Source organism: Panthera leo, chromosome B3 (assembly GCF_018350215.1).
Source record: "Panthera leo isolate Ple1 chromosome B3, P.leo_Ple1_pat1.1, whole genome shotgun sequence".
Classification (NCBI taxonomy): Eukaryota; Metazoa; Chordata; class Mammalia; order Carnivora; family Felidae; genus Panthera; species Panthera leo.
The window spans coordinates 59,020,095-59,092,183 of NC_056684.1; the positions used below are offsets into that span (position 1 = coordinate 59,020,095).

Below are 72,089 nucleotides of genomic sequence, written 5' to 3' on the forward strand. Positions count from 1 at the left end.
CCCAGGGCTTTACAGTTTACAAAGTTCTTTCAAACTCCCTCTTCTTTTTCTTTCTTTCTTTCTTCCTTCCTTTCTCCTTTCCTCCCACTCTCTTTCTTTTTCTTTCTTACCATCCCTTCCTTCCTTCCTTCTTTCCTCCCTCCCTTTCCATTTATCCCTTCCTTCCCTCTTTTGGTGCATAAATGTGTGTTGCATTGGTTTATTGTATTAATTTTCTTTTTTTATCTTTGGAGTTGTTAAGCCTTAAGCCACCCCTGTGCTGCAATGTTTAGGTTTAGTTTTCTTTTCTTTTAAGTAAACTCTACGCCCAATGTGGGGCTCGAATTCATGACCCTGAGATCAACAGTCGCCCGTTCTACTGACTGAGCCTGCCAGTCAGTCCCTAGTTTTCATTTTTATCAAAGTTAAATATGCACATGGTCCCTAGTTTTCATTTTTATCAAAGTTAAATATGCACATGGTTTAGGAGTCAAATAGTTCTATTAGGTCTATTACAGAAAACAGCAATTTTCTAGTCCCCTGTTTTCTTATCTATCTTGCCTAGAGTCAACAATTTTCAGCTATTTTAGCTGTTTTTTTTGTATTGGTCTCAATATCTCTAAATAATATGCTTACATTTCTACATCTTGATAAAAAAAAAACTAGGTGTTATCTATGAAAGATATATCTTTCAACTACCTCAACCCCCAGCCTACACCAATCACCTATGTACACACTTTCCGACCCACTCTTCTTATATAGTTATATCATAATGTTGAATAAATCAAATCACTATTTATATTACTGTAGCTATGTAAATGAGTATATACTACTATTACTTTTCCTTTTGTTTTTCCTAGAGCTGTTAAATGCTTTGTTTTTATTTTTCACTTGCTTTTAATATAATTATCACTAACTCAACCAAACTTCCCCCAAAAGTCTATTTCTTCTCAATATAATCAGGCACATTAGGTAGTCTATTGCTTTTACTTTCTTTGAAACACCTGAGAGCCTTCTGATTTTCTCCATTTTGGCTTTGATCCTTCTCTAGAGTTGCTTCACAGCTATGATTCTGAGATTAAACGTTACCATTTTTCTGAGAATTTACATCTCTTTTTTCTTCTTTTTAAAAAAGGTTTTAGATGTACAATCTCTTTCTTGTGTTAGATCCCATTTCCAGGATCATGTATATTCATTTTTGATCTTTTTTCTTTTCTTTTCTTTAAAAAAATTTTTTAATGTTTATTTTTGAGAAAGAGAGAGACAGAGTGTGAATGGGGGAGGGGCAGAGAGTGAGAAGAGACACAAAATCCAAAGCAGGCTCCAAGCTCTGAGCTGTCAGCACAGAGCCCGATGTGGAGCTCAAAACCAGGAACCATGGGCTCATGACCTGAGCCAAAGTCTGATGCTTAATCAACTGAGCCACCCAGGTGCCCCTTCTTTTCTTTTTCAATGATGACTCCAAAATTTCTTTTCTTTTTAAATATTTTCTTTTTCTTTTAATGTTTATTTATTTTTGAGAGAGAGAGAAAGACAGAGTGGGAGCAGGGAAGGGACAGAGAGAGAGGGAGACACAGAATCCGAAGTAGGCTCCAGGCTCTGAGCTGTCAGCACAGAGCATGATGCAGGGCTGGAACCCACAAACTGTGAGATCATGACCTGAGCTGAAGTCGACACTCAACTAATTCAGCCACCCACGCACCCCTAAAGATTTTATTTTTAAGTAATCTCAACACCCAATGTGGAGCTTGAACCTATAACCCTGAGGTGAAGAGTTGCATGCTCTACTGACTGAGCCAGCCAAGTACTCCAATGACTCCAAAATTTTGGCGGCTTAAAACAAAAAAGATTTATTTCTCACTTTCATTAGATATCTTCTTGGCATTGGGGGCACCTGTGCTCCCTGTTGGCTTCTTCACAGGACCCAGACAGAGGCGGTCTTCATCTGGGCCATACCAATGTTTTAGGAAAGAAAAAAGCAATGATGTTTACCATTTTCCCTTACGTTTTATTGTACAAAGCAAAACTGTGGCCAAAATTGATGTCAGTGGGATGGGAAGTAAAATTCTAGTCCTGATAGAGAGGAACAGGGAATATTTTGAACACATGACACAATCTACCTTGTGTTTCTATTTCTTGGTTTTCTCCCACATTCTTTGAGAGCCCATCCTTTGATAGCTTCCTGAGGAAGGATGCATAAGAGTTAAATTTATTGCAATCTTGCATGTCTAAAATGTCTTTTTACCCAACTGATAGTTTATTTGAAAATAGAATTCTAATTTTTTTTAATGTTTTATATATTTGAGAGAGAGGGGGAGAGGAAGAGAGAGAGACAGAGCAGGGGAGTGGCAGAGAGATGGAGACAGAATCTGAAGGAGGCTCGGGGCTCTGAGCAGTCAGCACAGAGCCTGATGCAGGCATCGAACTCACAAGCAGTGAGATCATGACCTAAGCCAAAGTCAGACGCTTAACTGACCGAGCCACTCAGGCACCCCGAAAATAGAATTCTAGATTGGAAATCATTTTCCACAGAATATGAGAATATTGCTCTAGTATCTTCTTGATTCCAGTGTGCTATTGAAAAGTCCAGTGTAATCCTAATGCTTGTTTGTAGCTTTTTTTCTTTCTGGAAGCTTATTTTTGTTCCTAGTGTTCTGAAATTTCACAGTGGTGTGTCATGGTGTGGCTTTGTTTCTATCCATTGTGCTGGGAACTTGGCAGGCCCTCTAAATTGGGAAATTCATGTCCTTCAGTAAAGAAATTTTTCTTGAATTATGCCTTTGATAATTTCCTGCCCTCTACCTTCTTTCCCTATTCCTATTAAGTTTTAATTTTCATTTCTCCTATTTTATTTTATACTTATAAAGGTACTTTGTTTTGTTATTATTCTCTGAATGTGTTTTTCCCCCAAATCGCATCCTGTACTTACTTGAGATGCCATATTGTCTCCCATTTCTATTAGAATCTTTACTAATAATTTGTTCTTTGAAAATCTTCTTTCTCCTGCTTAATCTTTCCATACTCAAAGTTGACTGTTTCCCTTTTGTTTTGGTCTCTATATTTTATGTTAGTAGTATTACTTAAATTTCTTAAATTTCTGGTGACCCTATCCCCAGTTCAGAAACTTTGTTTTACTCTCTCCAGGGAATTACCTTCTCTCTTCTGACAGAGTGGAGAAAAGAAGTCTTTTGGCTGCATGGAGCTGAGGAAGGGAACTGCTACTTTAATGGACTTTCAAACAATCCTCCAATTTTCAGTTCTGTCTCCCCTTATAAAAGCACCTGGTTCATCAATTTCTAAATATTTTGTGGATTCTACATGCAAATCAAATTGCCTCTCACCTCTCCCCTTTGCTGGGTTTGGATTCAACTTTCTTGAGTCTGCTTAGTCAATTATTAGTCACCCATATGCTTTCTGGTTTCCAAAATGTTATTGCTGTGGCTCCCCTCCATTCACCTTGGTCTCGTAAGTTTATGATTTTTTTCCTAATCACTTTACTCTCATTTTGGTGGATTTAGATCAATAACAGAGGTAAATGCTTGTGTTCAACCTGCCATTTTAAAGTCTTAGGGTTCCTGGCTGGCTCAGCCAGTAGAGTGTGTGACTCTTGATCTTGGGATAGTGAGTTTGAGCCACAAACTGGATGTAGAGACTAATTAAAAATAAAACCTTAAAAAACATATTCGAAAAAATAAAGTGGGGCTCCTGGGTGGCCCAGTCAGTTAAACATCAGACTCCTGGTTTTGGCTCAGGTCATAGTCTCACAGTTCATGAGATCGAGCCCCACATCGGGTTCTGGGCTGACATCACAGAGCTTGCTTGGGATTCTCTCTCTCCCTCTCCCTGTGCCTCTCTCTCTCTCTCTCTCTCTCTCAAAACAAACAAACAAACAAACAAACAAACAAACATAAAACAAATAAAAGTCTTATGACTTTCAGAACAGCCAGGGAAGACATTATTATCCCCATTTTACATATGAGAAAGGGAGTTCAAATGACTAGCCAAGATTATATAGTATATAATGTTGGATCTAGAGCTTGTATTCAGTTTTTCTGACTCCTCTCTTTTCACTAACTTTCTAAAAAAGAAGGCTGTATAATGTAGCTATTAAATGCATAGTCTTTGGCACCAGAGACCTAGATATGAGTCCAGGTTCTGCTTCCTAACAGTTGAATTCTTATGACAGTTTAGTTTCACTATACTGGAAGTTCCTCATCTATAAAATGGGGATGATAACAATAGCATGACCTCACCATGGTGTTGTGAGGATTCAATTAGATAATACATGTAAAGTACCCAGCTGAGTCCCTGGCATATAGTGAGTGCTCCCTTATTACTATAATGGAAAAAAATGAAATGATAAGATGTAATAATGATTTGCAGTTTTAATTAACTGAACGATGTCCAGGGAAACTTTTAAATTAATTCTGTAGACATTTACTGAATAATTAGCATGTGCACTGTGGAATGTTTATTCTTCCTTTCTCTTTTATTTGAACCTCTTTATGAAAATATCTTTGATTAGCAACTACTTCAAACCTAGCTGATGTTAGGTGACAAACTTCTGAGTAAGGATAGAAGAATTAGGCAGGGTCACAGGTTTTCTCTCCACCAATATGTAATGGAATGGACAAGAATAAAAATTCATTGACAAAGCCCAAACTTCACCAGCAGCTACAAGATAAAGGATAAAATCTCACGTAGAAATGAAATGTGAAAAAAAACTGTGGCCAACAAATGAAAAAGAATATTCTGGTGTAGTAAGGTATGTCTCCTCACCCTGCCCCTATTCCTCAAAGAAGAATGAGAGGAAGAAAGGGTGTGGTGGGGATACACCACATTCATTAATTGGTGAAGAATTCTGAGGATGTAGATAAGTAACTCTGAGGAGGGTGGAGAAATGGAGGAATCCAAGAAAATTGTTTTATTTTTCTTTAAATGCTTTGAGTGGGGTGAAGGGGCAGAGAGAGGGGGAGAGAGAGAATACCAAGCAGGCTCTGTGCTGTTGCTGGGCGAGGGGCCCAACCTGGGGCTTGATCTCACCAACCCGTGAGATCATGACCTGAGCCAAAATCAACAGACACTTGACAAACTGAGCCACCAGGGGCCCCCAAGAAATTTGTTTTAGAAAGAATCCTCTATATACTACCATAGGACCTCAGTGGAGACAATAAGCTTTCCATTTTCCAGGTAACCAAGCTAAGGAAAAGAACTGATACAAGGAGAGTAATACACCCCTGGCTGGTTAGACTGGGCTGGGAAAGGCCATTTAACTGAATCTCACAAGAGAGTAGAGCTAATACAGGCATCACTTGGCCCTAAGTTCCCTCTTTTCTTCCCCTTATCCTGCATCCTCATGTTAGAGAAAATTAGTTGGAAAACAAATCCAAAGTCCTAAGCAGGAGGAAAAAAAACTGGCATATACCAGAGCAAAGTGAAAATCTGAATGGTCTGTCCATGCTAAGCATGAACTGGATGAACTATATGACATGACCACCCTTCAAGCATGGTAAAAGGATCTAGTTCAGATGAAAACAACTGTTAAGGAAAAAACAGAGCTGGACAGTAGTTAAAGTGATTACAAACAGATTTTATTCATAAAAACTATTCAGGGGAAAGGAGACCTCAGAACAAAACTAGGCTCAATTCTGGGGCGCCTGGGTGGTTCAATCAGTTAAGCATCCAATTTTGGCTCAGGTTGTGACCTCAGGGTTTGTGAGTTCGAGCCCCACATCGGGCTCTCTGCTGTTCTGCACACAGCCTGCTTCAGATCCTCTGTTCCCTCCTTTCTCTGCCCCTCCCTTGCTCATGTTTCCTCTCTCTTTCAAAGGAAATAAACTAAAAAACAAAAAACAAAACAAAAAAAACCCACAAAAAACAAAAAAAAAAAAACCCACCTAGGTTCAATTCTGAAGACAGCAAGGAAAAGTGGGAATTTATAATCAAAGAGTAGAGTGGGGATGAGATGGATGTCAGTGGATGAAAAATTACTAAGATGAAACATCAAGGATAAGGGGAGGTTCTGGCTAAAGGGGCCTAACAAGATTCTTGCTGAAGATGGGCCAAAGTCATCAAACATCATCTGGGAATAGTAGGAGATGAAGAATTTGGTAACACATTGAAGATGTTTAGATACTGAGTTTGGGGGATTCTGGCTAACCTGATGCAAAGGTGGGCAAAATTCCAAAAGACGGAAAAAAGTCCAAAACTCAAGGCTAGTTGGGAAGGGGATTCAGAGGAATCTGACTAAAGTTTGGTCAAGAAGAGACTGTCACAACTCAGAGAAGAGAAGCATATTCTTTGAAGCTTATTTCTTTATTTTAGCAATCTCTACACCAAACATGAGGCTTGATCCCACGACCCTGGGATCATGACCTGAGCTGAAATCAAGAGTCAGACACTCAACTGAGCCACCCAGAGCCACCCAGGTGCTCTGAAGCATATTCTTTATGAAGGTTTTCTTCTATAGACTCAGTAAGAAATAATATTCAAAAAAATAAGAAATCCAAGATGAAATATTAAAACAACAGAATAATTGAGGGGTACCGGGCTGGCTTAGTGGGCAGAGCATACAATTCTTGATCTTGGGGTTTGGGGTTCAAGCCCCACAATGTAGAGATTACTTAAAAATAAAGTAAAAAAACAGCAGAATAATTGAGAATCAAAGTAATATAAATAAATTTGAACAGCAAGGAACAAAATAGACTTGGCTGAAAATCAGGTTAATGGCAGAGAGGAAAAGACTTGGGACAATCACAATGAATGAAGAGGGAAAAGCCACAGAAATTTAAGAATCAAAAAAAAAAAAAAAGAAAGATGTAGTCAAATATGATCCAAAATTGGGCTAACTGGCATCCCAGAGGAAGAAAATCCAACAAATGCAAAGGTAATAAGAATTATTGTTCAGAAAACTACCCATCTTATACCAGGGAAAATTGATTTAGAAAAATTAACATAGAGATATATTCTAAGTTCTTAAACTTCAGGGTTAAATGTATAAATCTTTCAGATATCTTGAAAAAAAAGAAAATCATGTATAGGGAAAATTTTGATTCATCTGAGACTTCTCTATAGCAAATATCAGGAAAAAAGACAAAGGAGCAATGACTGTAAAATTCTGAGAGAAAGAAAATGAAAAAAATGTGAGCCCAAAGTAATATTTCTATACAAGTATTTATTCAAGTATAAATGCAACAAGTAGACAAGAAAGAATGCAGGTAATACCCCAAAAAACAAATAATCCAATTTAAAAATGGGCAGAAGAGAGGAACAGACATTTCTCCAGAGAAGACATACACATGGCCATCAGACACATGAAGAGATGTTCGACATCACTTATCATCAGGGAAATGCAAATCAAAACCACAATGAGATATCACCTCACATCTATCAGAATGACTAAAATAAACAACATAAGAAACAACAGGTGTTGGCAAGGATGCTGAGACTTTTGAAAAACTCATGCACTGTTGGGAGTGCAGACTGGTATAGTCACTGTGGAATATGGAGGTTCCTCAAAAAATTAAAAATAGAACTACCATATCATCCAGTAATTGCACTATTGGGTATTTACCCAAAGAATACAAAAACACTAATATGAAGGGATACATGCACCTCTATTTTTATCACAGCATTATTTACAATAGCCAAATTATGGAAGCATCTGAAGTGTCCATCAAGGATGAATGGATAAATAAGATGTGGTGTATATTTACAATGGAATATTATTCAGCCATAAAAAAGAATGAATCCTGCCATTTGCAATGACATGGATGAAGCTGGAGAGTATAATGCTAAGTGAAATAGGTCAGTCAGAGAAAGACAAATACCATATAATTTCATTCATATGTGGAATATGTGGAATTTAAGAAACAAAAGAAATGAGCAAAGGGGGTGGGAAGAGAGAGAGAAAGAGAAAGAGAGAGAGAGAGAGACAAATCAAGAAACAAACTCTTAATTGTAGAGAACAAACTGATGGTTACCAGTAGGGAGGTGGGTGGGGGGATGGGTGAAATAGGTGATGGGGATAAAGGAGGTCACTTGTCATGATGAGCACCAGGTGATTTATGTATGGAATTGTTGGATCACTATATTATACACCTGAAACTCACAAAACACTGTATGTTTAGAAAGAAGAAAAGAAAGAAAGAAAGAAAGAAAGAAAGAAAGAAAGGTAATGTGGCCATTAGCCATTCTTAAACTACTTAGCGGAAAAATCCCATGTACCAGGACATGAGTAAAATGTGAATGGTGAATCTGGAGGATAAAAGGACTGGTGGTAAAAGCCCTGAATCCATTTGAATACAGAAGTAAGATTAAATAACTAGAGGAAATCAGTTGCCAGAAGCCATAAATATTATAAACCCTGACAAAATAGAAATAATATGAACTACAAAGATTGGGAGTTAGAGTCAGAGTTTGGGAGGAAGTACAGTAATGTTAATTATTTCATTTTGCAGAGCAAATTGTCAATTGACACTATTAATCAAGAAATATGGGCTGTTCTAATTTCTTCATATTTATATACTTTCTTTGCCCATATTTAGGCTGTTTCTCCTATCTTTGCTGTCTTTCTCATAAATATATATATGTATACACATATATATTTATGAGAAATATACATATATATATATTTGACCAATGTGTGTTGAATTTTAATCTACACAAACTGAATACTTAATAAATGTTGAAGTAATTTTGCAGATTGCATAGAGCTGTAAATTCTATGAGGATTGGGAATATATTTTATTCATCTTTGAATTCTCTCAGCACCTGGCATGGGGACTTGCACATAGTAGACCATTAATAATCTTTTGTGAATAAATGAATTAATTTGCTTTGTTTCATATACATTTCATTTCTAGAACAATAACTGAAGACTGGCTGGAAATATAAGGAAAATGAACCATAACTGGAGAATATAATAAAGCCTGTCACTCACATCTGAGACACCTATTATAAATGCTTCTGATGCCTCATTAAAGACATTCTATTGTTTTCAGAATGCATTTTTTCCATAGTAAATAATCACCTCTTGCTATAATTTAAACATTGACACTATCAAAATGATTAGTTCCAAAACACAGATCTGATTCTGTCATTTCGCTGCTTAAAAACCTGCAACACTCCCAACCCCCCACCACCAGTCTATACAACAGAATCCAAATTCCTAACTATGGCATGGAAGGTTCTATATGATTTGTCCTCAGTCCATTTCTTCCCAGCCAATGCAGCCCACGTGCTATCTATCCAGGGGCACTTGCAATTTCTAAAACATGCTATACATATTTGTTCTTCTATGTTTTTATCATGCCGTTTCCTCTACTTAAAATGTCACTCCTCATACCATATCTTGCTCTTCTGCTGTCTACACCCATCACCATACTATTCATTCCTAGGGGCTCAACTCAAATGCTTTCTCATGGGAGACTGTGCTGTCTCCCATGCTTAATAATTGTACCATTTGTTGTTCTCTTATAGTACTTTACTCATGCTCCATATGTTGTATAATAGCTAACTGTGTATATACCTAACACTCTCTCCTAGATTGTGAACTTTTTTGTTTGTACATCTCATTTTCCCATATTCTTTGGGCTATGTCTATGTTTTCTAGAAAGCTGTCATAGAGTATGTGCCTAACACACAGTAAATGATCAATAAATGTAGTTTGGAATAAAAACAATACATGCACTTATATTTCCACATAGAAATACACATTAAAAATTCTTCTAAATGTAATGGGGGCTAACTGAAAATCCTAAGAGTTAGTAGAAGGTAGAAAAGCTTTCTTAAACCATTGGTGATTTCTGTCCTGATGAAAGAGAAGACTTGAACATTTCTTCAGAGGCAGACTGCTCTGGAAAAACTACATGGATTGTTTAACTATTCATCTTAAAGCAAGTATACATTTATTACTCTTGGAAAACTATAACTTGAGTGTAGATGCTTTAGTTTGTGAAGCAGAGTGCTCCATTTGGATATGCAAATCTTTGTGTGTGGAGCAGGAGCATTGCTTCCGCAGACATTGATGCAGAAGAGAAAAACTGTTCCTTTTCTCTCTGTGGATGTAGACCACATATGTGTTGTTTCTGTGGAGATGCGAATGTCCTTGTTTCAGCCCTTGCTCTTAGAAGAACAAAAGCTGAGCTCTAAAAGATACAGGCAAACAAGGACAGGCATAATCCTTACTGCTTACTGGAGAAATAATTAGGCAAAGGGACTGGACTGGCTTTGGTGAGGCTCTACCTAGACCTATTTATAAAGATTAACTCAGTCTTTGTGAGAAATGTGCTGGGTTTGGACTCATGTTATGAAGGTGATAGTCCAGTTGGGTCAAAGGTTAAGGTCACACTCCTCAGGATGGAAGGTGGGGTTTCCTCTAAAGGAGTAGGTATTCCCATGGTCAGTCATCCTATGGAAAGGCAGCAACTGGGACAGAGGGTGGGACTTTGAAAATGCACCTTAAACTGGGTGAGGAGAGTTGTTTTCTTCTCTGAGTGGTTGAGCCTGAATGCTCAAGACAGGGTCAGGGGAACTCTTGATGGAGAGGGGGGCTGTCATTAGCCACATAGACCCTGGCTGCAAGCTCAACAATAAGGCAGGCCTGTAGTCCATAAGGGCTTTGAGAGTAGCCATGTCATACCTGCAGTTTACTCTGTATTGCTCTTCCTTTTTAATATTGTTATATAACCCTGGTCTTAGCTGTGCTATAAGGAGACTATGATGGGAAGAACCAGGGTTTGTGATGTCCTGGTGAAGAGGAGGCAGTGCTTCTTCCTGCTGGATCCCAAGGCAATGGTGAAAGTTTCATTGGCTGGAGAGAGATCAGTATCCCAGAACATCAGGGTATGTGACATCTGAAATACAGGCAGGAGTAATTCAGTTATTTCAGGCATATGTTGGTGACAGAATCACCCTTAGGGACTCCTCAACAGTAGAGAAGGGAGGGAAACTTTAAAGGGAGCCGATATCCTAATAATTTGGAAGGTGGGAGCTCAGAGTTATTGTAGTTTGGAATTTTAAATATGGCCTCTTTTATACCCAAAAAATTAATGAAAGCTATGATGCTCTGATTATCAAGGGCACATGAGGCCTTTTATTGAACACACCCTTTTTATCCTGGATATCCTGCTCAAAAGGCTTGACAAAAACAAAGACAAACAAAATATTCCTCAGTGTGATTTTATGTGTCTTTTCTTTTTAGTTTCTCCCAGGCTTCTGCTCTCAATCCCTAAATAGGCATACATTTCACCAGAAACTGATAGTTTCTTGCTTTTCTTCCATTATGCATCCATCCTCTGTTTTCCTGACAAAGTGTTCTGAATAAGAGCGTAAAGGAAAGTTTGAAATTCTTTCTGGATATTATGCATAAGCATGGATGAATATGTAACTGGTCTTTCAATGAGGTGCCCATCTAAGTTTATATGATTTTCTTAGGCTGAACAGGAATGTTACTTAACACATTGGCATAGAAGTCACTGTTGTGGCTCATCCCTGTTGATTGCATCTATGGTCATACTCTGAAAAAAGACTGCATTCAGTTCCTGGGAGCTTTTCTGGATTCATGATGCTTTGCCTTTTTATTCTAACAGCTGCTTATTTGCATAACCTGTTAAAGACATTTCCCTACCATCAAACTACTGGGCTTCCTCTAGCTTCTTGGACATTTTTTTTTTGCTCTTACAGATTCTGTAAACAAACAGCAACTTTTGCCTTCAACATAAGTTCTGCCTGCCTGAAATCTTTCATTGTCTTCTCCCAACTACACAACAAAGCTGAGTTTTGCAAAATATCACTTTGACATATTAATAATTTCATTTATCTCCAAGACCTTCCTGAAATTCTTAATTTTTTCACGTATCTTTCCCCAGGACTTAGATGCAATGAAATATCTATCTCATTTACTTCATTCAACAAAAACTTACTGAATACTTACTGTGTTGCACATACAAGGCTACCTGCTGTGGCTACAAAGTAGAGGAACTCACATCTGGTTTAATGGCTAGAATATTTGACTTACTGTTCTAGTTTCTTAACTCTAGGATTACATTGAAAAGCGAAACCTCGGGGCGCCTGGGTGGCTCAGTCGGTTAAGCGTCCAACTTCGGCTCAGGTCATGATCTCACGGTCCCTGAGTTCGAGCCCTGCGTTGGGCTCTGTGCTGACAGCTCAGCGCCTGGAGCCTGCTTCAGATTCTGTGTCTCCCTCTCTCTCTAGCCCTCCCCCGTTCATGCTCTGTCTCTGTCTCAAAAATAAATAAACGTTAAAAAAAAAAAGAAAAAAAAAAAAGCGAAACCTCCTCTTATGACTATTGAATGACATAAATGAGAATGCAACTAATAAAGAGGTGATAACTAAAGTGGGAGAGGGTCCCATGCAAAAAAATTGGGAGAAATATTGGAAACCAAGGACGCAAGAGAAGCATACTATATTTAAGGAGGCTCTATGCCCAGAAAGGGGCTTGAGCTCAGGACCTGAGATCAAGAGTCACATGCTGTACCCACCGAGCCAGCCAGGTGCCTCCGGGTAAACAAACAAACAAACAAGTACTTTAAAAGTTGGCTGTTTTCTAAGTTAATGTAGGGTTTCATTTTTATGTGTTTGTTATCCGTATAAACAAGGACAGTATAAATTAAAATAATAGGAAATTATGCATCTTTCATTATTTATTAAATTAATATATTTTGGCATCAATTTTGTGTTGATATGATTCTTTTATATAACGTTTCCTTCCATCAAAAAATTTTGAGCGAGAATATTATGTTTCTTGGTGAAGTTTTCATAAAGAACGTGAGATCTTTAGATAAGGGGTCACAAAGGGCAGTAGACAAATTTTTTTTTCCTCTGTGATACATACCTCCTGACATACTCTGGTGTTTTGTTGAGGCAGTAAGAAAATACGGTAATTCTAGTTCTGAAGGTGCAAGGAAAGGACCCACCACTTCCTCTGCACCCTACCGGCTGAAGGAGCACACCTCAGTCTCTTTTGTCTTCTGAAAATAAAAGCGAGGCATAGGGTGTTAGAGTGAAGGGTTTCCTAGGGGTTAAACCCGAGTGCTTAAGAGCCCTTTCGAACCCTACAGCTTTTACTTAAGTAGCTACTGTAAAATAGATGTTGTTCAAAATAAGAGGGCTGGGGCAGAGGCCCGTCGCGCCCACCTGGGGTACAGCTCAGGTGGGGGCAGCCTCCTGGTCCGGAGCGGAAGGTGCCTGCATTCTGCAGGTGCGGGGATTGTTTTCTTGCACCGCCCCGGCTCCCGAGAGGGCGGGACTCGCGGCGTTGCAGAGTGTGGGACTTGGCCCCTGAAGCAGAGTCTAAACGTATTCCACGCAGCAGACATTTATCCAGCCGGGTGCCCACACCTGGCCTGGGGGAGGGGAAAGAGCTTCTACAGGAACCGCAGAGACAAGAGGAGCCCCTCGTTTGGGACGCCAGAGGGCTGGTCCCGCTAGGCTCTGTCCGACTGCTTTCCCGTGATTGCTTCTCCCACCTGTCCATCATATCAATACCCTATCTCGATTGGCTCTTCTCTCTGCCACTCGGTTCCGCCGCGCTGACCCCCATTGGCCCCTCTCCGGCCGAGGCCCCGCCCCACGAACTGGGCATGGGGAGTGGGGCGCGGAGGAGAGCGAGCGGGGCGCTTGCTCGGGGCTGGGGGGAGGCGGTGGCGAAGAAGGAGGAGGAGAAGAAGGAGGAGCTGGGACAGCAGGAGGCAGCGGCCGCGACCCGGCTGGGGTGATGGTGCAGGTGCCCGGGGCCCGCGAGGAGCTGCCCGGCTGAGGGGCGCCTGGTCCGGGGTCCGCAGCGCCGCCGCGTCTCTCCCGGGGGCGGGCGGGCGGGCGGGAAGATGCTGAGCAGGTTGATGAGCGGCAGCAGCAGGAGCCTGGAGCGCGAGTACAGCTGTACCGTGCGGCTGCTGGACGACAGCGAGTACACCTGCACCATCCAGGTCAGTGCCGCGCTTCCCTGCCCGCGGAACCCCTTCGTCCCCCGACTCTGGCCAACTTGGCCCGCCGCCGCCGCCCGGGGTCGCCGCAGACCCCGGTGCTTTGTCCGTCCCCGGCTGCGGCGGACGGCCCCGGTGCAGAGAGCGCCTCCGCCCGAGACCGGGTCCGGGGCGGGGTACCAGGCGCTCCGCGCAGCTGCGGTGAGAGTCCCTCCGTCCCGGACCCTCAGCTATCCCTCTGCCCTCTCCCAGGGTGAGGGCACCCCATCCTGGCTCCTCGAGCCTGCGGGGTGGGGAGCATCTTCCGCGGGCGTCCAGAGAGAGGCGGGCAGGGCGGGAGGCTCCTACCCCGGCCGCCCCGTCGGGGGGTACAGGCTTTGGCTCTCCAGCCAGGCAAGGACCGCTGGCCGGCTTTTCTTATCTATCTTTGGTTGGAAGGATAATGCTGTATGTCATAATCACCCCCCCCCCCCCGCCCCCCCCAGCATTTGTGAGTCAGAGCTCTCAGAAGGTAGAAGTGAACGCGCAGCCCATGCAGAGTGGCCTATGGAAGGGAGCCCAGCCTCTGGGCTCCCAGGATTAGCACCCCCCCCACCCCGCCTTTCGCTCCGCAGATCTCATTTGTGTTGGGCAATTCTGGGGGGCGTGAGGTAAAGATTTAGCAACAAGTACCAGAGATTTGAGGATTGGCCGTGGCGAGAAAGAATCGGTGACTTACAAATAACACCAACAATACGTTAATGCTTCGCAGCATTTCTTCAGAAACCTGGTATTTTGGAAGGGATTTTTACAACCTCTTATGTGTTTTCACTACTGCTGTGTGGAACGTCTGGAGTAGTAGTCTTTCCCAGGAATGCAGTCACAGCCCTCTCTCCTCCTCTGTAAAGTCAGTGATAGGAAACATTGACAATGCTCCGGTGTTTAGTTCAGCAGCCGGAGGATCCTGCGCTCGCTGCCGGAAACTGCTCTTTCTGGAGAAGCAAATTGAGTTGGACCCGGAGGGGTCTCATCTGATCCCTTGCCTTTGCAGCAAGAAACCAGAGGGGGCTTCTCGCCTCAGATGTGGCAGACAAAAACTGTCGGCCTCTGGTTCTACCCTCTTTGTCTCCTGGGCCCCCAACCCCCCATTTATTTTTTTGCTGACAATGCTCAATAGCGGAAAATAGCGGTGTGTGAGAAAGACGCTGGGTAGTGTGTGAGAGCAGCTGCTCTCTGCTGAGTCCGTGCTCAGTTCAGCCTTCTCCTCACTTTCCCTTTTCTCCCACTCTCCAAACCAGCTCTGGGCATAAGTGCTGACTGCTGTCAAAGATCCAGGAGGGCAAAGAGAACAACATCGCTTTTTAAGGCCACTTAAACACAGTCATAAAGATGCTCGCCATCACGTGAAAAGGATTTTGGTAGTTGAATCTGATAGATGTTCTGTATTTTCTCACAGAATGAGTGGCATGCTACTTTTTGTTTCTATTGTATCTTTATATGCCATGTACAGTTTTTTTTTTGTTTGTTTTTGGGTGGGGGAGGAGAAAACATTGACTTGACATATTCACCATTTGAATACATTGTCTAGAGCTTTTAAACTCTTTATCCTTTTGTTTTAAAATTTAAAGCATTTGCACAATAGCATATAAAGGGCAGTTTAAGATTTAGACTTTGTGAGTCCTAAGAATACTTTGGGGTATATGGTGAAATAAAATTCCTGGGGCAGGTCATTAACTTTTGCCAAGGTATAGAGTACAAATGAAACAAAATTCACATCACCACTCCACTAGTGATAATCTTGTGGCTTTTACAGTATCACAATAAGACAACTAGTTATTTTTTCCCAGTTAGTGGAACCTTTGAGGTTGGTTGGTTGGTATTATAGTTGTGGGTAGTTTTTATTACTGTTAAGAAAAACAGTATTTTTAAGTCTAACAGGACTTACTGGGTTTATGCTTGCTATATCTTACTATGGTTGTGTTTCTTTTCCTGCTGGTCTTCTTTCACATTGTTACAAGTCAATGTGTTATAAAAATTCAGGCCACATAAAAAATTAAGCTTGGTGTAACATGATTATACTGTAGTGAGTGTCCACTGTCTAGACATGTTAATGATTGTGCATTGTGATTCTTGCATGAAAATTTTAAAAATACAGGAATTCTGAAATTTATGTAATATTGTCTTTGGCACCACTATTGTGAATTCCTTTTGGTTTTACCCAATGAGAGGAAATGTCAAAAAAAAACCAAAAAAGACAGGATATTATGTGAAATTAATATTTTGTGGATATAGCTTTTTTTAAGCTTTTAGAGATTGAGCTTTTCTTAGTAACTTTCACCCCTTATACATTTCTGTAGTGTGTGTATTTGTGTGTTTGTGCATGCGCTTATTTGTTAAGCATTGGGCACTGGGTCTTTTAAATCAGTATGGAAAGGAGCTGTGAGCTACTTGCTAGGTTAAAGCAATATTCCTAACATTCTAGGAATTGCAGTACAGTATTTTAAAAAAAAAACTTGGTGATAATTTGGAATCATTTTCCTTAAAATATTGTATGCCATATTTTTCTTTAAATAAGGTATGTATTGTAGAGTGATTTCAGTACTTCTTGGGATAATCAGAGAACACTTAGGGTATTAGAGAGTCAGAAATGTATCACTAGGTTAGAGCCATAATAGCCACATTTGGTAAATTTCAGTTGTAGGAAATTCTGTCAAAGTATTGTTCTAGCCTTTCATATTGCACCAGTTCTACTGATCTAGCATTTAGGATGTGATTATTAAGGTAAGGAAAACACCTTATATCCTTTCAGTAAAGATTGCCTCAGTTACCAGACTATTCTTTTATTCTTTCTGATATGCAAAGGTATTTGTAGATCGTGAGAAATGAAAGTATACATAGGGTTGTAATATAATTGCTCCCCTGTGAAGAACATTGTTAACAGCTCCCTGCCAGTTTTGAAGGTCATTGCTTCATAAATGCAGATCTAATCCGTAATCTCTACACATCTGTTTCATTTATGAATATGTACATTTATTTACTACATTTACTACCCTACTTTGTTATTTTATTTGGGAGCAAATAGGAAAAATGAAAAGGCTACCTAATATCTTTGAACTTAGTATATCAAATGGACTCATTTAAATGCTTAGATATGTAATATCCTAAGTAATAGATTTTTGACTGTTTTGAGTTTAATAGTTTATAAAATATTAAGAATATATATTAAGGAATGCCAGTAGAAATTCATATCAAAGATAGATATTTTCAAGTCTGAAATATTACTTTTTTTCTGATTACTGAAAAGTAAAGCTGCCCTAGAAATAAATTTGATTTTACTGGGAACACATTAAAATAATAACTGATCAAGCAGCTAGGTTAAATTTGTTTTTGCAGTTAAATGAGGTACTATCATAAATAAAATGCATATGTACAGAAACAGTTCTATAGTAGAACCAAGATCTGGATTTGACCGCGGCTCAGCCATTTAGTAACTGTGGGACCTAGGGTAAGAGAGGGAGTACTGGGGGAGAGAACAAATGTATTGAGCCCCATACTTGCGAGGTGCCCCGCTTGTGTTCTCACTTACCTCACAATAGCATTTGGATTCAGTAGACACCTCTTGTACCAGCTGAAGAAAATAAGATTGTGGATTGCTGGGAGAGCTGATGTTTTCTTGAATGGGCAACTCTGTACTATGCTTTCTGCTAGGTGCTTTGCTTATACCTTACATCAACTATTTGAGAGGTAGGTGTTATTATCCTCATTTTACAGATGAAAGGCTTGGATGAAGGAACTTGCTCAAAGCTAGTAGTAGGTGGCTATACTATATTGAAACTCTGGTCATTTTGTCTATAAAATCCCAGCTTTGTTCCCTGTATTCCTCCTGACTTCCTAAGTCAGTTCACCTGTCTGTATCTTAATTTTCTCATCTGTAAAATGAGAACAATAATTAATACTTATTTCATAGTAAAGAGAAAATTATTTGGTAATGTCTTTACAAATACTAACAAGATTTAAACAGACTAATCTGTACTTACATTGTGCCTTATTCTATTCAAATAAAAAATAGGATTTTGTTTTTGGAAAATAAATTAACCCTTAGGTGTCCTTAAAATGATGTCTGATTAATCTCAGTGAAATTGTACAATCCAAAGCTGGAATAACTGGATTCTGTAGTAGAATTCTTCTCTAAAATTCAAGAGTTCAGGTTTGCTTTCCTTCTATCCTACCAAAGCTTTGGCTTTAGAGGGGCATTTATTTCCTGGACTGACCATGATTTGTCTTTTCTAAGAATTTCTGTTTCATATTTGGTAAGCAAAATCCTTGGTTTCATTAATGCAAAAGGGATGTTGTTAGAGAATTAAGATAATTTTATTCACAGAAAAACACAAAGCTGTTGTATTTTCATGAATTCATTGTTTTTTTCTAAAACTTTGTTTTAAAAAGGTAATTATGGTGTCTCAGGATCTGTTAAAATAGTAAGTCAGACTCTAATTCTTGAAACTAAGGTCCAAAATTAGCCTTCTAGAATCCTAAAAGCACTCATATTCTGTTTCTTAATTTGTATATGGAAATATCTATTGTATAAAACTAATGCAGATCAACCTTTAAGGACAAAAGGTATATTTTAGATATGTATTTATGCTCTTATTCTTTCTCCTTTTGAAAAAGTCCAGTTTAGGGAAATAGCAGTGGCATCCAAGAGAAACCTAGAAGCATTCACCATAGCAGATTTTACTCAAGGGCATTTGTATGAATTTGCATTCAATTAAATGCTTGGAATGAATATGCTAGACAAGGCAATTCAACATAGTGTATAATAAAAGAGCATGTGGTTTTTGAGCCCTCTGTTTGTTACATTGCCCAGAGACAAGTTGATCGTGTCTGTGCTAGTGTTAATATCACACTTAAAAAAAAAGTTTGCCAAGATAAAAATCAGACAACCTAAGACAAAAAATAGTCATTTTTACTATACAATTGTAGTGGTTTATGTATAGGTATTAAAATGTGTAGCCCAAAATAAGCAAGGTGGTAATTTAAGTGATATGATTATTATAGTAAAATATTTTGGGTTATTTTAATAACTCTTTTTTAGTAGATTACACTTTAGAATTTTTAAAGGGGAGAGTAAGAGGAAGCTATAAATTTTAAACCCTAAGAATTATATCACAGTGACTTATATGTTCATAGTTGAATGAATATTTGTTCTGATTTGTTTGTGCTACATGATGGCTGAGTTAACTCCAGCACTTTAAAATTTCATGTGTCTGGGGCTCCTGGGTGGCTCAGTCGGTTGGGTGTCTGACTCCGGCTCAGGTCATGATCTCGCGGTCCGTGAGTTTGAGCCCCGCGTCGGGCTCTGTGCTGACAGCTCGGAGCCTGGAGCCTGTTTCGGATTCTGTGTCTCCCTCTCTCTCTCTGCCCCTCCCCTGCTCATGCTCTGTCTCTCTCTGTCTCAAAAATAAATAAACATTAAAAAAATAAATAACATTTCATGTGTCTGAAAACAACAAACATTCTCTAACAACTGTAAACCAGTTTCAACCCATCCCATTCCAAACCACTTTGCTTTGCAGCCCCTCTCCCTGGTGAGAGGTATGGTATGTAAATGTGGTATTTTATGGAGCCTTTGAGGTCTCTGATAACTTTCTGCAATTATCCTTGGTTGAATTAGTAGAGCTGTGGTCTAGAATTCCTATGATTTTTTTGGTTTGTCTCTTAGGATTTCAAGCCTTTCAGGTCTCCCCTTCCTCCATCTCTGCAGGTTTAGAAGGCTTAGATCAAATGAATACTGTGTAGTACAGTGCTTCATGGGGAGTTGGAGGTCTGGCGGAATTAGGATATTGACATTGGGATCACCACAGCCACAGAAGCTTCCTTCACTCTTTCCCCTAAGTCAATGCCACATAAAATCTCCTCATAGCCTCATTTTCTAACCTCTTGCCCCAACAGGAAGAAACCCATGCTTCCCAACCTGTTTCTAATTATGTCTATTTTAAGCTGAATTCATCTTCTGATAGCCTCATCTGTAACATTCTGACTGTAGACCCTGTTCCATGGAGCAGCCTCCTGTGGGACACTGTTCTTCAGCTCTGCCTAGCCAGAGCTTATACAACAGATGGGAATATGGAGGATTGGCAGCAACCTCACAGCTTCTATTTCTTACTTACGTGGTGCTCAGGGAGGAAGGTGCTGCTCTCCTGGAGGCCAGGTGGCTGTTGTTGTCCCTCTGTTTTCTGGCCTTGATACTTTGGGCTCAGGTGAACCACCTGAATGGTTCTCTCATGCAGCTGAGAACTTTGAAGACCACTAAAGCATCTCCATTCCTATGTTGTAGAGTGAATGGTATTTCACCTAAGAGAGCAAAACACCTTGTCACATATCCATCCTAGCCACTGAAGTAAACCTCCCATTTCTTTAAGACCTTAGATCTGGTGGGTGGCCAATACAACTTTTTGAACTTTTACAAACATTTTAAATAGCAGTGGAGCCCAAGAGAGTAGGGAAAGCAGTTTCGGAGGCTAACCCCTAGATTTAAATTATGGACTTCTTGCTGCCCAAGGCCACTATGTGATCCTCATTATTGTCAATATTTTGAGCAAGATCTTCTATATTGGTCTTTCACCAACTGTAAATGCTGTACTATCTCTAAGGATGGTGTTTTACTTTTGTAGTCTTTCCAACTTAATTGTATTATATCCTAGATTTGGAAAGCAGGAACTTGTATAGTTAGGTTCAAATTCTCCAGACTTTTGCTTGCTACTAAACACCAACTTGTGTGAATCAAGTCCTCTAAGGAGATCCTTCCGTGCCATGCTCATACAGGCAAAATAATTGGGCCACATGCTTGGCAACCACTGAGTTTGTGTACAATAGCTCCATTCACTTGTCTACAGAAAACACCCCTTTGACAGTGATTATAGCTTTCATTCCCCCTCTTCTACTTCTGACTCCTTGCATTACCATGACCTCATCTTCTGGTCTGTATTTAGAGACACTTTGGACCACTCCAGAAATGCTGTAGGACTCATTTCTGTATGTTAAGGGTCATTTCAAAGACGTAGACAACCCCTGCCCACCAAGGGAAACCATTCTAGATCAGGACCAAACCTAGCTATTTTTATGTCTTATTTGAGCCATCTTACTGTGTCACAACTCAGGGGGCTTTTTCCTTTTGTAGAAATTGGGAACCTTGTTAGAAAGCAAGGAGAATAGAATAGGGGGATGAATTAAAGCAATGGTTCTCAAAGTGTGGTTCCTGGATGAGCAGCATCAGGTTCTCCTGGGCACTTGTTACAAATGCAAATTTCTGGCCCCACTGCTGACTTAGTGAATGAGAAATACAGAGGATGGAGCTCAGCTTTCTGTTTTGTTTTTTTTTTTAGGTTTTTTTTTTTTAACGTTTATTTATTTTTGAGGCAGAGAGAGACAGAGCATGAATAGGGGAGGGTCAGAGTGAGAGGGAGACACAGAATCCGAAGCAGGCTCCAGGCTCTGAGCTATCAGCACAGAGCCTGATGCGGGGCTCAAACTCACAGACTGTGAGATCATGACCTGAGCCGAAGTGGGACGCTTAACCGACTGAGCCACCCAGGCGCCCCTCAGCTTTCTGTTTTAACAAGGTAGGTCTTAACGCTTTCTGAGGTTAGAGATCACTAGTACTGGGTCACACAGATATTTAGTAAAATTGATGAGTATTGTTGATTGAGTATAATGAGGGAGAAGGAGAACCCAAGAGTGAATCTCATATTTCTAATTTTTGATTTATTTCTGAATGGCCTTAACTGATTCTCTACCCTTGTAGGGTAAAAGTTTATTTGCAGATATGCATACCAGTTTCAGGTGGGCAGGAGTCATGATGGGTCATCATTCCAATTTGATGCTCTTATGTGTATTGGTTTTATTTTTGTCTTCCCTGACCTAGAAAGAATATGATTATTTTATATTTCTATACTGTTTTTCAAAGAAATCTTCACCTCTTAAAGCACTGGGGGTGTAGGAAGACCCTTTTTTGCAAACATGTAAATAGCAAACAATAAATCTCATGGGATTCAGCACTAAGACAAGGTAGTATGTTGTGGCAGTGCAAATCTGGGGGAATAGAAATTAAATATTTCTCAAAGGAGGTGAGATTTGAACTAGGTCATGAAAGAGTGCCAAAAGCAGAAAATGGGCTGTGGGGATGGGTAAAGGGCATTCCAGGCTGAGGTAACAGCAGGCAACTTGAAGGTAGGAAAGCTAAAAATGTAAAGCCAAATGTATTTAGTCTTTACTATGTTTATCTGACGTACTCTGGTACAGTGGAGTCGAATAACAATCTAGTTGCCTAGGAAAAATTGCTGTCAGCAAATTTCAATCACTCTTGACTGCTCAGAAGACTTAGTCTAAACTAAAAATAACACAAAGCTGGTGTTGAATTAAATCTAACTCCAAAAGTATATAACACAAATTAAGATTCTTCACAAAGCAGTGGCATCATATAAAAAGGTAGAGTCATGTATCAATCTGTGCTAATTCTGTGGCTGCAGCAACTATGCATATACTTTTGTTTCCAGGGGACCTCATCTGTGGCATCAGCTTATTTATCCACCCCAAAAAAGAGAGTATCAAATCCCAACATTCAGCTGATGTTTGAAAATCCTTTGGCTGATATAATGCAGCCTAAATGGTGCATTAACAGTTAAGAAATGTGACCAGTGGAGCCCTAAGAGGCACAATTCTGCATCTCTGTTCCCAAACCTAAGTGACCACCAAAAATTGCTTTTCTAGAGGATGGAGGAATGCTTCCCTGGATTCCCCAGTGAACCCCTGCCTGCCAGCTCTGAAGTTCCCAGCCCAACACAGGGTGCACTTTGAGCATTCCACACAATGCCAGGCTAGAGCTTTGGGGATGGGAACCTCCAGGAAAGTACTGTTTGGCATTTAGGCAATCAATGTTCGGCAGAATGCCAATGCTAATAGGTTATTTTGCTCTGGAAAAGGAGAAAAAGAAGGGATAGTTTAAAGACTGATGAATAGGGGAATGACTGACAATACAGGCACTCCACTTTGTTGGAGAGATTAAGGAGGCTTGCTGTGAAGTGGTATTATGGGAGCCAGATAAATTAGCAAAGGCCCACAGGCCCAAGACCTGAAAGAAATAGTGGTTCATCAAAACAGCATGCCCCAGGGCACGCTCAAAAGTCTGGCCACTTTCATTGAACTCATAGTAGAAAAAAGCCAAATCATTAGGAACCCTTATAAGCTGGTAGTCCATTCAGGCACTCCATAGTCAGGCAAATTATCCTTTGCCTCCAGGCAGGTGCAAAGCCTTATTTCCATATTGCTTGATTTAACTCCAGGGCCCTCTAGTCTGGGCCTTAGCCTAATTTTGAGGACACCCAAGTGGAAGGGTTGGTTTCAAAAGTACCAGAGGATTCCATGTACTCTATGCAGGAGATGCCACTAAGATTATTGTTTGGTCAGACATGAGCCAGGCAGATAAGAACATTGATCACAGCATAAGGAAGTAGAATTAATTTATCTAAGGATCTCAAGTACTTCTAGGGGATAATTTTTTTTTTAGATTTTTTGAATGTTTCTTTTTTGAAGGAGAGACAGAGCATGAGCAGGGGAGGAGCAGAGAGAAAGGGAGACACAGAATCCAAGGTGGGCTCCAGGCTCTGAGCTGTCATGTCAGCACAGAGCTTTTTGCGGGGCTCGAACTCACAGACCATGAGATCGTGACCTGAGCTGAAGTTGGATGCTTAACTGACTGAGCCACCCAGTCACCCCTCTAGGGCATAATTTAGGCTGAAGAAAATACCCAGCCTGCCCTCTTTCAGATTTTTGATTCTAGAAAAATCCAGAATCCTCCAGAGTAATTATGGAATTGGAGGTTTGTAGGGCAGAAGGACCCCATGGGCTGGCAGTGATGCCTGGGATGTTACAAGGCATGTAGAGCCTGCAGTTTCATAGGATACACTCATCCCTACAACAAAATACCATATCAGCTCTTTAGGTGTCCTCTCAGAAGAAATTTGGCTGCATAAAAGATAAAAATCTGATCAAAACATAAGGTAGTCCTAGTACTACAGTGCAACTTAATCTATACCCAGCTTTAGATTCTAGCATTATGTGAAGGTTTTTTTTTTTAAAAGTGAATGGGAGTTGGCTTGGTGTAGCTTCAGGACATAAGATACTGAACCAACTATTGCAGTGTCAGAATATATAAGCAACATAGCTGATCTGAAAAATCAATACTTTGCTTATTTTTAAGTATATCTTATTTAGATAAGCTTACCTAAATGAGTACCCACAGTACAGAAAGCACATCTAAGAATTGTGTTCTAATTTGGGGTGCCTGGTTGACTCAGTTGAGCGTCTGACTTTGGCTCAGGTCGTGATCTCACAGTTGATGAGTTCGAGCCCCACGTTGGGCTCTGTGCTGACAGCTCAGGGCCTGCAGCCTGCTTTGCATTCTGTGTCTCCCTCTCTCTCTCTGCCCCTCCCCCACTTGTGGTCTGTCTCTCTCTCTCAAAAGCAAATAAACATTAAAAAAAAAAAAAAAAAAAAAGAATTGTAGGGGCACCTGGGTGGCTCAGCCAGTTAAGCTGCTGACTTCAGCTCTGATCATGATCTCGAGGTTTATGAGTTTGAGCCCCACATTGGGCTCTGTGCTGACAGCTTAGAGCCTTGAAGCCTGCTTTGGCTTCTGTGTCTCCCTCTTTCTGCCCCTTCCCAGCTCACACTCTGTCTCTCTCTCTCTCTCAAAAATAAATAAATGCTAAAAAAAAAAAAAAAATTAAATTGTTTTCTAATTTGTATGGTAAAAGAGAACACATATTTCTCATATTCTAATTTTTGATATTGGGTACAGTAGACTGATTATTTTTTTTTAAGTTTATTTTTGAGAGAGAGAGAGCAAGCGAGTAAGCACGAGTGGGAAAGTGGCAGAGAGAGAGGGAGACAGAGAATCCCAAGCAGATTCTGCACTGTCAGCACAGAGCCTGATGTGGAGCTCGAACTCAGGAACCAGGCGATCATGACCTGAGCCAAAGCCAAGAGTCAGGCTCTTAACCGACTAAGCTACCCAGGTGCCCCTAGACTGATTATTTTTAAGAGACAGATATAATATTGTCTTGCTGCACATTATATCTTTTACTATGTCATTAAAAAGTAATACAGACTATTCCTACTAAGAATATATCTCACATAAAATATCTTTAGTTTCTGGTTGAAAGAAAATAATAAAAAATGGAAAGCCTTTTCTTCACATCTTGAATTCTATAGTTTTATTTCCCACCATCTTTCCTAACACCATAGCTCTTCTGTTCATCTCTTATGATCTCCTTTGTTTTATCGTAATTTATTCTTGGGCCACTTATTTAATACAATCTCTTATCACTATTTCTTTCTTTTTCTTTTTTTAAAGTAAGCTCTACACCCATTGTGGGGCTCCAACTTAGGACCCCAGAATCAAACTCATGACCCCAGAATCAAGAGTTGCATGCTCCACCGACTGAGCCAGCCAGATATCCCTTCGTAACATCATTTCTAATTGTTATCACTACTAAGTTATACCTTTGCTTATTGTCAAATTCTTTGGTGGACACACCTGTTGGTAGTGGTGGGAGCTGTTAAAAAAGGTGCAGTTATAATGTGTATAAATACACATTGGAGCATAATGTGATTGATTTCCTTTAATTTCATTATTTAACACAATAGTGTATATTTTAATTAACTGGAATTTGAGACAATATAAACAAATGAAAATATTGTATAAAGTGATACTTTGGGGATGGACTGAGTATGTTTAGAGTTTTCTATTCACTTTTTTTGCAGTTATTTCTTTAAAAAATTTTTTTTAATGTATTATTTTTTGAGACACAAAGAGAGTGCAAGCAGGGGAGGGTCAGAGAGAGAGAGGGAGGGAGACACAGAATCCAAAGTAGGCTTCAGTCTCTGTGCTGTTAGCATGGAGCCTGATGCGGGGCTTAAACTCACCAACACACAAGATCATGACCTGAGCCGGAGTTGGACACTCAGCCCACTGAGCCACCCAGGCGCTCCTGCAATGGTTTCTTAATTAGATTAGATTAACAGACTCAGTGAGACTCTTCCTGTACTGTAACTTCAGGTCTGGTATTTCAGGGCTGGGTCTGCACAGTGGGGGCACTGCCTATGGCCAGGAGAGTCTTTATTTTCCACAGCTGAAGTTGGTGTGGAAAACCACACCAACTAGAAAACTAGAGGGAGCATTAAGATAATTGATAAGGAGAAAGAAAAGATCAAAACCAGAGAAACCTCTGGGATGGAGCAAGATGAACCCTCAGCAGAAATACCTGGTCAGAATCTGGAGTGAGAATCTGGAGAAGCAGGTTGGAGAAAATGAAAGAATGTTGGATGTCTATTTTTTGTTGTTGCAGCTGTTTGTGATAGGAGAGCTTTAATGATTTAAAGGCGTTCACTGAGGTTGGCCCCCATGTGGGGGTAATTAAAATACTCAATAATCGGGGCCCCTGGCTGGCTCAGTTGGTGGAGCATGCAACTTTTGATCTTGGGGTTGTGGGTTCAAGCCCCACGCTGGGCCTAGAGCTTACTTAAAAAATAAAAATAAAATAACTCAACAATCAGTGAGTCATGTTGAATACCTCACTGACCAAGACTCTGCGAGAACATGCTGGAATTGACTCTATGGCCCTCTGCTGGGCCAGACACTATTTCGTGTTGAATCATGGGAGGTGGGGTTCACAGTGGTCCTGGGGAAGAGGGAGAGGCCTCTTAGGGCTGTGGCTATTTGCTGACTGGTAGAGAAATATTTCGATACATATATTTAAAAGTAAGCTGTCCATTTGCTGCTTGCCAAATACAGGGTCTTAATGGTCTAGGTTTTACTTTCCTGTGGAACAGTAGGCGCATTCCTATCTTTCACATGCTTCCAAAATGCAACTTTGATCATTTTCTCTTTTTTAAAATCCTTCAAGATTCTCCCATTACTTACTTGATAACAGTCTTTTAGCATGGCATAGATGCCCTTCCGTTACCTCTGCTGCCTTCCTTTCCAGACTTGTCTCCTGTTGTCCTCCCAATGCATTTTATACTGCTTTGTAGACCATCAGCTTCTCACGTTATTCCAAGGTAAACTCCCTCCACAGTGTTGTTCGGCTGTGCTTTGGGGGACCTTATTATAGCATCTACCATATTCACTTGTAAATATTTACTCACATGTCTGCCTCTCACTAGACAACTGTTTGAAGGGCGGAGGCTTTGTACAGTTAGTATCTAAGGTCTCACCTAGGGGCTCCATAAATGTTGATTGTAGATATGCAGGAATGAAAATGTTAGCTTTGATAAACAGGATTATTAATAATGCAAATGTAAAGTTACCTTTAACTTGAGCTAAATAGATTTAAAAAATGAACAGATTTTTCTGGTCGTTGGGGTGATATTATGGTACTTTAAAAGTCGGTTAGTGGTGATAGGTGTACAATTCTAGGATTGTACTAAAACCCACTGCATTATACACTTTAAAATGGTAATTTGCTCTCTCTCTCCCTCTCTCTGCCTCTTCCCCATTCACACTCGTGTGTTCTCTCTCGAAATAAATAAATAAACATTTTTTTAAAAAAAGGTAATCGGGGCACTTGGCTGGCTTAGAAGAGTTTGTGACTCTCAATCTCAGGGTTGTGAGTTCCACGTTTGGTATAGAGATTACTTAAAAAAAGTAAAATCTTTTTTTAAAAAAAGGTAATCTTATGATATGAATTATATCTTAATTCACATGTCAGTTTCCTGCCTTTGATCATATACCACAGTTATGTAAGAAGTTACCCTTGGGGGGGAAGCTGGGTGAAGCATACATGGGACAATTTAATACTATTTTTACAACTTCTTATGAGTCTATAATTATAAAGTTTTAAAATGTGATTGAATCAGTTTTCTTTAGCAAATATGCTTATTACTTAGTTTGGGTTTATGGTTCAGAATGACTATAGAAAGTTTTCTCACTGATTAGACTCCAGTAACCTTTCAAAATGATGTAGGTTTATAAGTAGATAGGTCTTGACATAACATACTTGAAAATAAAGTCAATTCTGTGATAATAAAAAGGTAAGGTAAGAGTTTAAAAGTAATATCTGGTAGTTTTTTTGCATCTTTATTTTTTGCTGTGATTCTCTGTTCCTCTCTTTGTAAGTTTTCTCTGACATAATTAATTACAATTAAAATGAATGTCCTGACAAATTACACATATCATGATGTGTCATTGTTGTATTTTAGAGAGTTATTTGGTGTAATGTCCATATTACATATTTTAATTTAATATGTTAATTGAGCCATTTAAAAATTTATTGTGTACTTACTGTGTTCTGGGCTCTGTGATAAGCACTTTATGTGTATTCTTCATTTAATCCTACCTGTTTAATGGAAAGTGTCATTGTCCCTAATTCCAGATGAGTACAATAAAGCTTAGAAATGTTAAATAACTTGCCTACTTGCCTACTGTCCCACAGCTAGTCAGTGGGGGGGGAGCTAGGATTCAAACTCTGTATGACCTCATCATTGTTCTTAGTCATTGCTTTCTGATGAAGCAGGCAGTATAGTCCAATGGGAAAAACATTGACTTGGGGGAGTCAGGAGACTTGTGTTAAATGCCTGACTTTCTAGACTGATTAACTTTGAGGGCTTAAGCAGGTAATTTAAGCTTTCGTCTGCAAAATGAAGAGGCTCAGAAAGAAGACCCTTCCAGTCTCTTTTAGCACAAATATTCTACAGTTCCTAAGGAATTTGTCCATGGCTCAATAGGGTTTTTGTTGTTGTTGTTTTATAATTTATTGCTAAGTTGGCTAACATACAGTGTATACAGTATGCTCTTAGTTTTGGGGGTAGATTCCCGTGATTCATTGCTTATGTACAACACCCAGTGCTCATCCCAACATGTACCCTCCTCAATGCCCATCACCCATTTCCCCCTAGTGTTCCCTCTGTGAAGGATATTCTTTGTAAACACAAATATTCCTTTTAAGGAAAGAGATGTCAAGGCAGATCTTTGTGACTGCTTCGGTCTGTATTCTGGCCCTTAGTTTTGCAGAATACAAAATACCGTTTTATCTACTCGTTCAACACAGATCAGATTCTGGGGGATTGACTCATGCTAATCAAAATCATAGCTTTTTTTAAATTTATAATTTAGAATCTCTGTTAACTACAGTGGGGTAGTGAATACTAGTTTCTGTCATTATAGGCACTTCTTTAGGATCAGAGACTGGAAGAACAAATTTGAAAGCCATCTTGGAAGGCAAATAGTTTTGAGGGGTATTCTTCGAGGTTGTGTAGAAGCCTTATAAACCATGTCTGTTTCAGAGTACAGAGCTAGTAATTATGTATCTACAAGAATCAGTGTTTTTATCTTGTTTGATTAGTACTTTCTAAATGCTGATAAACTCTCCCCTTTAGTCCTTTCCCTACTTAGTGCAGATTATTGTACATATGTTAACAATACAGTTTTAATTTCTTTTTTTTTTGAAGGTATGTCCCAGTTTAGAGGTTACACTCTGTTTACTTTGATTACACTTGAGTGTTTCTCAAGACTGTACTTTAAATGCCATTTTCTCCCCTAAGTGGACTTGGCCAGATAACTTTCTTTTATTTATGTTGAGTTTTACTGCTTTGTTTTTTTGGAGGGATGGCTTTTTTTTTTTTAAACTTTGATCTCAAATTTTGCATGGTCCTCATGTATATTACTACTACATTACCACTCTTTTCGTAGGCAATATTACATAATATTGATGACCTTTGTAGGAGGCATGTGCCACATATGTTATAGAACTTAAGAGTGAATTTTGATACATTGTAAATGTTTCCACTATTCTTGGGGTCTCAAGGTTCCAAATACTGTTTTCTGCATTTCTTACAATGTAAACTTGGCTTTTTTAAAAAGTCAGGTTTATTTGGGTACAATTTACATTAAGTTCACTTTTTTTTTTTAAAGTAAGTTCTAGGCCCAACATAGGGTTGAACTCACAACCCTGAAATCAAGAGTTGTGTGCTCCACTGACTGAGCCAGCTGGGTGCCCCTAAAAATCACTCTTTCATAGCTGTACAGTTCTTTGAATTTTGACAAATGCGTGTAAATTGTGTAACCATATATAGAATATTTCCACCATCCCATCAAGTTCTCTTTTGCCCCTTTATAGTCAGTCTCCACTTGCTTCTCTGGGTGTCTGGCAGCCACTAATGTGATTTCTGTCCTTATAGTTTTGCTTTTTCCACAATGTCATATGAATAGAATCATACAATATGTAATCTTTTGAGTCTGGCTTCTTTCACTTAGCATAATGCTTTTTTGAGATACAAATTACATATCATAAAGTTCATCTGTTTAAAGTGTACAATTGAACAGTTTTTAGCATATTTGTGGAGATGTGCAATCATCAACATAATCTAATTTTAGAACATTTATATCACCCCAGAAAGAAACCTTGTACCCATGAGCAGTCACTTCCGTTTCCTGTCTCCCTCCCCTCAACTTTCTGCCTTAGGCAAACACTAATCCACTTTCTGTCTCTATAGATTTGCCAATTATGAACATTTCAAATAAATGGTATCATACAATACATGGTCTTTTGTAACTGACTTCTTTCGCTTAGCATATAATGTTTCTGGGGCTCATCCAAGTAATAACTTGTATTAGTACCTCATTCTATTTTATTGCCAAATAATTTACTGTAGTATGGATCTGTCACATTTTGTTTATCCATTCATGAGTTGTTGGACATTGTTCCACTTTTTGGCTATTATAAATCTTGACAATTTATGTACAAGTTTTTGTGTGGATGTATATTTTCTTTTAGATGTGCTGTGAACATTCCCATACAAGTTTTTGTTTGTTTGTTTTTAGTTGAAATACAGTTGACATACAATACTGTATTCGTTTCAGATGCACAACACATATATATAATTTTTTGTGTGGAAATAGGTTTTTATTTCTCTTGGATAGATACCTAGGAGTAGGATTGCTGGATCATGTGGGTAACTTGATATTTAATGTTTGAGGAATTGCCAGTTTTCCGAAGTGGCTGCATGAGGGCTCCAGTTTCTCCACATCCTTGCCACAAATCCTCACGATTATCTTTTTGATAATAGCCATTCTGTGGGAGTGAAGTATCTCATTGTGTTTTTTTTTCTATTTTAATTTTATTTTAATTTGTGTAGTTAACATACAGTGTTACATTAATTTCAGATGTACAATATAGTGATTCAACAATTCTATCCATTACTCAGTGCTCATCATGATAGGTGTGCTCTTAATCCTCTTCACCTATTTCATTCATTCCCCGCCCCCAACTATTTGTTTGTTCTCTATAGTTAAGAGTCTGGTTTGTTTTGTTTTGTTTTGTTTCTCTTTCCCCTCCTTTGCTCATTTGATTTCTTTCTTTCTTTCTTTTTTAGAAAGAGGTTTTTTTTTTTCTTTAAGAGAGCACATGAGCAGGGTTGGGGGGAGAGGGCAGAGAGAGACAGAGAATCTTAAGCAGGATTCACACTCAGTGCAGAGCCCAGTGTTGGGCTCAGTCCCATGACCATAGGATCATGACCTGAGCCAAAATCAAGAGTTGAATGCTCACCTAACTGAGCCACTCTGGTGCCCCTATTTGTTTCTTACATTCCATATATGATGAGATCATACAGTATTTATCTTTCTCCGATTGACTTATTTCACTTAGCATTATACTCTTTAGCTCCAACCATGTTGTTGTAAATGGCAAGATTTCATTCTTTTTTATGGTTGAAATATATTCCATTACACACACACACACACACACACACACACACACACCCCACACACACACCCCACATCTTCTTTATTCATTCATTAGTCGTTGGACACTTGGTCTGCTTTCATAATTTTGCTATTGTAAATAAAGCTGCAGTAACCATAGGGGCGTATGTATCCTTTCATAGTGTTTTTGTATCATTTGGGTAAACAAGCCAGTTGTGTGATTACTGGAGCATTGGTAGTTCTAGTTTTAATTTTTTGAGGAACCCCGATAATATCTTTCACGGTGGCTACACCAGTTTGCATTCTCTCCAACAGTGCATGAGGGTTCCTTTTTCCCCACATCCTCATCGACACCTGTTGTTTCTTGTGTTTTTGATTTTAGCCATTCTGACAGCTATTGAGGAGATGTCTCATTATAGTTTTGTTTGCATTTCCCTGATGATGAGTGATATTGAGCATTGTTTCATATGTCTGTTGGCCATCTGTAGGTCTTACAAAATTTTTTTTTTAACATTTATTTTTGAGAGAGAAATAGAGAAAGTGTGTGTGGGCGGGGGAGGGGTGGAGAGAGGGAGACAGAGGATCTGAAGCAGGCTCTGAGCTGTGAGCACAGATCTAGATGCGGGGTGATCCCACGAACCACGAGATAATGACCTGAGCTGAAATCAAGAGTCAGATGCTTAACTGACTGAGCCACCCAGGCACCCTGCCATCTGTAGGTCTTCTTTGGTGAAATGCCTGTTTATATCTTCTGCCCATTTTTTAATTGGATTATTTGGTTTCTTGGGTGTTGAATTGTAGGAGTTCTTTATATATTTTTGATACTAACCCTTTATCAGATATGTCTTTTGAAATTTCCCATTCAGTAGGTTGTCTTTCAATTTGGTTGGTTGTTTCCTTTGCCATGAAGAAGCTTTTCATTTCAATGTAGTCTCAATAGTTTACTTTTGCTTTTGTTTCCCTTGCTTCAGGAGACATCTCTAGAAAGATATTATGCTCATTTTGGTTTCAATTTACATTTTCCTAATGACTAAAGATGTTGAACCTCTTTGCATATGCTTTTAGCTCTTTGTATATCTTTTTTTGAGAAATGTCTATTCAATTTTTTTTTGCCTTTTTTTATTTATTTTTTTTTTTATGAAAAAAAAATTTTTTTAAAATATTTATTTTTGAGACAGGGAGAGACAGCATGAATGGGGGAGGGTCAGAGAGAGAGGGAGACACAGAATCCGAAACAGGCTCCAGGCTCCGAGCGGTCAGCACAGAGCCCGACGCGAGGCTCGAACTCACGGGCCGTGAGATCATGACCTGAGCTGAAGTCGGCGGCCCAACCGACTGAGCCACCCAGGTGCTCCTTTTTTGCCTATTTTTAAAATGAGTTGTCTTTTTGTTATTGAGTTATAAAAGTTCATTTTATATTCTGGATGCAAGTCCTTTATGAAATAGATGGTTTGTCAATAGATACTTTCTCCTAGTCTATGGGTTGTCTTTTCATTTTCGTGATGCTGTCTTTGAAGCACAAAAGGTTTTAAAATAATGAAGTCCAACTTAACAATCTTCTTTTTTACTGCTTATGCTTTTGGTGTCATATCTAAGAAATCAATGCCTAACTGGAGGTTAAGAAGATTTACTTCTGTATTTTCCTCTAAGAGTATTGTAGTGTTAGCTCTTAAATTTAGGTCTCTGGCTCATTTTGAGTTATTTTTTGTGTATGATGTGAGGTAGTGGTCCAAATTTATTCATATATATAAATAAATTTCAATTCCAGTATAATTAATGTACAGTGTTACATTAGTTTCAGGTATACCATATAGTGATTCAACAATTCTATGCATTATTCAGTGCTCATCACAGTAAGTGTACTCTTATTCCCCTTTGCCTATTTAACCCATTCCCCCGTGCAGTTTCCCTCTGGCAACCATCAATTCTATTTAAGAGTCTGTTTTTTTGTCTCTTCTTTCTTCTTTTGTTTCTTAAGTACCACATACGAATCTTCTCTTGCTCTGTTCTCTCATGATTTGCTGGGTTTCTTAAGTGATGTACTTGGATTCTTTCTCTTTATTTTTTTATTTGTTATTTTTTCTTTTTATCACCAGTTTTTGTTTCGTGGTTACCATTTGGTTTATGTATAACATTCTATGCATATAAGCAGTCAATATTAAGTTAATGGTCACTTAAGTTTGAACCCATTCTAAAAGCATTAGATTTTTACTACTTGCCCCTACTCATTTTAGGCATATGGTATCATACTATATATCCTTTTATTTTGTGAATCCCTTGAACTGATTTTTATAGATCTACTTAATTTTACCTCTCTTATGCTTCCTACTTTTTGTCTGTCCTTTTCACTCAGAGTCCCTTTAACATTTCTTGTAAGGCTGGTTTAGTGGCCATGAATTTCTTCAATTTTTGTTTGTCTAGGAAACTCTATCTTTCCTTCTATTCTGAAGGATCGCCTTGCTGAATAGAGTAATCTTGGTTGCAGGTTTTTTCCTTTCAGCACTTGGAATATATTATGCCACTCCCTTCTGGCCTGAAAAATTTTTGCTCAAAAATCCATCATTAGCTTTATGGGTTTTCTCCTGGTGTGTACCTGTTTTCTTTTTTCCTCCTGCTTTAAAAATTCTCTTTTATCACTATTTTTTGCTATTTTAATTACTATGTGTCTTGTTGTGGAACTCCTTGGGCTGATTTTGTTGGGAGCTCTATGTGCCTCCTGGATTTCTGTTTCCCTCCCTAGATTCGGTAACTTTTCAGCTATTATTTCTTCAAATAAATTTTCTGCCTCCTCTCCTCTCTCTTCTTCTGGGATCCCTATAATGTACATGTTATTATGCTTGATGGTTCCTTTAACATATTTTCGTTTATTATTATTTTTTCTCTCTCCTGTTAAGGTTGATTTCCCCCCCACCCTTACTCTGTCCTCCAGGTCACTGATCTGTTCTGCTTCTTCTAATCTATGATTAATTCTCCTTAGTATGGTATAAATGTTACATTATACATACATATATATATATATATATATATATACGTATATATGTAACATATGTATATATGTAACACATCATATATATAAATGTTACGTATATATATAATATGTAACACATATAACACACACACATATATATATATATATATATATATATATATATATATATATATATATATATAAATGTTTATTTTTGAGAGAGGGAGAGAAAGAGCATGCAAGCAGGGGAGGGGCAGAGAGAGAGAGGGAGACAGAGAATCCAAAGCAGACTCCACGCTATTAATGTAAAGCCTGACATTTAATTTTGGTTATTGAGTTTACCTCTGATTGATTCTTTTTTATGTTTCTATCTCCTTGTTGAGGGTCTCACTAAGGTCCTCCATGTAAAGGTACAGTGAGTATCTTTATGACCATTACTTTAAATTCTCTATCAGGCTTATTACTTATCTCCATTTCTTTTAGCTCTTGCTGTGATTTTGTTAAGATCTTTTATTTGGGACATATTCCTTTGTCTCCTCATTTTGTTTAACTCCCTATGTCTCTTTATATGTGTTAGGAAAGTCAGCTATGTCTCCTGCTCTTGGAAGTAGTGGCCTGATAAAGAAGAGGTCCTATAGTACCCTGTAGTGCAATGTCCCCTGTTCACTAGAACCTGTCACTTCAGGGGTATCTGCTATCTGTGTTGTGTGCACCCTACTATTGTAGCTGAGCCACATTTACCTTCAGTCCAGTCAGCTGCAATGGCCCTGTTTGCCTGTTGTGGGCAGGGTTTGAGCCCTCTGTTGTTAGTGGACCAATCTGGGGCTGCCTTGGACTTGAGTTGAGTCAGATCAGGCATTTGCCAGAGCTGTGGTCACACCAAACTGCAAGGCACACTCTGTGCTGTCTGCTAAAAAGCTGTCATTGGTGAGTGGGGGCTGCAGGCAGACCAGATATCTGCCCCCTACCCACTCTTGGGGCCACAGTTGGACTGGTGTGTGTAGTTATCTTACTCTTTCCCCAGGGCAGGAGCCACTTTGGAGTGGTGCTGGCCCCTGTTGGGGTTGCTTGAATACTGCCAGGCTTGTGGCACCACTTTGGATGGACTCCTGACATGGGCATGTTGCAGGGGGGAGTGGGGGGTGGGTCTCCAGGCGAATGCAGAGGTGGGGCGCTTGGTGCCAGAAAGGTTCGAGGTGGTCCACTGTGGGAGGGGACCTGCAGCCACCTGGGAAAAGTCCTGGCAAGGCCAGGATGGAAGGGGTGGGTCTGCAGAAGAGCATGGGGGTGAGGCACACTCTTAGCACGCTAGGTGGAGAATGTTCTGGCTGCACTGGTCCATGCAGGTGTCCATGTATCTAGGCTGGGGACAGGGGAAGGAAATGGTGCCCACAAGCTCTCTTGTTGTTGGAGAAGTCTTCCAAAGATCTCTGCCCATCCAGCACATGCTCTGATATTAGTATATACCCCAGGTATTTTTCAAACTATTGTTTCTATGCTCTATATCAGGAAGGCTGTTTGTTGTGCTGTCTTTTTAAGGGTGGGGACTCCAAATTTATTTATTTACATATATATGTATATATACATGTGTGTGTATATATATATTTTTTATTTTTTTGTGTTTATTTTGCAGAGAGAGAGAGAATGGGGGAGGGGCAGAGAGAGAGGGAGACATAGAATCGGAAACAGGCTCCAGACTCTGAGCTGTCAGGAAAGAGCCTGATGCAGGGCTCAAGCTCATGGACTGTGAGATCATGACCTGACTTGAAATCGGATGCTTAACTGACAGAGCCACCCAGGCGCCCCTCCAGATTTATATTTTTATATGTTAATATCAGTTGTCCAATACCATTGGTTAGAAGACTTCTCTTGCCCTGTCATATTGTCTTCATCCCTTTTGTTGAAGATCAGTTGACCATAAGCTTATGGGTTTATTTCTGGACTGTTTATTCTATTCTATTGATCTATTCCATTGATCTATATATCTCAATGCCAGCACTACTCTGCCTGGATTACTTTAGCTTTGTAGTAAGTTTTGAAATCAGAAAGTAGGAATCCACCAACTTTGTTCTATTTCAAGATAATTTTCACTATTCTTAGTTCATTGCTTTCCTATATGAATTTCAGAATCAGCTTGTTAATTTTTGCAAAAAACAAAAAGCAAGTTGAGTTTTGATAGGAATTGTATTGAATCTGTAGATTAACTTGGAGAGTGTTGCTATCCCGTTAATGATAAAATTCTTCTGATTCATGAACGTCAGATGTCTTTCCATTTATATAGGTATTTAATTTTTTAAACAATATTTTTATGGTTTTAAGTGTAAGCCTAATGCTTTGGAATTCATTCATATTGGTGTACCTATCAGAGGTTTGTTCCTTTTCAGTGCTGAGTAGTATTCCATTTTGTGGATGTATCACAGTTTGTTTATCCACAAGCCAGTTGATAGGAATTTGAGTTATTTCCTTTTTTTTAGCAGTTATGAATACATCTGCAAAAGATATTTGCATGTAAGCTCTTATATAAACATAGGTTTTTGTTTCATTTGGGTAAATTCATGGAAATGGGCTTGCTAGTTTTCAGTAAGTGTATGTTTACCTTTATGAGAAACGGCCAAACCGTTTTCCAAAGTGGCTGTTACCTTTTTGCATTCTCACCATATGAGAGTTCCAGTTGCTCCACATCTTCACTAACAGCTGGTATTATTAGTTATTCTTTTAAAGCTATTCTGATAGATGGGTACATTTCATTGAGATTTTAATTTTCATTTCTCTAATAACTAATAATAGGGACCATAAAATTAATGGAATTCTAGACTTTTGGAGTTAGAAGAGATATGAAAGAGTTTGTTCCTGGTTTTTATGTTGTGTTCCTCAGACATATTTCATGGGCTGTCAGAGGCTTGGAGAGTTGGGGGACTGAGGAACATGCTGAGTGGGTAGGGATCTGAGCCCCTGCCCAGAAGGGCTCTAGTTTTACCAGTCTCTTAATGTTGAATCCATGTAACAGATTATTAGAAAAAACGTTTGAAGATGTTTGAAAGTTATTGAGCTCACTCTTCTTTTTTGAGGAGAAACCTGAGATCTAGAGAGGTAAAGTGACTTGCTCAAGGTCATATAGTTTGGAGTAGGCAGATACTTCAGTGCTCTTTTTTCTATATTGCATTATTTTGTCATAATGCTAAAATGGTAGTATTTATTGGCTCATGGAAAAATTACAATGAAAAGTGTGATCAAGATTTGTTAAGCTCCTAATTTTTTTTTAAAGTTTGTGTATTTATTTATTTTGAGAGAGAGAGGGAGAGAGTGTGCACATGAGTGAGGGAGGAGCAGAAAGAGAGAGAGAATCCCAGTCAAGCTCTGCACTGCCAGTGCAGAGCCTGATGCAGGGCTTGAACTCATGAACTGTGAGATCATGACCTGAGCCGAAATCAAGAATTGGACACTTAGCCGACTGAACCACCCAACCACCCCAAACTCCTAAATTTTTTAGAAAGAATTTTCTTTTATACTGAAAAATAGCACATGGAAACTCAGTCATCTTTTGTGAGTTATCTGCACTAAGAAAGTGGGGGTTATCTTTTCTTTAGGAAACCAGTTTCTAGCACAAAACCTTCTAAAATTACTGTGCTTGGGTTTCTAAGTAGTGTAAAAAATGTGGCACAACTGTCAGAGGTTATAAATGACAGTACATTATGGAAATGGGTGAGGAAACAAGCAGGGATTTGCCATGGGGAAACAGACATTATATTTTGTTATCAGTTTTGACAAATACCGGCACTGGCTCATCAATGTTGAAAGGGTAAAATTGAATTCATTAGTCACAATCATAATGGTTAGAATAAGTTATATTTTGTAAGAAGCGTTTGGTTCTGAAATCCTTCCTTTATTGAAATTTTTCTAGAGAGTACCAGAGGGTGAAAGCAGTTCTATATTGACAATTCTAAGACTAGCTGCAGGACCGATGAGTAAGCAGTCCATGGTTAGACTGAGCAGATTTTTATTAGAATGCCTTTGGTTGATTTGAGTAGAAGTTTAATTTAATAATCATATAGTGGAAGAAGTGTCATATTTTGACTCAGAAAACTTTAAGTCAATCTTGACTCTGCTTCATAGTACCTATGTGACCTTGAATGAGTCGCTTAACTTCTGTGACTTTTCATTTTTTTAAAACAACCAATTGGAAAAAGATAGTGATAACTGCTCAGCCTACTTCCCAGAGATCCCAGACTTGTATGAGGAGGGGAAAAAATGAGAAAATATATATATATATATATATATATATATATATATATATATATATATATATATATATATATATAAAAGCACTTTGTAAATTTAATTTTTTATTTATTTTTTTTTAAGTAATCTCTACACCCAAGGTGGAGCTCAAACTCACAAGCCTGAGATCAGTAGTCCCGTGCTCTATCGACTAAACCAGCCAGGCACCCTACAGTTTGTAAATTTTAAAGTGTTACTCAGCTATCATGTTTATTATTAATAATAACCTTTGGAATTGTGATATACAGGTTATTATTTTTTTTAAGGTTTTTCTTCCTTTTGTTTGGCCACAATTTACTTGCATTCATTTGGTCTCTATCTCATGTCTTCAGTTTTAGGGGGAAGTTTTGTTCTGTCCTTAGTCCTACTTTTTCTTTCAAATAGATGTCCCTTTCTTACTTCTGTCCATTAGAAGAGATGACTGTGTTAATTTCCCCCTAAGGAAAAGATGAGGTTTTTTTTTTGTTTTTTTGTTTTTTTGTTTTTTTTGTACAGATATTTAGTTTAGAAGCCTGTCTGAAGTATTAAATAAGCTGCATGTAGATTTTCTTATGTGGCATTGCATTTCTCTTTCTTGTGGTTGAGTTTCCTACACTGCTGCCTTTTTCTCTGGCCTCTTTGCTTCCTTTGGGTGGATTTAATACCTAATCTGCCTTTACCTTGGTCAATCTGATTTGGTCTGTAAGCGTTCATGATACCTTAACAGAATATGTTTTGTGGACAGAATGGTAGAGTCATATACTTCAGCTTCCCCAGGACTGACAAGAGGAGATTTCATTTGCTGATCTGGCTCTATGTCTGAGATGGAGTTAACGATCTTTGTCAGTTTTTAGAAACTCTAGATATGGGAAACCGGTCTTTCTTCTCTGTTGGTAAAATGGAAGTGTTTTCCCTTTCTGATACCTAAAGGTGATGAAGTTTTCAATTTTAGTGTTATTTATTTTTCTTCCTGGTTAAGAGGGGGAACATTTTGTACCTGAGGGTTTTCAAAGTCCTTTCCAGTGGCCACTGTCTGTCTTGTCTTATCAACTTCTTTTTATTCAAGTTAATTGAAAAAAATAAACTTGTATATTTTAAATATTACTGAGATAAAGGGGTATTTTGGGGAATAATCATATCTAGTATACAGTACTGTTTAATTCCTAAGAGATCTATTTATGCTTTTTTGTTAAACTTCATTATTTGGAGTCATGTTTAATTAATCAATTAATATTTTAGATTCTTTGTTTTTTAAGTTTATTTATTTTGAGAGAGAGCATGTGCAGGAGGGGCAGAGAAAGGGGGAAAGAGATTATCCCAAGCAGTCTCTATATTGTCAGTGCGAGGAGTCTGATGCAGAGCTCAAACTCCCAAACTCATGAGATCGTGACCTGAACTGAAATCAAAAGTCAGATGCTTGACCAACTGAGCCACTCAGGTGCCCATATTTAATTTATTTTTTTTAATGTTTATTTCGAGAGAGAGGGAGAGCATGCACATCTGAGCTAGGGAGGGGCAGAGAGAGAGAGAGAGAGAGAGAGAGAGAGAGACAGAGACAGAGAGAGAGAGAGAGAGAGAGAAAGAGAAAGAGAGAATCCCAAGTAGGCTCTGTACTGCCAGCACAGAGTCTGATGGAGTCATGTTTTAAAAATAAGATCTCATTAGAAAGAGGATCTCTTTTGAACTGCTGGTGGGAATGTGAACTGGTGCAGCCACTCGGGAAAACAGTATGGAGGTTTCTCAAAAAAATTAAAAATAGAACTACCCTAGGACCCACCAATTACACTACTAGGTATTTATCCAAGGGATACAGGTATGCTGTTTTGAAGGGGCACATGCACCCCAATGTTTATAGCAGCACTATCAACAATAGCCAAAGTATGAAAAGAGCCCAGATGTCCATCAATGGATGAATGGATAAAGAAGATGTATATATATACAATGGAGTATTACTTGGCAATCAAAAAGAATGAAATCTTGCCATTTGCAATTACGTGGATGGAAGTGGAGGGTATTATGCCAAGTGAAATTAGTCAGAGAAAGACAAAAATCCTATGACTTCACTCATATTTGGACTTTAAGAGACAAAACAGATGAACATAAGGGAAGGGAAACAAAAATAATATAAAAACAGGGAAGGGGACAAAACATAAGAGACTCATAAATATAGAGAACAAACTTAGGGTTACTGGAGGGGTTGTGGGAGGGGGGATGGGGTAAATGAGTAAGGAACACTAAGGAATCTACTCCTGAAATCATTATTGCACTGTATGCTAACTAATTTGGATGTAAATTAAAATTAAAAAAAAAAGAAGATGTGGTATATAGGGGTGCCTTGGTGGCTCAGTTGGTTAAGCTTCCGACTTCAGCTCACGTCATGATCTCGTGGTTTGTGGGTTCGGCCCCGCATTGGGCTATGTGCTGACAGCTTGGAATCTGGAGCCTGCTTTGGATTCTGTGTCTCCATCTCTCTCCGCCCCTCCCCTGCTCATGCTCTGTCTCTCAAAAATGAATAAATGTTAAAAAACTTTTTTTAAAGAAGATGTGGTGTATATATATACAATGGAATATTACTTGGCAATTAAAAAGAATGAAATCTTATCATTTGCAACTACATAGATGGAACTAGAGGGTATTATGCTAAGTGAAATTTGTCAGAGAAAGACAAATATTATATGACTTCACTCGTATGAGGACTTGAAGATATAAAACAGATGAACATAAGGGAAGGGAAGCAAAATTATAAAAACGGAGGGGAACAAAACATAGGAGACTCTTAAATATGGAGAACAAACAGAGGGTTACTGGAGGAGTTGTGGGAGGGGGGTAGGTTAAATGGGTAAGGGGCATTAAAGAATCTACTCCTGAAATTGTTGCACTATATGCTAACTAACTTGGATGTAAATTTAAAAAATAAATAAAATGGTAAAAAAAGAGAAAAAAATAAATAAACTTAAAAAACAATGTGAAAAAAATAAAAATAAGATCCCATTTTAAAAAACTAGAGCCTAGTTTTTTTTTCTTATGTAAGCTCTATGCCAAACGTGGGGCTTGAACCCACCACCCGGAAATCAAGAGTCACGTGCTTTACTAACTGAGTCAACTGGGGGTCCCTAGAAGCTAGTTTTTAAAAAGTCACTGAATTTAATTCTAAAAGAAAATAAAAATAGCAGTGTGTTTAGAATTTATTTAAAATGACTGTGGGTTATGTTATACTTTTTATTTTAGAAACAAGTAGTTTATGTAGTTAAATAAAAATGATTTATAGGAATACTGTGTTAAAAGCCAGCAGATGGTTATTTAAGGATACTGTCTTCAATAATGACATTCTAGTAGGGTCATTTTCTTCACAGCAATATTTTATGGGACGGGTGAGAAGACAGAGCCTGGAATGTGGTAGATGAAGGTCCCTGTGCCAGTTGAGTTACTCATCAGGAAATCAAAGGTCAGCATATACTTTAATGATTTATATCTAGGAGAAAATCGTATCTTGGCATAGAAAAATATGATTTCTAAAAAATACTACAGGGTTAGCATTCTCACTGTGCATTATTGTATGCTGTGTAGTATTAGTATATTAAAAACAAAAAACAAAAATGATGTGTTCCTAAGTATAGCCCTGCAATTATAATTAAAACTTAGTATTGAATACTGAATAGACCAGAGGTAGTCCTAACGAGTAAAATTGGGTAGTTTGAACAGCTTAATCAATGATTTGGCTGGAAATATAATGACTTCTTTAAAATACCACTTATCAGATTACTTATGGTGGGGATTATAAGATGGCTTTCATGTTTTTCAGTAATGTATGCATTAAGTCATATACTGCAATTGGCACTGTTTTGTGATAACTTAGTGTAATTTTGTGTTTAGAAGTCTTACACAAAAATGCACTAACATACTTTGTGTGTGTGTGTGTGTGTTTAAACATGTCAGCATTGGGGCGCCTGGGTGGCTCAGTCGGTTGGGCGTCCGACTTCAGCTCAGGTCATGATCTCACGGTCCGTGAGTTCGAGCCCCGCGTCGAGCCCTGTGCTGACAGCTCAGAGCCTGGAGCCTGTTTCAGATTCTGTGTCTCCCTCTCTCTGACCCTCCCTCGTTCACGCTCTGTCTCTCTCTGTCTCAAAAATCAATAAACGTTAAAAAAAAAAATAAAAAAAATAAATATGTCAGCATGCATAGACATTAGCAGCTAGAGTAATATTAAAGGTATATCTTGAGTCACAGAGTAGGTCACTTTAAAAAAGTTGAATATAAATGGAAGTATTTTAAATGAACTACTTATAAAAATCTATAGAAAATCCTGTTAAATGAAAAAAGTTGTATATAAATTACAGTAATACATAATTCAACCTTGAGTTTTCATGTTATTCGTATTGTAGTATAAGCAGCTGGGCAAGGTAGCCCTTCCTGGAGTAGCAGACAGAAGCCAGAGGTTTATCTAAGGGCAGAAGTCCTATCAGAAGTGACCATCAGGGGTTAGAGACCCAACCAGCTGTGTTTGCAAGAGGCTCTGGGCCTAGAAATGCTATTGGGGCCAAAAATAGAGAAATGGTATAAGTGTAAAGATTCTCAATTATAGAAAGGGAAAAATCTTGAGAAAATGAAGATGCCTTTCTGTATTCTGAGATACCTGAGAATATGAACAATCAGGTGGTTTTTTAAAAAGGTGGGAAAAATAAATTTTGAGAAATCTATATTTGAGAAGAAAACCTTGAAAAATAATATTTGAAAATCAGAAGAAATAGTTCATACACTGATGAAATCTTCTTTCCAAGAATAAAAGGGCATGTAGCTGCTATATACAAGGCAATATGCAAAAGGCTAAGTATTATATTCTACCTCTTTATGTGCTTCAGCAATGAAGTATTTTTCTGTAACACAAAAAGGAGTTTTGGTAGTACTTTATCTAAATAGGGAAATAGCTGTGGTTACCACATTAAAAAAAAAATGTTTAGTTAGAGAGAGAGTGCACACACGAGCGGGGGGGAGGGGGGCACAGAGAGAAGAGAAAGAATCCCAAGCAGCCTCCCCGCTGTCAGCGCAGAGCCTGATGTGGGGCTCGATCCCGTGAATTGTGACATGATGACTTCAGCTGAAATCAAGAGTCAGACGCTTAACTGATTGAGCCACGCAGGCACCCCACCACATTTTTTAAAAAGTATATTCAGGGCGCCTGGGTGGCTCAGTTGGTTGAGCGTCTGACTCCGGCTCAGGTCATGATATCACAGCTCGTGGGTTCGAGCCCCAAGTCGGGCTCTATGCTGACAGCTCGGAGCCTGGAGCCTGCTTTGGATTCTGTGTCTCTCCATCTCTCCGCCCCTCCCCTGCTCATGCTCTGTGTCTCTCTGTCTCTCAGTAATAAATAAACATTAAGAAAATTAAAAAAAAAAAGTATATTCAGATAGTCTAACTGAATTTAGCATTATAAGAGATTATATAACCATAGCCACCATATATGCTTTAAAAATTCCTCATTTTGTTATTGTGTCTTATTGGAGCTCATATATTTTGGTGAGTGCTGATGAAACAAGAAATATGCTCCTGTCAGGTAAACTCCTATAAAACCAAACCCAGCAGGTCCTGGTGTGGCTTCCTCTTCCATCTACATTTACTGGGAAGAGATGTGTACTTGAATATTTTCAGGGTAACTCTGTTCTCAACAGATCTCTGCCAGCACTCCTCTCTTTGATTAACTCTATTTTCTTAGAAACTTCTCTCAACTTACCCCCTCTACCTGATCTTGGGTCGCAGAGATTAAAAAAAAATTTTCCCTCCTCAAAATACTTTTTTGGGGATTCCAATTCCACAGGAATCATTTGGTTAAAGTTAACCTTCATGTACGGTCTGGAGGAATGGAGGAGAATCTAGGGGACTGTTTTACATTTTCCTTATGTAGGTGTAGATTAAAGGATGTAGAGCATCCTGAAGGATTATGTGCATGGTGAGAATAAAAGATAATTTAAGCCTTCCAAGAAGCCAGGAGTAAATAGAAGAGAGTAAATCCGAGTGTAATACAGGAGCCAGAAATAAGTGTTTCATTAAGTGCTTAAGTTTTATACTTTCACTCTCTGTTGAGTAAAATTAAAGTTGGCTCACCCAGGGCTCGTGCATTTTCCATGTGAGCTCTCTGAGGCTGGTGATTGCACATGAGCGCAGGAAAGATCAAATAGAGCAATTTGAAGTAGTAAGCAATGGGGAGGAGTAGCCTAGGTGATTCTGCAATGATACCGATCAGGGAACAACGGGGAGAGAAGAAACCTTTGAAGTAAAGGAAGCCTGTAGCAGCAGATGAGTAGTACGATGGAATAGCACTTACTTAGCTTGGCAGAAGAGGGATTAGGGCATTCAGATTAGCACCTCAGAGAGTGTCGGAAGAGAGAGAATGGGTAGAGGTGGAGTAAACATAAAATCTGAACTATCAAAATGAATTATCTTAGGGAATTAGTTAACTCCAATTCTTTGCATTGTCCCAGCCTCCAAGTAAAATTGCACCTACAATTTTCAGTCTTAACTCTCAAAAACATTGAAATTGATTCCTGGGTTCTGATTGGGAAATGAAAATATAGTTTATGTTTACTTTCAGATAGTGGAGCTGTTAAAAATTTTTTTTACACCAGATAACTGTTCTTGTCATTACCATTATAGTTCAGTTGTGTTTGCCACCAAAAATAAAATTGGCTCTAACACACAAGAATCAAAGACAAGAAGTCTAAAATTCATTTTAATTTGACAATGAGCAAGTCTATATGCATGATTCTCCCACTAATCCTTGTGGGAACTTAAATGGGTGATCTTCTATATGAAAGAATTTTAAATTCAGAAGGATCCTCATATGTAGTCTAGTCTGACTTTAAAATTTTAGAGATTAAAATAAGTTGGTATTAATTGCATCACAAAATCAATTTCCTTTTAATTGGGAAATCACTCAGAAAGCATGAGACTTATATTTAAGCTATATAAACTTTGGCAGGGTCTGTTCTGTTGAATGTTTTCATTATCTTGCTACAAGATTTGTGCTTATTTATTTATTTATTTATTTATGAATGAAAGAGTGTGCATGTGAGTGGGAGAGGGCCAGAGGGAGAGAGAGAATCCCAAAGTAGGCTCTGTACTAACAACGCGGGGCTCCCCAAACCACAAGATCATGACCTGAGCCAAAATAGTCTGATGCTTAACTGACTGGCACCCCGAGAGGTACACTTTCTAAATGCAGACAATTTGATTTACTCTAACAGTTTGTCCTAACAGGTAAATAAATTATTCTCCCTTTTCAATGAAGAATTGCTTATCTATTTATTGATTGGTCATAGAGTTTCTAGATGCTTTACTTGATTGGAAGATTGTACTGTTAATTGATCTAATAGCCTCAGTGTGTCTTAGAACAGAGGATAAATAGAATCAATGTCTGCTTTGTTGAACATGGGCTTTCCCTCAGTGGCTCTATAATAAATTTGAAGTTACATTGTATTAATGCAATGCATCATTAAAGTGCTTAGAATGCCTGAGAGAGGGGCCTTGGAATGGACGTCATTCAGTTACCCAAAAAAGCTTTACAGAGTATCTTTTATGTGGTAGGCACTAGGCCAAGTACAGAGGGTGAGGAATAAAGTCTTGGCCCCAGGATCCAGGTGCTAGGGAAGAGAGAGCATTGTTGCTGTGCTCTCCTTCCTGGACCGTGGTTAGCAGTGTAAGTACTTTTCACTACTGAGCATTTTTCTTAACCCAGGGCTCTGGGCCAATACTAGTTGCTTGGTGGTAGAACCTATGGGCCCTTTTTTCTACTGTTATTATATTGAAATGTCCAACTGATAAAGACAGATTCATTAGAAAAAAATTTACAAATGAACTAGTTGTATTGAAAGATACTGGAAGAAAGTAAATCTATTGTCATTTGGTTCAGTTGGAATGATTCATTGACGTTCAAAAGTATTGACTGAGTTTAGAGAAGAAACTCAGTAGATGATTTCTCACTTTGGATAAACATTAATTTCCAAATAGCAGTAATGAAAGTCACTAGAAGTAACTAGAAGTATTTATGTAATATTTGCATGGGGAGAAATTTCTAAGCATAAAGATGACGGAAGAAATCAAAAAGGAAAAGATCAAAAGATGTATCTGTTACATGAAAATTAAAAATTTCTTCATGGCAAAACATCAAAAACAAAAGCTGGAAGGCAAGCAAAAATTCAGAAGAAAAATTTGCAGATAATATGGCAAAAGATTAATATCCTTAGTAATAATAATGAAAACTCATTATCTAAACACTAAAAAAGAACCCAGTAGCTCAATGGGGAAAAATGCCCCCAAATGGACAATACAATTAGGAGTCACAATTGGCTAATGAACATGTGAAAAATGTTTACTTCACCTTCGTTAGTAAGCAAGAAACTGTAAGTTAAAACGAGATGCCAGGTTTTATGATAGTAGTTAGCGAAAAAAAAAATCTCAGTTATGGTAAGAATACACGGAGTGCATGTTTAAATTGGTATAGTCCTTCTGAAAAGATTGACAACTTCAGGAATTCCTTAGGACTCCCTCCTAAGGAAATGATGAAAAATACAAGAATAATTTTTATACCAAGATGTTCATTAGAACACTATTTATAAAAGTGAAAGAAATTGAACATATATAAAATAGAAGAATGGTTACATCAATGTTATATATGGTACATCTGGTATGTTTGTGTTCTCACTAGAGGCTCTCGGGGAGAACCTGTTCCTTGCCTCTAACAGCTTCTCCTGCCTTCAGGCACTCGTTGGCTTGTGGCTGCATCACTCCAATCTGCCTTCTCCTCTTCTGTGTGTAACCTTCCTCTGCCTCTCTTTTGTAAGGATAATTGTGATTGCATTTAGGACCCACTTGAATAATTCAGAATAATCTCCTGGATTTAGTTTATCCTAGTCACATATGTAAAGAGCCTTTTCTATAAAAGGTGACATTTACAGGTTCCAGGGATTAGACCCGATATAGTTGGAAGCACTTATTCAGCCTATTACGGAAGGTAATACATTAAAATCTTCATGGTGATTATCTTTGGGTATTATGATTATGCAGAATTTTAATTTTATTTCTTATATCCTTCTGTCTTCAAGGAGGACTCAGGGAAATGATATTATTAAGTCCAGGAGCTGCTCTTAAACTATATTACATATGATTTAAACCTTTTCAAATTTCTTGATTATCAGGTCTCTCTGCTTAAATGTTCAGAAGGGATTTGAAAACATTAAAAAAAGGGATTTTCTCCCCTCCACTTTTATGATGGCTATTTGATTTAGAGGCTGTACACTACAAGGACAGTTAAACAGAACTCCTTTTATTATTTTTCCTCCCATGGGTTGTTTTAAAAGATTTTTTAACCAATATATTTAGCCAAATATATTACTATATTTAGTAATAATTTTCCTATTTTAATGAATGAAGGACATATACATTTCAATGATAATATCTGTACATTACAAAATAATTGAATACAAAGAAATCCTAAGACTTAATGTAGAATTTCCATCGGGCTCTTCAAAATATTGAAAATACCTCATAGATTATCACTCTTATTCCCTTTGTGGGTAGTTGTTTTAATGGGTATTTTCAATTCCTAAATGTCTTGAGAACTCTGAGAACACTCTTAGAATTTATTTCTTGAGGGGTGCCTGGGTGGCTAAGTCGGTTAAGCATCCTACTGTTGATTTCAGTTCAGGTCATAATCTCCCAGTTTGTGAGTTCAAGCCCCACTACGGGCTCCATGCTGACAGTTAGGAGCCTGTCTGGGATTCTCTGTCTCTCTCTGTCATTCTCTCTCTCTCTGACCCTCCCTTGCTCTCTCTCTCTCAAAATAAATAAATAAACTTAAAAAAAAAGAATTTCTTTCTTGAAATATATATATATTTTTATTTATTTTTGGGACAGAGAGAGACAGAGCATGACCGGGGGAGGGGCAGAGAGAGAGGGAGACACAGAATCGGAAACAGGCTCCAGGCTCCGAGCCATCAGCCCAGAGCCTGACGCGGGGCTCGAACTCACGGACCGCGAGATCGTGACCTGGCTGAAGTCGGACGCTCAACCGACTGCACCACCCAGGCGCCCCCCTTGAAATATTTTTAAAAAGATGCTTTATTTCAAGTTATTCTTGTCTTTTTTAGGATGACTTTTTTTTTTTTTTTTTTTTTTTTTTTTTTTACAAAATTAATGATTGAATCCAAAACTAGACTTGTAGGTTTGTCATCTTTAATAAAATCATTTCTGCTTTTGTCAGGGTCCTTTCACTTTTGTACAGCATTCAGAATTTCTGTTTTTGTGTTAGTAACTACCCCAATTTACCTTTCATCTTCAGCTTACTTTCTACCTTGCTTAAACTAGTTTTTAACTTTAGAAAGCAGTAAAGGTCCCATTTCATTCTGCTGGACAGAGAGCAATGTGGTAAACTATTAAGATATAAAGACAGGAAAGTTCAGCTGGGTGTTTGTTACTGCAGGAACAAAGCAGGAGCTCACCCGTTTTCTTCTCAGATATGCTAGTTCTTGAAGTTGTCTTCATTCGTTTCTAGCATCCCTCTGGAGTTTGGATACGTCAGGTTGCTGGAAGGTTGAAATTGTGTTCTTATCCATTTGAGGATTTTGGTCTCTAATTTTGCTACCATTGGCTACTTCTACCAGCCCCTGTTTATCTGTACTCCTTTGAATTCCCCACGTCCTTTCTTAAAGAAGCAAAGCAGATGAGGGGGAACTTGAATATTAAGTTTGGGACTACATAAAAAATGGTTAGCTTGTGGGGTAGGGAGGTCAATTTCAGTTCTTTTGGTTATTTTGTGTTGTTCAAGGTCTGGGTGTACTTCGGTAAGTCACAGTGACTCTTTCCCACCCATGTGCTTTATTTTACAGTAGAACTATAGCATAGCAGGAAAAAATTTTGCCTCAAACAACAAATGTGATATGACCAAGTTCATGGTTTCATTTCTGAGGTTTATTATATGCTGCAGTATATGGTTCCCTTCTGTTTTATACATATTGGATAATATCTCCATAATGTATCCAGAATAGTATTAGTTCAGTGCTACTAGCTATTTATAAGTGAACTGAATTGACTTTCCTTAGTATGGGTGTAAATATGTACTCTGATTGCCTGAGAATTTTAATATTTTTAACTTTTAATTATAGTTAATTATCACTGTCTTTGACTGGAATCCATGTACTTGGGAAATATGCTTGTAAAGCGGCCACAAAATAGTAGAGTTAAGCAAATCTATTATTTTGAAAATCTCAAAAGCCTTACAATAGGTATTAGAATCTAAGATGTGGCAAAGATGCTTTTTTCAGCATGACCAGAGGAGATGCAGTGGAGATACAGCCTTTATGCCCAAACTCTATCAGTGGAGTTAGGGCTAGAATTCTGTTTTATATAGGAGTGTTAGGATTTTTTTCTGAACCAATATGTCTTCTATATTTTGAAATATGTGTGTTAATGATAGCTCTTTTAATATTCAGAAGCTGAATGGACTGACTGTAACAGCCTTTAGCCATATTGTTTATAAAGCTTGAAACTCATGAAAATAGGTTTGGAGAATGACCTTTCTCCTGTAGGATGAATTACCAAAGGTTTAAAACTGGCCACAGCTTTGGAATTGCTATTGAGTTAGGAACTTAGTTGATTTAAGAGAGAAGATGGCACTAAGTAGCATTCTGCTTTTTATTGCGTTACACTACAGTGATATTGCTAAGCAAAGGAGAAACAATAATGTATGTATATATTGCCTGAGTTATTTTCTCTGAAGAAATTTTCAGGGAAAAGATGGATTTTTCTTATGGTTTTCTTGTGTCATTTGGGAAGGATCAATAATATTGTCTTTATTTTTACTAATGTACCAAAAGGGGATACTGAAAGAAAAATTAAATATATGTATCTCAGTATATAATGGTTTTTAAAATAGAATAAAATGTTTTATGATAGAATGCATGATTTCCTTCACATTGTTTAAAGATTCTTACTATTTTAGCTTCCAGAAAGTAGAGTGTAAATATTTTGGTAAATTTCTGTGTTTCAAAAGGTTTCTGTAGGAGACAACCCAAATATCCATCAATTGGTGAAAAGACAAATTGTGGTATGTCCATAAAATGGAACATTACTCATCAATAAAAAGGAGTAAACCACTGATACATGCAACAACATGGATGAGTCTAAAATGCGTTATGCTAAGTGAAAGAAGCCAGACACAAAAGAATTACATCAATATAATCCCATTATATGACATTCTGGAAAAAGCAAATCACAGGGACAGAAATCACATTAGTGTTACCAGGAACTATAGATGTGGAGGAAGAATTGATTACAAAAAGACAAAAGGTGAAGCGCCTGGGTGGCTCAGTCAGTTAAGCGTCTGACTTTGGCTCAGGTCATGATCTCATGGCTCGTGAGTTCGAGCCCTGCATCCGGCTCTGTGCTCCGAGCCGGAGTTCAAGCCCTGCATCCGGCTCTGTGCTCTGAGCCAGGAGCCTGCTACAGATTTTGTGTCTCCCTCTCTCTCCCCACCCCTCCCTCACTTGTGCTCTCTTTCTCTCAAAAATAAACATTAAAAATTAAAAAAAAAAAGACACAAGGCAACTTTTTTAGGTGACAGAAACATTCTGTATCTTGATTGTGGTAGTGGTTATGTGACTGTAACATTTGTCAAAACACTTTACTTAAAAGGGTGAATTTACTTTTTGTAAATTGTACTCCATTAAATCTGACCCTCCCCCAAAAGTTATGGTGTACTGAGTGGGTCCTCAACAAATACTAATTTGCTGGAGTTAGATTAATATCTGCTACCTGCTGGCCACTAGTTCATTGTTTCAGAGTCCTTAGTTGCAAGCCACAGAAACTGACTTTGGCTGACTTAAACAGAAATTTATGGAAAGGACATTGAGTAGCTCAGAAAATTTATAGGAAGAATATAGAGCAGGCTTGGAAAATGGAAAGTAGCAACACAGGCTAGGGAACACCCAGAACTCAGAATAACCCTACAGACCCTGTCTGGAGAGGATACTTCTGCCTCTGCCTGTGAACTCTGGATGCCACAGCTTGTCCCACTGTCACCAAGGGTACTGGAAACTAGGCATCTGTGCCACATTGCTGCCAGTTCTGCCCCTGTAACTTGATGCTGGTGCTGCAACTATCTTCGCTGCTTGCATCTGCTACGAGAATGTATTCTCCTTGGTCCCTGCTTCTTTACTGTTACAGCTTTGGAGTCAATATCTAGGATGGGAATGTCTAATTGGCCAAGCCCAAGTCATATGTTAGCTGCAAGGGAGGCAGGGAGAGTGCTTGTCTGATATTTTCAGTTTCTATAGTATCTCTCACCAAGACTCATAAAGTACGTAAGGCAGTCCATATACTTACTGGATGGAAAATTTCATTATATGTATGTATCCATCAAAATATGAATGGAGTTTTAAAACTTAATTTCTGTACCCCTTCCTTATCCTATTTGTGAATGGACCAGTGTAGTGTTAATTTTTATTATTGTATGATGCTATTTATGAGTGTGTTACAGTCTAGCTTCATATATGATCTCTGATCTTTAGGCTGATTTTTTAAAGACATTATTTTTCTTCAAGTAGTTTTAGGTTTACAACAAAATTAAGAGGAAGGCAGAGAGATTTCCCATATACATGCATAGCTGCCTCCATTATTTAGGCTGATTTTAGTTTGAAGAATAGTTCTGAATCTGCAAAGAATGACCAATAATATGTGCTTTGTGCATGGTAAGTAGTCAGATGTTGTTAAATTCATAAAAGTTAGGAAAAGTATGTTTTTTAAACACATAAATGTACTTAAAATACAAAAATAAACAGTACACCAGAAGAATGTACTGTGATCAAGTGGGGGAATATGATTTTCACTGGGAAATGTATTAGTAGACTGTAATATCAAAAAGTCAGATGAGAAAAGCTCAGGCTTGTCTTCTTGGAACCTTCTGAGATGATGATAGGCACTAGTAAGCCAAGATTTTCAGGGAAACCAAAGAAAACACCATTGTGTGGAAGGAATTGAGGCTACAGATATAAAAGGTGAGGAGGATAGTAAGAAGCCAGAGAGAAGCCTCTTGTCTTTAGTTTGTCTTTGCTCAATCTGTCTTGCTTTGCCAAGAGGTGGTGCAATGGTTAAAGAGCACCATAAAGGTGGGCACAGATTTGAAAGACTCCCTCTTAATAGTAGAAAGGCGGAGATAGAGAATATGGGGTTAAAAAATGGATGATGATGTCCATCCACATTTAATTTGGCTCATGTGGAATGCAGTGGAAGCACTTGACTGGGTAACATTCAGGGCTCTAGTCAGCTGCACACTGTCCCCATGCAACAAGGAAAGCGGCCTTGTTAAAAATCTTAGCACGGCAAAGAAAGGAGAGGGAGACACATAGCAGCCTTTTACCTTTGCCTGAGACCCAGCAGAAGTTGTTATTCACTAGACACTTTATTCTCTTTCAGATCGATAAAGAATGAACACTTGGGCATTTAGCTGCATGTGGGTTCAGTTTGCAGTCTGATCAGCAAATGGTGGAATATCCATATGCACTGAAGCGAGGTTCATAGCAGCTCAGCTTTGAAGAGTCCAATGAGGATGATGAATAAGTAATAGGACTTTTAATAAGTTACTAAAAAACTATTTGAGTGCCCACCTACTCTCTTCCAGGAACTATTCATGTACACAGGGTGTAGCAAGGAAGGTACATAGGCCTGTTGCCTGCTCTTGAAGAGTTCTCAGTCTACTGAGAAGTAGACACACTGAGTACAATCCAGAAATGCTATGTGCTTTCCCTAATGTCCTGAGAGACTCAAGCATAACTTAAGCCCTGAAGATGCAGAGCTGTGGGGAACATGGGAATCTTAAGACAAAGGAACATTTTTATTTTTTATTTTTTATTTTTTATTTTTTAAATGTGTATTTACTGGAAGGGAGAATCCCAAGCAGGCTCTGTGTTGACAGTACAAGGGCTTGATCTCACAAACCGTGAGATCATGACCTGAGCCCATATCAAGAGTCATATGCTTAACTGACTGAGCCACCCAGGTGCCCCAAGAACATCAGATTTTTAACCTGGAGGCAAGGCAAAAAAAACATGGCTTTAAAGAAGAGCACAGAAATCCCAAATTGGCAAACTGTAATAAAATAGCCGAGAGAAGAAATTCAGTGTTAGACAATGAAATGTAAGTATAAAGACCAAGAGAAAGAAAGAATATTAAAAAGAAATTAAAATACTGCCTGTGTGTTGTATAAAGAAATTAAATTTTAGTAAGGTTAAGTCGCTTTCTCAGAATCACAGAACCAGTGATTAGATCCTAGGCCATTTGATTTTCAGAGCCTGATTTCTTAACCATTCATTACACATTACTGCCCCTTTAAATCAATGAGAGGTATAATTCTGCACATTAAAAAAATTCTTGTCAATCTTGTTTGTTTTCTAAGTGATCTGTTGTTAGTTTCATGATATTAGTTGAGTTTGTGCTTTGTACCTTATTTATGTGTTTTGGTTTTTTTTGGTATACAAATAGATCAATTATGTAGTTTCTGATTAATCTTGATTTTCTAAACGTTTCTGAAATGTCCCAGGTATATCAGCCGTACTTTGTTTACCAGTATTTGACTTTTAAAAAATAAGTTTTATTGAGATAATTTACTAACTGTAAATTCACCATTATAAGGAGTGTGGTTGACTGGTTTTTAGAGTAATCATTAAGATGTGCAACTATTGGGGCGCCTGGGTGGCTCAGTCGGTTAAGCGGCCGACTTCGGCTCAGGTCATGATCTCGCGGTCCGTGAGTTCGAGCCCCGCATCGGGCTCTGTGCTGACCTCTCAGAGCCTGGAGCCCGTTTCAGGTTCTGTGTCTCCCTCTCTCTGACCCTCCCCCGTTCATGCTCTGTCTCTCTCTGTCTCAAAAATAAATAAACATTAAAAAAAAAAAAAGATGTGCAACTATTACCACTCTTTGTTTTAGACCATTTTCACCACCCCTACACTACTCATTTTCTCCTACCACCAGTCTGTGGCAACCACTTAATCTACTTTCTGTGTTGGTAAGTTTGCCTGTTTTGGACATTTCATGGATGGAAATATATTGTATGTAGCCTTTTGTGAATAACTTCTTTCAGTAGCATTGTGTTTCCAAAGTTCACCCATGTTGTAGTATGTATCACTACTTCACTCCTTTTTTTAAAAAAATGTGGTAAAACATACTTAAAATACAGGTCTATGGCATTAGATACATTCACATTGTTGTGCTTCATTCCTTTTTATTGCTGAATAGTATTCCATGGTATGGATATACTACCTTTTGTTTATCTAGTCATCATTTGGTAGACAGTGGACTACTTCTACTTTTGGCTATTATGAACAGTTCTCCTAATGAACTTTGACCTACCAGCATTTGTTTTTGTTTTTGTTTTTGTTTTGTTTTTAAGTAGACTTCATGCCCTGCATGGAGCCCAACATGGGGCTTTTTGTTTGTTTGTTTGGTTGGTTTTTACATTTTTATTTATTTATCTATTTTTTCAATATATGAAATTTATTGTCAAAATGGTTTCCATACAACACCCAGTGCTCATCCCAAAAGGTGCCCTCCTCAATACTCATCACCCACCCTCCCCTCCCTCCCACCCCCCATCAACCCTCAGTTCTCAGTTTTTAAGAGTCTCTTATGCTTTGGCTCTCTCCCACTCTAACCTCTTTTTTTTTTTTTTTCCTTCCCCTCCCCCATGGGTTTCTGTTAAGTTTCTCAGGATCCACATAAGAGTGAAAGCATATGGTATCTGTCTTTCTCTGTATGGGTTATTTCACTTAGCATCACACTCTCCAGTTCCATCCATGTTGCTACAAAGGGCCGTATTTCGTTCTTTCTCATTGCCCTGTAGTACTCCTTGAACTCAGACCCTAAGATCAACACCTGAGCTGAGTCAGATGCTTACACAACTGAGCCATCCAGGCATGCTCCACCCCAGCATTTACTTTAATCTGAAATACCTCAATCATTTTGAGGAAGAAAGAACTTTGGACTTGTATTTTAAGTGCCTCTCTTAGACTAGTGAGGTATTGCTGACATGTTCCTGGACAATCATCTACTTCTCTTGGTCTCTGACAAGGTGGTCTTATCCCCATTTTCAAGATGAGAAAACTCTATATAACTCAAACTACTGTGAAAAGGAGTGTGTAACATTTAAGACTAACAAAAGTTAAATGATCTCTTCACATGGCAGGTGTTGGGGACAGAAATTGGCCTTCAGAGAGGAAGGAAAGAAAGGAGGATGCTTGGAGAGCTGTCGATGGAAAGTTGAAGTTTATCTTTGGGCTTCACCTAGTTTCCTTCCTCTTCCAATTGACATTCCTTGTTCTCTCATCGGCAGAGATTTTTTTGTCACCCTATTATAGCAGTTCCACTTGCTCCTTCCCTTCCTCACATTCCCTCAAAACTATCCCGTTGGTATGATTAATTATTGTTACTAAATATAATACAATTATAAATATTAATTTTCATTGCTTTGTACCATCCCAGTGACCAATAATCCTGTCTTGGTTAGTTTGTTTGCTTTTTTTTGGTGGCAGGAGAGGTGAGTATTTATTAGTTAACCCAAATCAATCTGTAAATGATGGAATGTCTCATAATCTAAGGGTGAGATTTTTGAGGCGGGACATTCATACCATTCAACCTATTGCACCTATTTTATGAGACTGACTCAGGACCTATTGCACCTATTTTAAAAAGACCCTGATGTTGGGAAGGAAAGAGGGGAGTCTGAGGTTCTTATAACCCTTTAAGGAAGTGTGTCTATCTAAAAATCCCAGGAAGAAATGGCAGAATATAAGGCTCATAATAGTAATAGCTCAGTACAAAGGCAGAGAAAGAAATCTCTCAGCTGAACCCGTTTCCCAAGGAAATAGTCATTTCAATATAGAGTGTGGAGAATGAGGGAAAGGTCTGATGGAGTAGGGGACAGTTTGGGGGCTTAGGACATTTAAATAGAAGCAGAGCTAGATGAGGTCAGTATTATTTCTGATGGAGGGAGAAGTTGGTCACTGAATGCCATCCCACTGCATTCCTGGTAGTTACCAATAGTAGTAATTTATACAATTGCTTATTGTTTGTTTAATTACCATGTATCACAACAGTGATTATGCATTGTCAAATTATTGTTATATTTTATTAGAACACTGTACTTAGCTTTCTTAGTTAGGCATGTTGCTTGATTCTCTCAATAGAAAATGTTACTGGTGTCATATGTTTTCACTTGTATGTAGAATTTGAGAAACTTAACAGAAGACCATGGTGGGAGAGAAGGGGAAAAATAGTTTCAAACAGAGATGGAGGAAAACCATAAGAGACTCTTAAATACAGAGAACAAACTGAGGGTTGATGGGCGGATGTGGGGAAGAAGGGAAAATGGGTGAGGAGCATTGAGGAGGGCACTTGTTGGGTTGAGCACTGGGTGTTGTATGTAAGCCATGAATCATGGGAATCTACTCCTGAAGCAAGAGCACACTGTATACACTACATGTTAGCTAACGTGACAATAAATTATATTTAAAAAATTAAAAAAAAATAAAAATAAATCAACGGAGAATGGAAGCAGGATTAAATAAAACTAGTATTCACAGTTAAAAAAAAAAAAGAAAACATTACTTGTGATAAGAGTATTGATAAGCAGGTGAGACTTTGTGGCACTTTTTACATCACAGCATTCTTTTTAGTAATCATTTAAAGAAGCAGTGGTCTAGGCCCTGGAGTTGTTAAAGTGAAAGCCACAGTCCCAAACTAAAGAGGCTTATCATTTGGTGGATGAATATCAGATCACCATAATAAACTGTGCTAAGTATTCAGTAGTGTAGGCAGGACATTTTGGGAACACTTAGCTAACCATGAGTGTAATGGGGGGAAACTTTCTGAAACAAGTTAACAGTTGAACTGCCTTGAATGACAAGTAGGAACTAGTTGGGTAGAGAAATCGGAGGAAGGACATTACAGGTAGAAGGAACAGCATGAGCACAGGTAGAGAGAGGCTTGTTTGCTTGACTTTATTGCTAACTTGGAGAGGGACCAATAAGCATCCATGGGACAGGAAAGGATATATAAAATAATACACTTGATCCTGCTGACAGAGAGCACATGGTTCACTTACTAGAGATGCATTTATTCTTGTGTGCCACCAGGGTGTCATATAGCGAATTACCTGCCTCTTTCACTGTACAATATGGTACACTAGTGGCTTTGTAAAATTAATGCACCCCCAACAACAATTTACTTTCTTCTTAAAAAAAATCAGGGCCAGTAAGTTGCTGTGCATTTGTTTAGTTGGTTATTGAAAAATTAAACATGAAGGGAAATTTATGGGCAAAGAATGTTCAAATAAAATGTTTAGATATTCCTAAGTGTCATTAACCTGTGATTAACTGGTGACAAAATTTGCTTGAAAAGCTCCATTCAAACCAAACTGTCCAATAGGGGATTTGTAGAATAAATTATGGCGTATAATCAAATACTATTCCTCTTTAAGCATGAAGTTGTAGAAGAATGTTATGACATTAGAAAGATGCTCACTGTGTTGTTAATTGTCAAAAGTCTACAAAATCGTCAGTGAATAACATGATTTCGCTTTTTGCTAAACTGTATAACTGGTAATCTCAGGCCTCAGTAGCCCAGGAAAATAAAATAGGTCCTTTTTATATTCTCCAGATGATAATAACTCCTACTCCCCCTCCCCCTCCCCCCTGTCAGATTTTGGTTCATCCTATGAAACTTCTCTAGTTACTTCTGAGAGACCTAAATCTCAACAATCGCCACCATGAAGTGCCAGCTATGTTATTTATTCATCTTTGGCTCACCTTTGTTGAGAGATGCTGTCCTTGATAAGCCACACTGAAGGTACTGTAGACAACCTGAGGACCTTGCTAGAGAAGCTGCCTCCTGAGTCGATCAAAGTCCTTAATTTTGGGTTGATAGAGAGGTGCTGGGCTCTGTTTAGAAATGGGAAAAAAATGGCTTCCTCCTCAGATCTGGGCCATGCTTTGCTGCCTGGTCCTAGAAATAAGCACCAAGTTCATAGACTGACTGAAAAAGTCCTGCACTTCCTGTTAACTGCTGGTCTTCATTCTTTATTCACAAGGGTTCAGACTTGACCGGTGAAAGCAGAAGTTACCATGTTCCCCAATCCAACTTGATGATTACCCTGATTTCACTCTAAATGGATGGCACCATCGCTCAGGTGCCATTTGCTCAGGCCAAAAGCCTGAGAGAGGCATTCCAGACTCCTCCCGTTAGTTCATATTTAACCTCCATGTCCTCTTTATTCTTCTGTCTTGCTGTCTTGGAAATCTATTCATTCTTTTTGTCTCCACTGTCTCTCAGAATTCAGACCTTCATTTCTCATCTGGATTATGTATAGCCTCCTAATCCTTCCTGAAGCTTCCAGTCCTTCTGAAGCTCCAGTCCCCCTGATTAGCCTCCGTACACTTTAGGCATGGAATACATAGCCCTTTATGTCTAGCCATGGTATATTTCCACTCTTTGTCCTGCCACTTAGTCTTCCTTACAGATACCTTATTTGGTATTTCTGCTGTCTACCACATATCTGTGTTTTTTTGTTTTTCTTGTGGCAAAATATACATTACATAATATTTACCATTTTAAGGTATACAATTCAGTGGCATTAAGCTCATTCATAATGTTGTGTAACCATCACCACTCTATTTCCAGAACCTTGCCATCATCTCAAGCCAAACATCTGTGTTTTTTTACATGCTGCTTCCCTCTGAATGGAATGCCCTGCCTCCACATTCCCACCCCTGTTCCTCCTAAGGATCTCTGCAGACTTGATTCTAATGCCATCTTGGCATTAGAGTCTCTGGAACTTTGCCCAATTCTTTTAGACTTGAGTTAGGTGCTTGTTGTTTTGTCCTTCCATGCCACTCTGGACATACTCCTATCATGACACATCTATAATGTTATTGTGATTGTAGATTTATGTGGCTCTCTCTTCCACTAGACTTTGAAGTCTTTGAATGAAGAGTCTGAGTCTTTTATCTCTGCATCCTTAGCTTCTAGCACTGTGCCTGCTGTGAATAAGTGATAGGACTCAGCTTCCTATCAGCTATGCAAATTAGCACTTGCTTATGTGCTAGCATTGACTGACAATCAGGTAGCAGGTCTAAAAGAAATTGCATAAATGTAGGCTCTCTCCTCTTCCAATTAGATATACTGGAATTTTGTTTCTGCAGATTTGAGTATGTAATTTCTCAGGAAGCTGCCTGAGTCACCTATATTTATGATTTTAGTAAGCAATGGGCTGAGTTAGGAGTGTACAGTAATCGGTGAGGGAGACTAGGATTAGGAAGAGTAAAAAGTTAGCAAAATGCTGAAAATGTGTGGTCTTAACTATCCAGAGTAGTGAGTTTTCAAGACTCCTTTGTCAGGCTATGAGGTACAAAAGAAAGAAATGAAAGTATCATGTCAGTGCTATTGAATAGAAAATCAGTGAAAAGACACTGGAATGAGTCAGGGTACTAGACAAAGCTTTAAGGGCACAGCAATTTCTTTTCTTTCCCTTCTGTTAATCACCCCCCCCCCACCCCACTGCCGAGAACAGGAAAATAGATGGGACTAATTCTTAAAAGACAGAGGTGTTATTTACTCTGTTTTGGAGCCCCTAACTTCTGACAGTAGTGGTTCAATGTTTCACTTCTGGTTTACACTTCACCCTCGTGGGAGATGCTGAATTTGTCAAAAGGGGTGAGACAGAGGCTTTAAAATTCCTAGAGTAAAAATTAGACATGTAGGATCTCTCTTCAATAAACTTTTATTTCACTTCCTTTTGCCTTAAATTGAGTGAACTAAAATCCTAAGCATACCGTTTAAAATCCTGTTCAGCCAGCTGCTCAGCTAGAAAGGTCAATCTTCATCACTCCATTTACACTGAACAAACATTTGTGGCAGCAAGAGATCTGCATCAAGAAAAAAAATGTAGTCCAGTAAAGTGATTCAATTGTCTAATCAGGCATATGACTTGAACATAATTTAAAGGGTCCTTGAAGTTTCTTTTTTTAAAGGCTTGAAATCAGAAATTTGCAATTTACACAACATGAGTCATGCAGATCTGATTGAAGTTCCTGCATTTTCTTTTCATTCATTTTCTTTCCTGTTTTGTACTCTTTCATTTTCTTTCCTGTTGGGAGTCTAGTAAAGAAAGGAAGTGAGAGTAATTTAAAGTGAAATTAGATTGTACATTTGCATATTGTGGAGCTAGTGGTATTTTGGATTTACAATTTATGATATAAATGACTTAGCAGTAGTTGTTTTTCACACAACACGTTTAGAAATTTCTGTTTGAACACCTTGGAAAGTAGTAGCGAGGAGTATGATCTACCTGCTTAGGACTTTTAAAGTCATTTCTGTTACTTACATTCTTTTTTTTTAAATCTTTAAATACTAATAAAACAACGTGATTGTTGTTTTAAGATGCCTCCCTCTAAGATTTTACCCTTGAGTCATCTACTGGTAATTGAGGGCCACATTGTACATTGATGTAACTGAATGTCTTTTTGCTCCCCAAATATGTCATTTAAAATGTAAGTAGCGGGGCGCCTGGGTGGCTCAGTCGGTTAAGCGTCCACTTCGGCTCAGGTCACGATCTCGCGGTCCGTGAGTTCGAGCCCCGCATCGGGCTCTGTGCTGACAGCTCAGAGCCTGGAGCCTGTTTCAGATTCTGTGTCTCCCTCTCTCTGACCCTCCCCCGTTCATGCTCTGTCTCTCTCTGTCTCAAAAATAAATAAACATTAAAAAAAAAATTTTAAATGTAAGTAGCAACTGGAAAGAAGGATGGTTACCATTTTTTTTTCCTAGCATGCTTAGCAAAAGTATTTAAGGATGTTCTGTATTTTCTGATCAAACCAGATGTAATCTTGTTGATGGATTTGTCTCAAAGTGTGTATACTTTAGGGGAAAATGCTTTTCTTTTAAAAAAAAATTTAACGTTTATTTATTTTAAGAGAGAGAGAAAGCATGAGAGCCAGGGCGGAGCAGAGAAAGAGGGAGAGAGAATCGCAAGCAGGCTCTGTGCTGTCAGCACAGTCTTGATTCAAAGAATCCAAGTTCATGACCTGAACTGAAACCAAGAGTTGGCTGCTTAACCAACTTAGCCACTGAGGTGCCCCAAGGGGAAAATGCTTTTCAAGAAAGCAAGCATGTTAAGCACTGCTACTTGCAGGGTACTGTGGTGATAGTAATAATTTAAACATCTATTAGGTCTTTCATATAATCAAATAATCCACAGTTCTTTAAAGAGGAATAATTATGAAGCTTTAGCTCTTAATATGAAGGAAATAGATCACAATATAGAACATATCTGTATTCATGCTTATGGATTATTCTTGAATGTTTGGCTGGTAGGGAAGATTTTTGCGACATACTTTGGATCCTTTAAGTGTTTTTGACATGAACTACACTTTGTAAGAGGTCGGGGTTCGGGTCTTCTGAAGAAAAAAGGAGGCTTGGTCTAGAGACATAGGAATGAAACATCTGAGGAGATTTGGATTTCAGGTCTCCTTGAAGAGAATTAATGCATGCAAACATTATTCTGTGTGTTTAACATGATATAGAAGATGTAATCATAGTATTTTTTGAAAAGGTTGACTTACAATTTTTAACAGCAGAACAATAAGGTATAGAATGAAAAGTTGATCAATCCCATCCCTGATTTACGGTCTCTGAGCTTGTTCTCTTGGAGGCTACTGTTGGTACTAGTTTCTTGTGTATCTAGAAGGGTCAGTTTAAAATATGTATTTGCAGTGTTTATCATGGTGCCAAATAGTGAATATGAGTCAAGTTGTATATTGAATCCCATTTTCATGCTTCAAAATGGCAGGGAAGAAATGGGATTTAGCTTTAGAAGCAGCAGCCTACCTGGGTCATACAAAAGTTGAGGTATTCCTCAATTTTCAAACATTATATGTTACTGGAAACATATAAAAGTGAAATGTGTAAACTTCAAATATTAGACTTAGGTGTTTTAAGTGAAGTTTAGAGTGCTAAAAGCTACTACAAAATCCTGAAGTTTACTTTTTAAAGCATAATCTTTGACCCCTATTTACAGTTAAAAGACTGTTTATGTAAAATACCTTCTTTATTTGGCAATTGGGCATAGAGTTGACTGGCTTACGTCCATTGAGACTAAACGTTAGTCTTTTTCAGTATGCTTACACCTTTGATCTTTGCTTCAGTTGTTCCCCCTTTATGAATCTATGCTGTGTTGGAACTACCAACTTCCCCCCTCCCCCGCCTCCTTTTCTCTGGAGAACTTCCTGCATATTTCATTGCACTCCTTATTGCATGTAGCAAATGGTTACTAAAAAAATAAAGGGAGGGGATTAAATGAATGAATAAACAATTTTTAACCTTGTGACACAATAGAAGGTAGCCATTGTGGATTCAGGTTTTAGGGGTATTTTAAAATTAAGAAGATAATTCTAGATCCTAGTTTCCCAAATGTATTGACCATGAAACATGTTAAAATGTAAAATGAAATACATGAGAAGTATAATTAGTTCATGGATTAAAATACAGCAAAAAACAGTTTTACAGAGGAATTAGTTATTACAAGAATGATCAGAATTTGAATCTTAAAAAAAAAAAAAGAATTTGAATCTTCTGTTTTTTTAAATGGGTTTTAACCCACAGATAAAAATTTAAGAACAAAAAGAATAAGAAATTGCAAGATAAAAAATGTTTTAAATACTGATTTTTTGGTTTTCAAATACAGAAGTGAAACTACATTAAAAATGAAAACAATAGAGGCACCTGGGTGGCTCAGCTGGCTCAGCGTCCGACTCCCGATTTCTGCTCAGGTCATGATCTCACCTCACAATTTGTGAGTCTGAGCCTATGTCTGGCTCTGCGCTGACAGCACAGAGGCTGCTTGTGGTTCTCTCCTCTTTCTGCCTCTCCCCTGCTCGCTTTTTCTCTCTCTCAAAAATAAATAAATAAATAAAATGAAAGCAATGTTTTGTATTTTGTATATATCTACTATTTTACTATTAGGAACCTTATTGCTCAGTCCCTCTTCATAGCATATGTAGCATCAAATCTGTTCATTTATTTTGTTGGGAGTGTTTTGTTGCAGCATAAGCCCATTTATAAAAGGAAGGCTTTTTGAAACAAAAGGAAGAACATGAACTGCAGGTTTACAATAATCTGCTCTTGATGTAGACACCTCTGAAAATTATAAATTAATGTTTGGCAGCTCACCCTCCAATTTTTTAGAAACCAAATGCTATGATTATTTTCACATTGAAGGGGCTTGGCTTTTTGTGTCATGTATAGATTAGCTCATACTAGCCATAGCTCACCACAACTAAGAGTGGTATCATTATTTCATATTATAAATAAAACATTGCAAATATGTTGAAATAAAATGACAGTATTCATAACATAGACCAGCATGTATTGAACTGGCAATGCATGTTTTGTGTAACAGTGTGTCAGTAAATACTCTTGGTAAATGACAGATCAGATATTCTTGGCATTGTCAGGTATAGGGCTATTGTGCACTATTTCTTTTTATTTCTTCACTGTTTAAAAATAAACTTTTAAGCTAAAGTATTAAATATATATACAGAAGGACACACCTAGTAAGTGTGCAGCTAGATGAGTTATCACAAAATGAATATCCATGTAACTAGCACCTGGATCAAGAAGTAAAATACCACTGGGGTGGCTGGGTGGCTGAGTCAGACAAGCGTCCCATTCTTGATTTGGCTCAGGTCATGATTTCACAGTTCGTGAGTTTGAGTCCCACGTTAGGCTCTGTGCTGGCAGTGCAAAGCCTGCTTGGGATTCCCTCTCTCTCCCTCTCTCTCTCTCTCTTTGCCCTTCCTCCACTTCTTCTCTTTTCCTTTCAAAAATAAATAAACATTTAAAAAAAAGAAGTAATGTTAGCACCCCAGAAGCTCCCTCATAACTCACTCCTCTCCCTCATCACTACCTTTTTTTTTATGCCCAAAGGTAATCACTATCCTAATTTGTAAGTACACAGATTACTTTTGCCTTATTTGAATATGTATTCTTTTGTGTCATTTTTTTCCTCTCAGCATAGCATTAGTCCAATTTACCCATGTTGTTGTGTGTATCAGTTCATTTCTATTACTCTGTGGTATTCCGCTATGTAAATATACCATAATTCCAAATCCATTTTGTTTTTTACGGAGTTTTGAGATTTTCTGTTTAGGGCTATTACAAACAGTGCTGCTATGGATATTCTTACACATGTTTTCTGGTGTGCATATATGATATATATATATATATATATCATATATACACACACATTGATACATCTCTGTTTATATATACATATCTATCTCTGTATAATATATCTAGTAGTAGAATTCCCAAATGCTACAGTACATTTATATTCAACTTTAATAGGTACTAGCAAATGGCCTTTTTAAGAGAGAGAGAGCATGCATGAGTAGAGGAGAGGGGCAGGGTGGGGGGTGGGGAGAGAAAGAGAGAGAGAATGAATGAATGAATGAATGAATGAATATCTTAGTAGAGTCCATGCTCAGCATGGAGCTTGACGCTCAATCCCACAACCCTGAGATCATGACCTGAGCTGAAATCAAGAGTTGGATGCTCAAGTGACTGAGCCACCCAGGTGCCCCTACCAAATAGCTTTCTTTCTTTTTTTTTTTTTTTTAATTTTATTTTTTTGAGAGAGAGAGAGACAGAACGAAAGCTGGGGAGGGGCAGAGAGAGAGGGAGACACAGAATCCAAAGCAGGCTCCAGACTCTGAGCTGTCAGCACAGAGCCCGATGTGGGACTCGAACTCGTGACTCACGAGATCATGACCTGAGCTGAAGTCAGACGCTCAACCGACTGAGCTACCAGGCGCCCCCCAAATAGCTTTCTAAAGTGCCTGTACAACTTCAGTTCTTATCAATGGTGTATGTACACTATGCTACATCCTCACCAACACGTGTTGTTTTCCATCTTTTTAGTTATTATGGTAGTGTGTGATGCTGTCTCATTTTGGTGTTAATTTGTATTTCTCTGATGCCCTAACAAAGTTGAGCATCTTTTTGTATGTTTATTGATGGCTTTTTGGATTTTTTTTAAAGTGAAGTATCTGTTTAAGTACTTATTTTTCTTTTCAAACGTAGTTTTATCAAAGCATAATTCATATACCATGGAATACATTTAAAGCATATAATTAAGTGGCTTTTAGTATATTCAGAGTTGTGATTTCATCACCACTTCAATTTTAAAATGTGTTCTTTGTACCAAAAATAAACCTTGCACTCTTTAGCTGTCACCACCCAACCCCTCCTTCTCAGTCCCCCACCCACCCCAGGTCCCTGGCAACCTCTGATCTACTTGTTTCTATAGATCTGCCTATTCTGAACATTTCATATAAATGGAATCGTACAATAAGAGATCTTTCATTCACTTAATGTTTTCAAAGTTTATCCACAATTCAGCATGTACCAGTACCTCATTTTTATTGTCGAATAATATTCCATTGTATGGAAATACTACAATTTATTTACATATTTATCAGTTGATGGACATTTGGAATGTTTCCACCTTTTGGCTGTTATGAATAATGCTGCTAAGAACATTTATGTACAGGTTTTTGTGTGTCAAAATATGTTTTTATTTTTCTTGGGGTTGTGAGTAATTTCTTAAAGATGTGCATACAGTAATAACCCTGTAAAGATTCTTAGTGTTTTTCTTAGACATATTTAAAATAAGTTTTAAAATAAATATTGCTAACATCTTTTATGTTTTATGATGAACACACATTTTTGTGGAATACCAGTGTTCCAAGGAGCACATTTTGAGAAAGATTTCTAAGTGGTTATGCTCTTCAGTGTGATGTGATATGAAGAGAAGAAAGTCATGAGCCAGCAATCAGTGAGTGATAAGTATTAAGTATTGGATTCTCATTTCACAGAAGGTTTTTCAATTTGCATTTCATTGTTGAAAGAACTGTGGTCAATGCAGTTTGTTAATATTTTCTTGGAAAGGGATAGAGGGCAAATGAGAATTTTATGAGTCCAGAAGATCTAAGAAATGGCCTTTTAAAACAATTAGGAGGGAGCTGTGTGATTTCCAGAATCTTTCTGTAAAGTATTCAGGACTCTTAATCTTTTAAGATTGTGATAATTGTATAGAATTTGTTTCATAAAGGCACTGTCTACAGTGCATCACAGCATGAATTAGCAGGCCAAATAGAAAAGACATTATATAGTGGTCATAATAAAGACTTCATCCATAAAGTATTGCCTGTTTTGTAATGACAGTAGTTCACTAAAACTTAATTAGCAGTATATATCAAGCAATTTTCACTCAGAAGCATCTTAAAAATGTGCTCTGATTATAAATCATAAATACTCTTTCACACTATTGAGTAGAATTGAAACCCTAATTAATCCCAAAGAAAAAGCTTGAGTTCTTTAAGTAACCAAACAGGTAAGTAGATACAGAAGTAACATGGTAATTAGGGAAAACTAAAAACTTGGGTACTGTATTGGTTAGTCTATTCTTAACACCTGTGTTTTAAGTCATGTTAAAAGACAAAATTCAACTTAAGTTCACGTCAACATGAAAGTTCAATTCCATTTCCACTTGGCAAAACCATCATGCATTAATTTTCTACATGGTAACAGCGTATTACATTTTAAGTTGCTGTTTCCATATGGTAAACTCCTTTAGTATGATGTATTTTTTCTTCTAATAAAGATGATTAAAATGAAAGACAAGGGGCCGATTATATTTTATTAGTGGCCAAATGTGCTCACTAAATTACATGTGTTAAATCTTGAACTTTCTCATTCAGTTTGGCAGAATTATCCTTGGTAACCATGTGTCCCTGCTGCATATTAAACATAATTGGACTTCTAGTGTGCAATCAGAATTGTAACCAAAAGTAATATGCTAACAAATTCCAGACTCAATAGCAGTCTAGGGCTGGGTTTCTTAGAGTCCTGTTCAGATAAGTTTTACACTGTAACGGATTTTACTCCAAATTTACTATTTTGTAATGTATATTTCATCTAAGTTTCCATTTACCTTTTAAGAGCCAAAACCCCTAAAATATCTTATTAACACCAGCAACTCATCCCTGGTAGATTAGAGAAAAGTAATACATTAACTGGAACAGTGATTTTAAAGAGATGCTGGACTTCACAGAGTTAAGTGTTAATGCTACACCAAATTGATGGTGCCCTAACAAATGAGCATTTCCCATTCCCACCTTGACCTATGGTGAGTAGCAGGTGCATTCAGTTCTGTACAGCTTTACTATCTGCCAGCTCTCTGATGCCCTGGAGTATTAGGTCCGCAGGACAACTGTTTGCAGGAGGCCTTCATAGGTAGGTCTGTGAAACAGAATCAGTAGTGAAGCAGCAGAAATGGGGAGGTAGACTGCTACACTTTAAATATCTTCCTGGGTTTACACACCAGAAATTTTAATTTTAAATCTTAGTAAACTGAGAAGAGTAAGAGCTTTCTACCTCCAGAACAATTTATCAGTATAAATTCAATAATAAATCTGTGATGGTGTGATTCTGGCCAGGTTTCAACCAGGTCTTTTCTGTCCTGCCTTCCATACCAATGCTGCATTGGAAACTAGCTTTCTTCGCAGCATGCCACAGTAAGGGAACAAGTATGGGCTTCCTCATTCTTTTCATAGTTTAGAAGGTTTGGATGTCCTATAGACTTGACTCACTCTGTTGCAAGTTCTACCTTCTAGAAGGATTTTGTTTGGAGAAAATGAATAGAATGTCTTAAATATTACAATGGCATATTTATGAGTTGTGTGAGCATTCAAATGTCTGTTATTTATGGGAAGATGTATTTGAAATAAATAAGCAATATGGTGGTTAGCTTTTCAAGCTAGTACCCAGAAACCATTTAGCTAAAGATGTCTCTGCGAAGAGAAGTTGTTAGAAGTCTAGGATCCTTTAGAATTCTTTTTTTTTTTTTAATTTTTTTTAATGTTTATTTATTTTTGAGACAGAGAGAGACAGAGCATGAACGGGGGAGGGGCAGAGAGAGAGGGAGACACAGAACCGGAAGCAGGCTCCAGGCTCTGAGCCATCAGCCCAGAGCCCGATGCAGGGCTCGAACTCACAGACCGCGAGATCGTGACCTGGCTGAAGTCGGCGCTTAACCGACTGAGCCACCCAGGCATCCCTCCTTTGGACTTCTTGAACTACAAAGTCCTCTGGGCCCAGGACACTCTATAGCTTAAAGCCTTGCATCACATGAAGTCCAGTGAGTGAAGTGAGTGAACACACCTGAGCACATTCCTTTCTATGCTCACTGATTCATTGCCAGGCCTTTCCCTGTCTTGTGTCTTGGCCTCAACAGCTGGCCATGTCTAGTGGATGAGAAATAGGCAGGGAGCAGTCAGCCCACAGGCTGATAGAATCAGAGGCAGAGTGGGCCTTATTTATTTATAAGTTCCTTTTCCAGCTGTGTTTTACTCGAAAAAAAGAAATGTTGATAAAAATAACACAGGCATACCTTGTTTTATTGTGCTTCAGAGATAGTGTTTTGTTGTTGTGTTTTAACAAATTGAAGATTGATGGCAACCTCACATCGAACAATTCTATTGGTGCCATTTTTCCAAAAGCATTTGCTCCCTTTGTGTCTTTGCATCACATTTGGGTAACTCTTAGAATATTTCCAAGTTTTTCATTATTAGTGTATTTGTTGTGGTGATCGGTGATTACAGTTCACTTAATATTCAGATGATGCTTAGCACATTTAAACAATAAAGTATGTTTTAAAGTATGCACATTGCTTTTTTTAATGTTTATTTTTGTGAAAGCACAAGCGGGGGAGGGGCAGAGAGAGGGGGACAGAGGATCAGAAGCAAGCTCTGTGCTGACAGCAGAGAAAGACCAATGTGGAGCTGAAACTCATGAACCATGAGATGACTTGGGCCGAAGTCAGATGCTTAACTGCCTGAGCCACCCAGATGCCCCAGCACATTGTTTTTTTTAGACAAAGCATTATCACACACTTATTAGGTCACAGTATAGTGTAAACATAACTTTTATATGCACTGGGAAACCAAAAAATTCATTTGACTCACTTTATTGTGATAATCACTTTGTTATGGTGGTGTGGAACCAAACCTGTGGTATCTCTGGGGTGTACCTGTACCTACTCTACAGATAGCCTCACTTTACAAAATTCTTGTTCTTAAGCAGAAGCTTTTTTTTCTTTGTATTTTGTATTTTGTTTCTAGTTTTTTTAGAAAAGAGGAAAAGAGAGGCCCTACAATGAAATGTGAAGACTACTGGCAGTCAGTTGTTAATTTTGACTTTGCACTCCACACTGGGAGCTTGTGCAAACCCCTTAAGCTCTGTTTGTTCATGCATAAGATTCAGAGATATGGAGGGATAGTCTCTAAAGACTCTTCCAGTTCCAAAATACTGTTTTATACAAGCACAATGTATCCTGCACCTTTCTAGAGTTGTAAGGCTTTTGTCAAATGTCATTGCAGTGTCCCAATGATGGTCAATAATGCTTAAACAGGATGAAAATAATACCCTACTCAGAAGAGTGAGACTGGAAAACCAAGATTATACCTGTAAAAGTGGACCCTCATGATCTGGGTTCTAGTTCCACTTCATTACTAACTGATCATGAGACTTTGGGCTCTTGAACTCTTTGGGTCTGTTTTTCCCTCTGTAAAGATTAGGTGGTTACATTAGTTGCCTTCTAGCATGTCTTTCAGCTTTCAGATTCTACTGATAGCTCTAAGAAATATAGGTATCTAATGATAATCATAACATCTGAATGATTCAGTTATCTTTGCTTAGCTGCTGATGGAAGGGAACTGGCTACAGAAAATCAGACAAAATAAAAAAATTGAGTGTCTACTGTATTAGACACTACTAGACTCTGGTGAACTTTCATAGTCACGCAAAGCAGCTGGTTATAGTTTTTAGCTTTTAGGAATTCTGTACTTCCATTTCTCACTTATAGTCAAGTGAAAGCTTCAGGGCCACCTGGGTGGCTCAGTAGGTTAAGTTTCTAACTCTTGATTTTGGCTCAGGTCATGATTTCCTAGTTCATGAGCCCCACTATAGGCTCCATGATGACAGTGTGGAGCCTGCTTGGGTCTCTCTCTCTCTCTTTCTCTCTCTGCCCCTCACACACGCTGTCTTTCCCTCTCTCAAAATAAATAAACAAACTTAAAAAAAAAAAAGAGCTTCAGGCAAAGATAATATTGTCTACTATCCAGTATTACAGTCTGATCCCTCTAGTGTAGTTTGTTGGGAAATACATTTCTTTGTCTCCAGAAATGTTTTTTGTAGTTAATAGCTTTCTAATAATACATCTAATAATGTCTTGCTTATTCTCTAATAATTCTCTAATAATATCTTATTAATCAAACCCTTGGAAAGGTGCCTTAAGTAGCAAAATATTTATTCTAGCTCATGGCCCTTTGTGGTTAGTGAAAATTCTTGACCCTGGGTCCATCTCTGTATATACAGTATCTTTATAGGCAGCTGATCTCTTAGTCCCAGAGTGAACAGTCTGCGTTTTGGGGACATTAAGAAAGCTATAGATGGAGGTAAATTTCTGAGAGGTTTCATGTGGGAATTGAACAGGAGGATCATATGAGGAAGAGTTTCAAAGCTGGCTCTGTGAGGATGGCAGAATATTTTCTTTTTTTTTTTTTTTTAAATATATGAAATTTATTGTCAAATTGGTTTCCATACAACACCCAGTGCTCATCCCAAAAGGTGCCCTCCTCAATACCCATCCCCACCCCCCATCAACCCTCAGTTTGTTCTCAGTTTTTAACAGTCTTTTATGCTTTGGCTCTCTCCCACTCTAACCTCTTTTTTTTTTTTTTTCCTTTCCCTCCCCCATGGGTTTCTGTTAAGTTTCTCAGGATCCACATAAGAGTGAAACCATATGGTATCTGTCTTTCTCTGTATGGCTTATTTCACTTAGCATCACACTCTCCAGTTCCATCCACGTTGCTACAAAAGGCCATATTTCATTCTTTCTCATTGCCACGTAGTATTCCATTGTGTATATAAACCACAATTTCTTTATCCATTCATCAGTTGATGGACATTTAGGCTCTTTCCATAATTTGGCTATTGTTGAGAGTGCTGCTATAAACATTGGGGTACAAGTGCCCCTATGCATCAGTACTCCTGT

At 38.4% G+C, this 72,089-nt stretch overlaps 1 protein-coding gene and 1 long non-coding RNA gene across 2 annotated transcripts; one reads left to right on the plus strand and one right to left on the minus strand.

The window, feature by feature from the left end:
• Positions 1-9,656: 9,656 nt before the first annotated feature.
• Positions 9,657-14,546, minus strand: LOC122222552 (skin secretory protein xP2-like). Its single transcript, XM_042943122.1, has 4 exons — positions 14,521-14,546; positions 13,138-14,328; positions 12,836-12,971; positions 9,657-10,835 (listed from the first exon to the last, which is right to left on the minus strand). Exons 1-2 carry the CDS (start codon positions 14,544-14,546, stop codon positions 13,482-13,484), a joined length of 873 nt encoding a protein of 290 aa, XP_042799056.1. The 3' UTR covers positions 9,657-10,835; positions 12,836-12,971; positions 13,138-13,481.
• Positions 14,547-17,523: 2,977 nt separating this feature from the next.
• On the plus strand, positions 17,524-56,174 carry LOC122222107. Its single transcript, XR_006203601.1, has 4 exons — positions 17,524-17,648; positions 42,224-42,332; positions 53,348-53,491; positions 56,112-56,174. It is a non-coding gene; the product is annotated as an uncharacterized LOC122222107 (long non-coding RNA).
• Positions 56,175-72,089: the final 15,915 nt, after the last annotated feature.

Excerpts from the sequence above, each read along its gene's own strand:
- LOC122222552 (XM_042943122.1), bottom strand. The coding sequence starts at position 14,546 with ATGAGATCTGCGGAGCGAAAGGCGGG. Across the intron at positions 14,329-14,520 it reads TCTGCGGAGCGAAAGGCGGG|CGGTCCTTGCCTGGCTGGAG; the intron begins GTGGGGGGGGTG and ends AAAGCCGGCCAG.